Genomic DNA, 72,089 nt, shown 5'->3' with positions numbered 1-72,089 from the left:
AGAATTACGAGACTAAATGAGGAGAGGTTTTAATAATCGGTAATTAGATCTCAATTTCCACCAATCTGATACAGTCATTCATATCCAAAAGCCCTATAAATTCCCTTTTTTTTTGAATTTGAGGACCAAGTTTATGGTTCTTAAGCACCAATTCGGATCGATTCCGATCCGGACTAGAATACCGATTCCATGTTTTAAGCCTTGGTGAGAGACGATCTGATTAAGAATAATAGAAATCTCAAGAGTCAAGATACCTTTAAAATATTATTAGGATCTAACAAAACCATCACCCTCAAAAGGCAACTTCAATAGCTGGTAACTGACTCAGTTGGCCTTCTAAAAAAAATTAGATCGAGTAGAGAGATTCATTCCGCTTATATAAAAAAATATAAATATATTCCCATTGTAAATAAAATCTTGCTTTTTTTATTTTCTTGAGTAAAAAATATAATCTTGCCATAGATTGTCAAATCCTTTTAAGGTGTGAGGTTTCAACTCTCAAGTTAGCACTTTCTCCCCAATCGCCATTGAAGGAGCTCATCTTCCCTTAGAGAAGTCTGCCTTCCTCCGGTATGTACATCTCTCTCTCTCTCTCTCTCTCTCTCACACACACACACACACACACACACACATACACAGTTTCTTGACCAAGTAAGAAATCTCAGAAACAGAGAGATGTTGGTGATTTTTTTATGTGTCTAATATAGTTCGATCTAGTGTATGGGCATTAGATGTGTCTGTGTCTATCCCTTGGTTCTTCGTCTTTTTTGCCTAATGTGGATGTTAAATGTATTAATATATGGGATAAGGTTATGGTTGTTGTTGTTGTTAAATGTATTAATATAAACCTATTTTTTTTTTATAAGTTTTGCTATTTCAATCTGTTGGTTACGGGTTCAAAACTTGGAAACAGCCTCTTTTGCGAAGCAGGGGGAAGCAGGAGCTTGGTGCATGGGTTGCTTTGTTTTGTTTAATCAGCTCTGGAGCTGTTGGCATATCAATACCTAACAAATTTTGAATCGAATGTAGATTTTTATTATCTATTTGATGACTGAACAGCTCTGGTGAAGATCGATGGGTCGTGCAAAAGTGAAGTTAGAACTCATTGCGAAGGAAAGATCTCGCAACACCACTTTCCAGAAGAGAAAAAAGGGTTTAAAGAAGAAAACCTACGAGTTCTCCACACTTTGCGATGTTGATACCTGCTTGATCATCTTTGGGCCCAAACAAGGTAACCGTTTGATCGAACCAGAGACTTGGCCAGAGAATCGTGAAGATGTTCTCAACATCATCGAACGGTTTAGAAAGAACTATATAGCCACAGAAGGACGAGGGAATCGACACATAGGCATTCCTGAATTGTCTGAAGACCAAATTAAGAAGCTTCCTAGAGAGTTGACCGAGTTACGGAAACACAATAGCAAAACTCAGTACCCTACATGGGACAACCGTCCAGATAATCTGTTTGTGGACCAGCTCAAACACCTTGCTGCATCGTTGGATTCAAAGATTGAATTTCTGAAGGCTATGATTGATCTTAATGAAGGAAATCACTATGTGTTGGATGATGTTGTAGGGTTGATAGAATACTCTGTCCCACCAATGAATCAAAACACTGCTCCTCCTCTTCCTCTTCCTCTTATTCCTTATAGAGATTCTTATAATAGGAGTACAATGGATGACATGCACATGCACTTGAACCCTCACCACCAGCCCTATTGTGCTTTGGATCAATCTTTTGTGATCAACGGTATGGATTGCATGGGAAATTACTATGGTACATCGAATAGCATTATTCCATATCATCCTACGACTGTTGTATCTCCGATGTCTAATCAGATCTCTTATAATCCCATGCCAACGGTTGATGAGATGACCGTAATCAACAATGCTGGAGGAGGATTGGTATGGTCTTGCTACTTCAGTCATCCCTATTTTGTACCACCGCTGCATCAGATCAATGAGTTTTCCGATTTGCATGATTATCATCATGATCTGGATGATAAACGGTCATAGGTTCTCCACTTATGTTTTAATTGATACATATGTCTAGCTACTACAGCTTTGACTATCCCAAATTTGTCTTTTATTATATCTTTTATGAGGAGGTAGAACTTGAGAGTGGGGATTATTAATGGTTAGATGAACTAATGTAAGTATTATATGGTAATAATTTGTGATTAAAGAGAAGAAGATTTTATTAGTAGTTCTATTTCTTTGTGTTTTTCACTTTTATGATTTGAATTGGGTTTCTCATTTGTGTTGTTAGGCTCTTGATTAAGAAGAGCAAAATGGTGGTTAAGTATATATGACAGCATGATAGGAGCTTATTTGTCCAAAATTCAATTCTAAGCCTATCACTACCCATCACTAGCACTTTATTTGGGGTACCATTGTGATTCAATTCCATCACATATGAATTTACATATAAATAAGGGCAAAAGATCTCTACTTGGTCACATGGTCTCTACACAAGCATTTAGGTCAATGGGTGAGCACACCTGGGTATCTACCCAGGGGATAGAGGCGTCATCTCATGGTGCCTTATGAGAGGGCATAGGAAACACCACCAAGTAGAGATCTTTTTCCCTATAAATATATATAGTTCTCTTCATTAATAGCAAAAATTCTTGTAGGCAAGGAAGGCTTTATTGTCAAGTTTTCCTCATATTCTCGTTCTATATAGAGAACCCTAAAAACTCATACTCTTCTGCTAAGAATGCATAAAAAAGTATTAACAGTGTATAAAATAACATTTATGAAAACAAAAGGACACATGTCATCACCTAATCATTCATGAAGCCTACACGTATAAGTAGGTGATCATGTGTCTTCTTATCTAACAAAAAGCATTACTAGGTTTGCCTGACTTTTGATGTGCTTGCTAGTGCATCCACAATATTAAGGTGCAATGGGCCACACTTTTAAAAACCCAGGCCCCACACTGTTGGGCTTGGGGGCCCTATTTTACCGTTAGACCATTTTGTTCGTTCACTAAAAATCAACTTTTTTTGTTTTTGAATAGGTAGGTTCTTACCAACTAAGCTATCTCCTTGGGATTAACAACTAAAATTGAGTTTATCCGTCATTTCTCCCTCTTATTTATGGGTTCTCATTCCTTTTTTGTTTTCTTAAATTCCCAATGTGAGACTAAAGATGAGTACATTATTTAGTTTTCCTCTATTTTTTGGAACAAAAAAGAAGTGTTTTTCAGTCCCATATTGAATACTTAATAGAAGGAATAAAGAATGAGATGTCTATAAATAAAGTTAGATATCCCAATTCCCAACCGACTTTACTTTTATTTTTATTTTATATAATATAAAAAATTTATAAATTCATAATCGACAATATCATATGGCATATACATAAGAACACGAAATCATGGGAGCCAAACTGATTATGAATAACAGAAATCTCGAGATACCTGTTATGGATCTAACAAAATCACCCTTAAAAGGCAACCTCAATAGCTGGTAACTTATTCAGTCGCCATTGAAGGATCTCATTTTCCCTGACTGAAGTTGGCCTTCCTCTGGTATGTACATATGTCTCTCTCCATGTTCTCCCCTGTTTACAACCACCAAAAAAAAAAAAAAAAAAATGAGGAAGAAGAAGAAGAAAACAAACTTCAAGACAAAAAGGCTCAAGGTGGTCTGAGCCAGGGCCGGGGTAAAAAATATTTTTTCTCGCGTGTAAAAACTAACATAAAAATGGAATTTTTATCTACTGCTGTAACTGGAGCGCTGATGTACTCATCGTGCGGTGCAACAATAACCATGTGTGCATAGCGGGCCCCACTGTGCACACATGGCCGCTGCTGCACCGCACGATGCATACAGCAGCGCTCCAGTTACAGCAGTGGATAAAGGTCCATAAAAATGACATAAAACGGGGCCAAGCCTGGCTCGTACCGAGATTGACAGGTTCACGCCTTGGCTGCTATATCTCATTTCAACGGATCCAGATCTTCTGTGGTGCAGTTGCCCATTCGGCCTGTGTTGCGTAGACACAAGGCCACACGCAATGACTGTCTTACCCCCACTCGGGCAGGGGTAAGGTGGTCATTGTGTACAAACCTATGTCTACGCAGCACAGGCAGGATGGGGCAGCGAGGCGTAGAGGATCTGTTTCCTCTCGACCCTGTTGCACCCCTAACACAAAATATAAAAGGTTATGCTGAATTTTATAAAAAGTTCCCATACTACACAAATCCAAATTAGAGAAAGCATTTTTTTTAGAACATTAGCATGATACTAGTGAATTCACATCTTCTAAAAAATTTGACCTTTGAATAGGTGAATAGGTGATGATATGAAAAATATATCCAAAATTTTCTCCACCATAAAAAATCTGCCACATGAATGAAAAATTATTCCTATCGGAAGGAATTAGGCATGGATTGGCAATCCATTTCTGTTTATGTAAAATAAATTTTTTTTGGGGGGGGGGGGGTGGGGTGGTTTGCTTTTCTTGCTATGTAGACTACTTCTACAGGTCTACCATGTGGATCGATGTGTTGGGCAGCATATATTGTCGGAAATAAATTTTCTTTTTTTGGTAGATAACAGGGCTATTCATTCACGCGCGCCCAACGCCATCAAAAAAACAAAATACATAACAAGGTACTAAAATAAGATAGGTAGCATGACCAACAGAAGGTTTGGGTATACAGAACCCAGACCGAAGGGGCGGAAAGCGACCCGGTCTCGCATGCCAAAGACTGAGTCATCCAGAGAAGGGGATGGGTGAAAACCATTGCCCCTAATAAAGCACTGTCAACACAGCAACTGATAAGCTCATGCACTTTCGTGCCAAAAGAAAGGACCCCAAGAGTGCCGAAAAGATCTGCGCCATCATGCCCATGCGAGCCGGCATGCTGCCACGCCGAGAAGAGCTTCGGTGAACGGAGATCGGGCCACAAGATCCGTACAGCGAGAGGGGTAACGGAGCCGGCCATTTCCATGGCGACACCAATGCTAGAACCGGCATAACCTGCAAAACCAGAACCTAAAAAAGAAAAAGAAAAACCTTCTACACCAAACACCTCGGCGTTGCTCACAGCTAGCATTGTCGATACATCCAACAACTGCAGGGACTGAAACTCCATCAGCATCAGCCACGTCCCCCTGCCGATGAGGCTTCCACCACCATCCATTAATGAAACCCTTACGAGAACGAACAGCGCAGACTGATTGTTCAGCAGATCTGAGAATAAAATGGGGGGCCAAGCGCTGGGTTGGGCGAAGTCTTTCATGCTACAAGCAGGGGAATCGACATCACAGTCCCTGTCGCCAACGATCGGTGCCGAAAAATCGCTGACGGTTGGAACACAGTTTGGATAGTCCCATTGAGAAGCAGAGGCAAGTGATTCGAAGCGAACGGGCAGACAACTAAGCTGCCAAGGAGTTGCGCAAATGTTGCAGATGAGCGTATCACTATTTGCAGGCTGCATCTCGCACAGCAGGCAACTGCCATCTTCATCGCAAGGGAGTTTTCGTCGACGCTGCGCTTCCATGGTTGACGGAAAGGAGATGGCCACAGAGGGCTTGCCATCGTCGGTATCGTCGTCGTCGTCATCGGCGCCAGCATCGCCGTCTTCATCAATGGCAAGGCCGATGCTCATGGCAGAAAGGGAGGAGGAAATAGAGAATAAAACACGCACAAGGGCGGAGATAAAACACGCATGGTGGCGGACGACAATCACGCTTGCAACGGAAAGAAGAGAAAAGGGAAAAAAACCCGCTAAATGCGTACTCACTGTTGGAGTTTATATCAGTTATTTCAATTCCAATTCTTCCTTGTCGGAAATAAATTTTCAAAAACCCATTTTTTATAAGTTCAAATTAAATGAAATAATTTGTTAATTCTGCTCCCCATACCCCTTATTGTACAAATGTGATCCTTTAGTTATAAATACTTTTTTTTTTTTTTTCATAAAAAAAAATTAAATGAAATAATAATCATTAAAAAAAAAAAAAAAAAAAAAACAAAACTAAGGCTCAATTTGTTATAGCGTAAAATTTTTCTTACTTTCAATGAACCAACATACCCTCTATAATATATGTTATTTCTAATCGCTCCCTCTCACATATCTTCCTCTTATTTATTTATTTGGTAAGCACATCTTCCTCTTATTAGGAAGCCATATATTCTAACTTCTTTCTTAATTGAATTTATCTTTACTTATCTCACTCCCTCTTAGACGGAACCATATAATCCAATTTCTTTCTTATTGGGGTCCCCTCTTTTCTCTCTCTCTCTCTCTCTCTCTCTCTCTCTCTCTCTTTTGGTGTTGGGTAGTGGAAGATTATTTTTTGAGATTTAGGATTCGAAGGCGAAATTGGCGGATCAGAAGAAATTAACGGAGGTACCCGGATTCGAGCCAAGGAAGTGGTTTGTACATTACGATCATATATAGGCCCAGCCGCTCCTCTTTAATTTGTTCGGAGGTACTTGATTTTTTAAGTCATCGATTCTGTCTCCATCAGTCTGACTCCTCAAAGTGAAGGTACGTGGTATGTTCCTTTATTTCATTGATTGATACACTTCTATTTTCTCCGTTCTTGTTTTTTTTCTTCTGGTTTTTCTCTCGGAAGACAGTGTTGTTCTTGCATGCGCAGTGCACAATAGGATCAAGAGGATAGAATGGGTATTTTGATTTACAAATAAAAGCCTAGCGACCTTAAAGGCTTAAACCCTATTCCTTCTTCCATGGAGATTTAGTCTCTTACTAGGTTCAATCGGGCAGAATCTCTGTTGGATAGAATGGGTATTTTGCTTTCCAAGTTCTCTTGGTCTTTCTCCTTCTTTTTGTTTGAACTTTGAAGGCTTGAAGCCTTGAAGGGAAAGAATATGTGGGTCTGGTTTACTTCCTTGTCCTACTGATTGTTCGATAGAGAGAGAGAGAGTGTGTGTGTGTCTCAGTAGATCACTATAGTAAGTAATTCATTTAAACTTGTTTTACCATAACTTCTCTTATCTCTATTGATTCTCAAAAGGTTCTGCATTATTGAATTTCTTAATTACTTTTTTATAAATTGTTTCGTTGATTTAATTTGCATTTCTCAGTTCATACAAGTAGTCATTTTGCTATACAAGGTAGAGCAACTATTTTAAATTTTAAAATATGAAGAATACTCATTGATTAGAAGAGCCCTTTTGTGCAATGTTGACTACTGTGAATTAAATGTTCTTTGTTTATTTATCTCTCTCTCCCACTACGCCCCTATACAAAAAAAAAAAAAAAGAAAAAAAAAAAACGATCACAATTGTGCTTAAATCCCTACTTCCACCGAATCTTGTGCAGCTGGAACATTTGTTTTGTAATACTTGCTTGATTTCCATGGTCTGCCTACATGTTTTCTTTGGACTACTATTTACATCTTGTAACAATTTCTAAAATTTTTGCAATGATCAAACATCCTCCTACTGCTTATTGAAAATTCCAATTGGAATTACAGTTTTTGGGATATTGTTATCTACTTTGGTTAAGAAAGATTTTGGAACTATAAAATGTTAAGTTCTGTTTCTATTATTCATCAGAATGATAATTTGCTATCAAACCCGTAATCATAAACAGAAACCGACACAAAACCAAACCGCGATCAACCCATTATCATAAATCGAAAACCGACATGAAACCAAATCGCACCTAAACCGAACAGTCCTTATTGGTTCGGTTTCGATTTCCCTAAAAACCACATCGAAACAAAAAAAACCCGACCCAAACCCAAACTGAACCAACCGATTAACACCCTTAATTATTGGGTAGTGCCGAGTTTCTCGATGTTCTCCCCTTTTTTTATTTCCCCTTCCTTATCTCCCTTCCCCTTTTCTTTTCTTGGCTTCCAAACATAGCCTAACACTATCTACTTGATGAATGACCAGGTGAATAAGAGAGTGAATATGGGTCGTGCGAAAGTAAAGTTAGAACTGATTGCAAAGGAAAGATCTCGCAACACCACTTTCCAGAAGAGAAAAAAAGGTCTAAAGAAGAAGACTTATGAGTTCTCCACGCTTTGTGGTGTTGATGCATGCTTGATCATCTTAGGGCCCAACCAAGGTGACCGTGTGGTCGAACCAGAAACTTGGCCAGAGAACCGTGAAGATGTCCTCCACATTATTGATCAATTTAGAAAGAATTGCACAGATGGACTGGGAAAGCGACATGTAGGCATCCGTGATTTATTGGAAGACCAAACTAAGAAGGTTCGTTCCAAATTGGCCGAGTTGCGCCAATGGAAAGACAAAGGTAAATATCCTACATGGGATGACCGTATCAACAATTTATCTAAGGATCAACTCATGACCCTCGTTGCATCGTTGGATTCGAAGCTTGAACTTGTGAAGTTGATGATTGATCTCAATCAAGAAAACCACAACCCCTTAGATGTTGTCACAGGATTGATAGGATACTCTGTCCCACCAATGAATCAAAACCCTCCTCCTCTACCTCCTCCTTACGTGGATTTTTCTAATACTAGTACAATGGATGACATACACATGCAGATGCACCATCATCACCGTTTGTCCATCGATTATGGCCATCTGATCAACGGTATGGATTTCACGGGCAACTGCTATGGTGCATCTAATAGCATTATGCCTTACCATGTACCTTCGATGTCTAGTCAGATCTATTACAATCCCATTTTGCCAACTTGTAATGAGAAGGCCATCATGCTCAACAATACCGAAGGAGGGCCTGTGCCTTGCTACTTCTCTCCAAACATGCAGCCAATGATGCACCCTTATTCTGCACCGCAGATGCATCAGATCAATGAGTTTTCTGATTTGCAGGATTATCACCAGGTTCTGGATCATCATCAGCTATAGGCTCTTTGGGAGTAGATTTTTAGTTTATATATTTAATTTCTACAGCTTTAACTATTCCAAATTTGTCTTTTATTATATCTTGTTTTTGGGGATGATTAATGGTTAGATGAGTTTAATGCAAATACCCATATGGATATTATTTATGATTTTAGTGAAGAATATATGGTTATTATTATTAATTAATTTTTCCTTTTTTATTTTTTATTTTTTATTTTAATTATGCTTCTTTTACTCTGCAAAAAATTAAAGGAAATCCCTGCAATAAGTGTTGTAATCAGAGATGAAAAAAGACAACTAAACTGAAGTCTTGAGTTAAGAGTTAATTGGATAGAGATTAGGGTTTCCAAGTAAGAGGAAATACAGCCTATACAACCATGTGAGGGTTTGTTTTGGTTATCTGGGAAACATGCTTTATACTGGTCCAATGAGGGTTGTTCATGAAAAGGAAATGTGAAAGGAATTTGAGAAGCTGGAGGGTAAGGAGGACTAAGGAAAGATAAGACACTTCTCAAGCGGTGGGGTTGGGGGGACATCATGATGACCTCATCATATTAGGCTGGGACTGTGGGCCCTGTCTAACTATGTTTAGGTGTTGTCAATTTTTGTTGCAGACCCTCCTGACCCTTCTCCAGTTCTCCTTCCTCTGTCAAATCCCTTCTCCCTCCAGCCAAATCACGTTCCTAGCTCAGTCTCTTATATTTTATTTCTTTTTAATTCATGTGGGACCGCTTCTGTTAAAACTCCCCAATGAGGCAACCCTAATATCAAAGACAAGGCTCATCTTTGGGGTTTTTTCTGTGGGGTGAGGGTGGGGGTCGGGGTGTGTGATAATAAAATGCTGATCTGATTGGATGGCTCACATGGGCCATGACCATGGCCTCTATCCATAACCCAGACCTCCAAGGTATTTGCAACTATATGCTGCAGGATGGGTTTTGGAATGACACTACATCATGGTCAATAATAACCGATCCTTCTGGAAGCAAGCAACCACTTCATGCCTATCCAGCTTGGGAAAAGTGTTTGATTTGATTTCTATTTATTTTTATGGGTTGATGTTCTCTGTGCTATAGCGCAACCTGTGCCAGACATATGGGTCTACCATTCAAGAGGCAGGGTGATAATTTTGCCCACCCCTATGTTTCTGGGTACAGTCTACACCTACAGCATAAGAACATTTTAGGTGGGTAATGGGTATCATTTTAAACCTTATTTTTGAAAGATATATAGATATAGGTTTAAATATAAATTAAGAAATAGGTTAAGATCCCTTTCTATTTCTTGGACAGAAATTAGTTTTACCTATTTTGTGCTTATAATAGTATTGTTCAACTAGTTTAAACAATGATTAAAATAGAGAAGGTGTTTTTCCTCTCAATTCCGATGCACTTGCCTAATGCAGCTGACTGTGCATCGGATAGTGCACCACACTTGAGAGGATAAAATCTACTCTCAAGTGGTGTGGTGCATCGGATTTGAGAGGACAAAAATTCATGTTTTTTGCTTGTTAGTGAAACTTATGCCTGCAGATGAGAACCACTCAACGTCTCCTATTATTTCAATAAATAGGGAATAGAGAGGTCATTTTATAAGAGAGAGAGAGAGGTGCTAGCAAAGGCTACACCTTCGAACAAAAAACATTCTTGCACAAAATAATCATTAATTCATCAATTTTAGAAAGAAACACAGCCCAATTGTGATAATGGATGGAAGGGGCCGGGGAAGGGATTTGCCTCTATAAACACATTCAGACCTTGCTGGAAAACTTTATCAATCGCGTAAAAATTTACTCTCTCTCTCTCTCCCCAAGTTTGATGATACTCTCAATGTAAATCCACCAAATCTCTATGTTCTCTTTTTCTCATTTTCTAAGGAAAGTAAACAAATCTCTTCATCTCCATTTCCTCCCTCTCCTTTCAACCCTAAAAGCAGCAATAGAGGAAGGGTTTAGAGGCACTTCACAATCGCCACTAAAAGCTTTAGAGACATTTCATAAATGCCACTAAAAGTCATGTTTCTATTGATTTGTGACATGATACTTAGACGCGTATATGCGACATTAGTAAAAAACATCCCTAAAGATCGGATTCCAGTTTGTGAATTTATTTCAGGACACTGAGGCTTACCCTAGGCATGCATGTAGGCCGAAGTCATCCCAACCCTAACAAGGACTAGGATCCTCTACAGTACTGGTGAGGCGGCGGTGCACATCCGACGACACAGCAAAGGCCACACACATGAGAAATTATGTGGCATAGTTAGCTGGCTAACTGCACCAGAGTTTTATTAAGAAGAAGACATGGGTCATCAGGACGACATGAACCGTCCGATCTCTAAGCTGATGGACTATCCCTTGTAGGGAAATATATAGTACATATATAGTCCTTTCCAAGATTCTTCTTTGTGGGTATCAAAATGTCACTAGAAAGTCATCTGAAACTTCAAGAGAGTGGTGGTCTCTTTGTTACCTTTTCTCTCTCAAAGTCTCAAGTCTCAAGTCTCAAGTCTCAAGTCTCAAGTCTCAACATGTCTGATTTTATTATTAAGAGGACAAAAGGCAAAAATGTAAAAGGAGAAGTTGAAGAAAGGAAAAATGGTGGGAATTGAAACAGAAACAGATCTAGAGAAGATGAGAAATGGGTGCTTCAGATTACCAAGAACCGACCGTAATCTTATGAGATCTTGGTGTTTCAGTGTCCAGCATTAATTGCTCCGGAAAAAGGTTGGTCGGGGTTGTTTCGTCGGCTCCTCAGCTCCACTCTTCTGTCCTAATAAGACAACAACATCAGCTCTCCCTCAAACATCTTCTTCCAGTAGTAGTAGTACCACTCAGCCTTAACAAAGACTCAACCTTTGGTCCTTCCCAACTACCAAACCTAACAAAGGCAATACCCATCAGTATTTCTCTTCAATTCCCTCTTCTCTCTACACTATTTCTTTTTCTTCTTTCTCATTGGTGAATTTTTGAAGAACCAAAGCTGCATTTTAAGTGAATTTTGGTGAATGATCTCAGCATTTGATTTGATAATAAATTCTTTTGGATTACACAGACAAGTTATGCATGGGAATAGTAGTCAAGAAAAGTAAATTCTTTATGTCAAACCTTTAGAGTTTAAACTTTAGACTTGGTTGAAGCTTGACATAAGGGTACTTGGTGCTTATCATAAATAACTTCTTCATCTACCACACACTAAAGAGTTAGATATTGACATATCATATACAATGTGAAAGTGAGCTGATTAGGTTGATTTTGGTACCTTCTTACTGTTGAGGTTTGGGTGTCTTGATTTCTGATGATGGACTACTGTGTGGAGTCTCCGGGGACTATATGAGTATTTCGGTAAATTTCCTATATAGGATTTTCTCTATAAATTTGTAGCGAGAGTTCTTTATCTGTATTGCAAATCTGAGAGAGGTGTGAGGAATGAGCGACTGTAACCCTATTCTCCATTGATAGTGAAACAGATCTTATCTCACCGTGGACGAAGGCAATCTTGCCGAACTACGTAAATCTTTGTGCGCATTGTGTGATTGTATTTGCGATTTCCATTTTTCTTTGCATCGTGTTAGGTTTTACACTTATCTGAAATCATAATGTCTTGTGAAAATCTTTTTTCCATGATTCAAAACACACATATTCCCATTAATTAAAGTGATTGTTATGTACTTGCTGGACTAAATTTTTACTAGTTAGGTTATCCAGGCTCTTGTCCTAACTATTTAAATAAAGACTGAGTTGACTGAGTTTCCCTCCACCCACGGCGAATGGGATCTCATTCATCTAGGGGTAGGAGAGGGTGGGAATGGGTATCGAGAGAGTATTTTAGAACATACTAAAATCCTAGGAGGGGTTTGTGAACCCTAGGATGGTGGGTGAACCATCCTCTATAGGTGGAGGAAAACTAATCCATCAGCAAGACCAAAATTGACCTTAAACAACAACAACTCAATCTATCCTAACTAAATGGGGTCGTCTCCATGGATATCTTTTAACCACCAATTAGTTTTATTCGATGTCATACTTGATACAAAGTCTAAGTAGTGCATGTATTGCCCCTGTCACTTTTAGGTCATTCAATCTAAATCAAATCATTCATCCATACTTGAACATGGTCATGCCACCTCAAACCACTTTATTGTAGCTTATCATGGATTTTAAAATCAAAATTGACCTTAAAATGCTTCCACACAACCCAATACCGTCCAATTAGCATTGAATTCGAGGTGGATGCTACCCTAACATATCCCTTTTGTGTTATCCTACAAACTTTTTTAATAGAAAATACAAAAATATTTTAAAAATAATTTAAAAGTGACTTATCATTATAGCTTAAGAGTTGTCATTGTTTTACCCACTTTTCTAGTACACATGTGAAAGAGTAGCGTTTTACCCCGTTAAAAGAATTATCTAATACCAACGGGAGTACACATGTGAAAGGCTGGGTTTACCTCTATATGTGTACTTATTACTTGACTCCTTTTAGTTGCCCCTTTGCCTTATTCTCAAAAGTTCTTTTAAATTAAGAGTATTAAAAGGTACATTTCATTATCAAAAGGTGTTATTGCCATGCATATATTTTGAGTATACATGTGAAATGACAATACTTACCCTCGTTGAAATATTTTGGGTGTAATACTAAAAGGGCAAGAAAGTAAGGTCACAAATTATTTGACACTTTGACAAGCGTCAATAAGAAAATCCCAATACTAAAGGGGCCAAAAAAAAGGTTAGAATTTCCTTTACATCAACTATGGCTGCAACAGGAGTTTCCCATTAAGGCTTGAACTACTACTGATCATCACTGATTAAGCGTCTAGTTTTGTTCTGATTCACAAATAAGATATAAAAAAGGACAGAACAATCCTAGTGGTAGGCTTCCAGTTGGAACTAGAAATAGAAGTTGAAGATTTTTTTATGTGTTAATCCCTAATATTCTTCTTTTATCCTTCTCTTACATGATTTGGTGTTGAAGTTTTCTATGCACTCTAATATCTCTCCTTGAATCCAGACTTGAATGCTCAAAGTGAATAAATATAGGAGTTAATTCCTTTATAATGTTAAAAGACCTTTAAAATTAATTTCATTTAGAGCTTCCAAGCAGAATTTACACTTCATGAAAACTACCATATATTGATTGAGTTTTGTTCCTGTGTTTTATAAGAATGTCTTGTTTTAGTTTCTTTTCTTAGGTTTATTATGTTTATTGTGCAATTGTTATCAGTTTCCCAAGTTTGTTCATTGTCCCCTTAGAATAACCTCTCCATAAGAGGAATGTCAAGTATAAAAACATCTGTTTTCCATATATGCAAAGGAATGCAACATATGTCTTCAACCCAAATTATAAGTTATTTCAACATCGATCAAACTCTTTCACTTCTGATTCATATTTCACATTCAAATACCTCAATTGATGAACCCAAAGTCTCCATCACCACTCTCTCTGAAACTACTATAATAAGGGCATAAGAGATAGATAGGTAGACCTGTCAAGTTTCAACATTGAACCCTGTAATATTTACTTTCATTAAAGCTCTTCATTGATTTTAAGCAACATAGTGGAAGTACAGTTTAAGGAAACCTCCTTCATACCCACCTCACTAAATACCTAACATCCACCAACCTCTGCAGTTCACAACAAGAACAGTAAAACTTTCCAGTAACAACAAAATCTAAACATGACCCCATCATCTTAATTCTCACATACATTATGACAAATGGGTAAGCTACTGAGTTATTCTCCTTCAGTTCTTCATAGGAAGGAACTCAAAAAACTTGTATGGAGTGAAGTCTCTATTCATTGATTGATAATACTCAGCTTGGTCTCTTTCTTTGCATCATCACCACAAGGGAAGAGCTCAAGTGTGTTAGAATCTCCACATTCCTCATTGTCTTCTTGAAGACTCTCTTTGGTTATGAGATGTGGGTTTATTGTTGTTATTGGTTCCGTATAAGATCTGGTTATGGTGAGGTAGGTAGGTAGGAGGAGAACAAGATAAATGCATCATCTGCCACGTGGCATGGGTTTCTGCAGAGCTTGGCCTCTGCTGTAATTCTCCCTCCTCAAACTGAATCCATACATCTGCTCTACTTTCTGCTACGTCTGCTCTTTGCATTGAAACAGATTCCTGAAAAAGAAGAAAAATAAATAGAGAAGTAGAGAAGGAAGAGTGAATTAACACAAGGCACAAAGTCCAAAGCAACTGCTCAGTTTCATAACACCAGGCCCGACAGAAAGGAAGGAGTGCAGCTTTTAATCCCTTTAGTTTCCCAACATACAAAGCTTTTGTTACTCTTATGTGTTCCTTCCTTTTCATGATTTCGTATAAGCCTCCTTATGAACTTTATTCAGTCTTTACATTAGCTCTTATATAAAGTATAATTACTTCTAATCATTGCTTTTAGATGTTTTTTCTTAGCTAAAAATGTTAGACAATGGAGGCCACATCATCTATTTCCATCCTACTTCCGTGAGTTCGTAGCGTGCCACGTGTCCTGACAACCATCCAACGATGGTTATTTAAAAAATTCAAATTATTTTGAAATCCAGATGACATCTATTTGAACCACTTTAAGCCTCAAACCAACTCCATCTGACTGGTTCAAAACAAACCAAACCGAACTTATCTCCCTCAAACTAAACACATTTCACTCATTTGCCTAGGGTTTCAAATCTAACGAAAATTCCCAGCAGAACCTCTCTTAAATCCCTCCCTCTCTCACTCATCCCTCTCACAACTCCTCAGTGGCGACGGCGACGGCGACGGCGACATTCTCTCTCTCTCACAACTCCAAGGACTCTGAAAATTTTAAGAGGTAGATAAGTTTCGTGTAATCTGAGTTCTGAACAGTAAAAATCCACAAAACACAAGAGCTATTTGGAAAGAAAACCAGCGAAGGAAGGCTAAGTCGTGAGCAAATCTGGCTGCTACTGCGACGGCGACGACGGCATCCTCTCTCTCACCCTGCTACTGCTGCTCCTGCTGCTTTCCGGTGTACTCACCGTAACCTAACTCTCGATCTCCCTTGAAACCCCACCCCCAATGAACAAAAGTTCTGAGATTATGATTTGGATACTGTAAACACCGATCGGGGCAGAGAAACAAGAACTGGGTCTGAGAGTATAGAGTTTGAATAGGAGGAGATCGGCAGCAGATCAAGGAAGGCGATTCACGATTTCTCTGTATCTCACTGTATGGTATGGGAATTTTATTTTTTTTGGGATGAATAAGTATGGGGATTATTAAGAAAGATAAGAGGAGTGATTCTTCTTCTTCAACATCTCCCTGTGCTCATCTCAGAGCTGCATATCACCAATGCTTCAACAGGTCAAATCTCAATCTCAATCTCTCTCTCTCTCTCTCTCTCTCTCTCTCTCTCTCTCTCTGTTTGCAGTTCTTTGATGAATGTTTCTGATATGATAAAGCAGCTGGTACTCTGAGAAATTCTTGAAGGGTCAGTGGGACAAAGAGGAATACGTATCCGAGTGGTAGAAATACAGACCTTGCCTTTTTGTATGTGTTTTTTTTTTTCAAGAAAAAAATTATATTAGAATGTGTTTGTTCTTCGCTGTAGTTGAGAATTGGAATTGTGATTTTTTGTTAATTATATCTCTTCTTGTCTTTCGTTCGTTTCACAGCAACATTTGGAAGATAAACATCTCAGTCGTTTCCTTGAAGCCGAAGCTAATGTCTATACTCCTGAATCTTCCTGACTGACTGACCCCAGATGAGATGATTCTATTTCTATCCAGGAAGCATTGTTGATGAATGATATGCCGCTTCTTCCCAGAAAATATCGCAGGCGTTCCTTCGATTTAATCCGTTTTGCCCTACTTCTTGTTCTTAACTATTTAGTTTTTGTCTCGGAGTTTTCTTAGCTTTGGAGGAATCAAGGAAGAAATAAAGAATCAGGAATGGAGTTCCTTTAATGCCCTTCCTGCCATTGTTAGTCCTGTTGAAACTGATCAAAGTGTATCGAATTAAGCTTGTGAAGCAGCATATTCTGATACTCCAACAAATGTAATTATATAAAAGGATAAATTGATACATGAAACTAGAGGAGGATTAGAAAAATTCTTGTGGGTTTTCTTTTGTGGATCTGTAGAACAAAAGATTTAAATGTTATACTGTAATTCTCTTATCCTGCTCAACTATTGAAATGAAATATATCCCAATCTCACGCCACGGTTCAAAATATCAGAATTATATCAGGTAACCCAAATCGACCGCAGGCGATGCCTATTCTTGCTGATCCAATCCAGTGAGTTTAGGCCTTTTTCGCCAATTATTCCCAAGATTACTTACGATTTGTTGGCAGAATATGGCCATTTCTCCCCAATTCCGATGAATTGAAACATGAGTCGCTGATGGCAGAATTGAATCTAATGAAATGAAAGAGAGCCATGGAAGGTGTCTGAATTTCCTTCCAGGGACATGAGATGAGTGTGTAAGCTAGGCTAAGAAATGGGACTTTCATTATTTCATTGTTTGAACCACCCAAGTAAAACAGAGATTTCACAATTTCATAATGGCAGTTACCAGCTATTCTGGTTATTCCTGCATCACAAATCACTCTGGGGTAGGTAGCATGAAATATCTTTTGACATGGTTTCAACAAAACAATGAATTTTTCAAAGCTCTGATATTTTGTATCTCAGTTACCCAACTAAAACAGAGATAGAAGAGGGCAGTGTGAGTGTATGAGATGGCCTTCATTTCTTCTTGAATAGGAAATGTGCAACCATCCATTCCTCTCCGTTGTTATAACCAACAGCTCTGCCACCAAGATGAAGAATGTCCGCTAGTATGCAGTCCACTTAACAGCTGAATCTTTGCCATAAGTTGACTCCATTATTGGACTGATAGAAGTCATGTTCTGGTCCATACTCTTAAGCCACTCCTCACTGCAAGACATCATGGCATTAGCTATACTTTTAAAAAATTGGATAGCAACAATATTTGAGAACCTGAATGGAGATTTCAACCTATTGCACTGTTAGATTGAATGGTCCAATTCAATCATTAATAAAAAATCTCTCTTCTGTTAAAAGGATTAATGCATAGGCAACCATGCAAGGCCAAGATCTACTGTATGGGACAGGATCCCAGCTTTCTGTGTCCCAAGCTCAAGATTATAAGTTGAAAGACCAAATATAAAGAGGGAAAAGAATTGGAGTATGTCTTACTAAAAGCTAAAGCTCACAGTTAGTGATAACCCCACCAACTTTTTTTAAGCCATTCCTAACCCCTTCTTGTAGAATTACATGTGGAAGGGGATTGATTGCTCAATAGAAACTACATGGCAATACAAAGTAGTTTATAATGTTATAGGTAATATCCTAAAAAGATGGTATTAAAAAAAAAATTTGTTGCGACTGCATGACTGTCATTCCCCTTCTAACAGAATGGGTTAGGACTTGGGAATACAGCAAAACTGAGGCAGTCAGGCCCTAATCTTTCAAACTCATGTATGCTGTGAGCACCATGCCCTTACCTGGTTTGTGCATAATGTGTCCCATTTACAAGCCCAATGGTCAACAATAGAAACATCATCCTGCATGAAAATTGCTTCATTATTACTGATTAAATAAGATAAAAAGGGACAGGTGAGGAAAGAAAAACCATAAGATGCTTAGGGATAGAGATAATCCATATTTTAGGGTTAACTTAAGGACCAGCAACACCACTGCTTAGTTTCCATGCAAAATCAAAATATTTATAAAGCTTAGGGAATGAGAAAGCTACTTCATGGAAAACTTCTTAGGACACCTGGAAATAAAGAAGTAAGTTTGTAGAAGGCATTGTCCCTCCAGTGAAGAAGTATCTGGTGATCCAGTCATCTTCATTTTTGTCCTGTATGAGTTGAAAGGGTAAATAGTTTCATAATTACTAAAGCAAAGAGAATTATAAATTTAACATTCAAATATTTAATGAAAATAATGAAAATAAACAGAATGAGGATTGAAGTCAAAATAAAAACATGGTGACAATGATATATATATAAGAATTGCATCTATGTTGATGTAAGAGTCAGAATCCGAATAGGACATAAATTGTTGATGCAGGTTCATCATAGATATTGGTTTATTTATTTAGAAATAGGCCTAGGATTGTGTTATATACATGTTGGGCTTTTGTTCCCTAGGATTTTCTATGTATTAGGCCACTTTAATGAGCCTAAACTAGGGGTACATAGGTTGCATACGGGATTAACCCAATATTTAGTTTATTTTTATGTTTTCTAATTGAACCGATTCAAATTGGTTGCATCCAATTGGTTCAATTTAAGTGATCATGTGACTTGGTTGAGTGGTCATGTGACAATTTAAGTGGTCATGTGATGTAAGTTGGGCTGGATTAGGACTCTATAAATCCAGCTATGCTTTGAGTCTATTTCCTTTAGTATTTTAGTTTCCTAGTCAATTTAAATTACCTAATAGGTTAGGGATAGGATTAGGCCATTCCTTTTTAGTGTCTAAGTCTATTTTTGAGTCTTCTATATAAGTTTGTAAGGGAGGCCAGCATTGTACATGAATTTGATTAATGAAAAAAGATTTTGCTTGTTGGCTGCCATTGTTGCTGCTCCTGTGCTCCTTGTGAGTGTGCATCCTTGTGGTTCTATCAAGGTGGAAAGGGACTGGTGGAATCCGGTTGACTCCTTACGCCGTGACGACTGGGAGGATCTTCTTCAAATTCGAAGGTGGCTTTATCCTTCACAACTGTCAAAGCTTGCTGCCAGTGGAATCTCTAGTAAGTTTGACGCCAAAATTCTTCTTCTAATCCTCTAATCCTTTCTCCCAATTGATCCCCTTTATTTTTTGTTTGAATCCCATAAACCCTAACTCCATTAAAGCCCAAAACCTGCAACTCAATTCTGTCCAGAATTGCAGAATTTCAAAACTCATCCAAACCCTATCCTTTTTATACCATATTGACCCCCTAGACCTGTCCATTAATACCCTATAAACCCCATTCCCAAATTCCAATCCTAAACACTAATTTTGCCCTAAAACAACCCCTAATCAGCCCCAAACAGTAGGCTTGACCAGACCTTACTTTTATCTGGCTCCTTGTAGGATTATCTCCTATTCTAGGACTACATTAGTTGTTGAGCAAAATTTCAGTTGAAATTTTATAAGTTACTGAAAGAGATATAAGTAATAACGTCTATCCATGTGCCACCATATGTTCTGTGCTATTTCATAATCAAACTATGCATACCTCAAAGTGGTAAGCAAATGCTTTGTGGTAAAAGTAATGTATGAAAAGAAGGCTGTCATGCTTCATCCACTTTGATATTTTCTAAAGGAGCACTTGGTAGTTCTTCATGTGCTGCATCAAAGGACAAAAACAATGTTGAAAAAACAATATCAACAAACTTCAGAAGCATGGTAAGGCTCATTGGAGAAGATTATGGCATTCCTGGTGGGAAGGTGTGTTAAAGACCACTGAATTTTGTATCTTAAGGTCAATGATTGTACAAGATCTTATTTCTTAGTATGGAAGTCCACAAAGGGTAAGATTTTGAGGCCTACTGCTTTCTCAAATCTAAAAAGAATGCCCTGTTGAAGCAGGGTGAGTAAGAGAGGAGATCGAGAGTTAGGTTAGGGCGAGTACACCGGAAAGCAGCAGGAGCAGCAGTATCAGGGTGAGAGAGAGGATGTCGCCGTCGCTGTCGCAGTAGCAGCTAGATTTGCTCACGACTTGGCCTTCCTTCGCTGGTTTTCTTTCCAAATAGCTCTTGTGTTTTGTGGATTTTTACTTTTCAGAACTCAGATTATGCGAAACTTATCTACCTCTTAAAATTTTCAGAGTCCTTGGAGTTGTGAGAGAGAGAATGTCGCCGTCGCCGTCGCCACTGAGGAGTTGTGAGAGGGATGAGTGAGAGAGGGAGGGATTCAAGAGAGGTTCTGCTGGGAATTTTCGTTCGATTTGAAACCCTAGGCAAATGAGTGAAATGTGTTTAGTTTGAGGGAGATAAGTTCGGTTTGGTTTGTTTTGAATCGGTCAAATGGGGTTGGTTTGAGGTTTAAAGTGGTTCAAATAGATGTCATCTGGATTTCAAAATAATTTGAATTTTTTAAATAACCACCGTTGGATGGTTGTCAGGACACGTGGCATGCTAGGAACTCACGGAAGTAGGATGGAAGTAGAGCTTTGGAAGTAGAGGATGTGGATCCGACAATGGAGATGTATAGAAGACCTCTGCAAATGTACTGCAGTTTGTAGGGAGAACCCAGTTCCTGTTCTGTTCTACTTCAAAGCCTGACCCTGCACAAGAAGAGAAAAAACAAAAAAAAAAAAAACCCGTTAAGCTTTGCATCAAAGCACAAATTAAACAAAACCAAGCAAACCCTCAGAGGGATTTAGGGTATAAGCGAAACCCTAGTAAGAAATTTTTTTGGGGAGATTATAACATTTATGAGTACCTGAATCTTTCTTTTCCAAGCTTTCAATGTCGTGTTATTCTAGTTGCTGATCAATAGCAGAGGCAGATTCCAAACGACGACGGCGTTTCTGTCGTTCTCTAGCCTTATGGTTTTGAAACCAGTAGAATACATTCTTGCCTTCAATTTTACCAAATCGACGAAGCTGTGCGGTGATTTTCTGGATTTGCTCAGCTGTGGGTGTACGAGTACCACGTCGATATAACTCCTCTAAGGCCCTTAACTGCTCAGGTGTAGGGTTCCATCTTGTGCTAACCGCCAGGTTGTGTTATTAACTCTCGCTTGCTTTGCTCTGTAACGGATGCTGCAACACAATTTTATTAATTAGAAACATAATCAAGAATCAAAAACCCAGGTTGAGAAAAAAAAATAGGAAAAGAATATTACCTAAATATGGGAAGAGATCAGAGCCATGGATATGACTAAGGCAAGGATTAGTAGTATTAGAAGAAGGCCTTGGCATGAGAGGACGAAGTCTCCTGCCGTTTAAGGAGTCAGACATGTTGAATCCATTACCACCATCATTGCAACCCATCATCCACATTGTAGTGTGAGTGTTGTAATGGGTTCAGTGTAGTTGGCTGAAAAAGAGGGTAGTTGAGATGCAGAGGGAATGAGACAATTAGGGAGAGTGGGTGTTTAGAGTTGCAGACATGGAGAAGGAACAAGGAGAGGGAGATGGATTGTGATTTAAAAAGAAGAAAGTGAAGGAGAGGAGAAGAGGTTGACTGGGTTATATCGAAGGAAGGAGAGATAGGAGAGATACTTAGAGAATGGAGAGAATAATAAAGAGTTTTGTCCCCCGACTCGTGCCTTTCATGCTTCTTCTTAATCCAAACTCTCTCTCTCTCTGTATGCACGGATTGCTGTTTCTTTGATCTTTTGGGGGTTAAGAATGAACAATTATATTAGGGGTCGGCGGAATAAATTCCAGAGACTAAAGGATCACAAGAGTTAATGAAGGGGAAGGGGAAGGGGAAGGGGTGAAAGCCATTGGAATCGGAACAGGAAAAAAAAGAAACACCTTTAACTAAACGATGGGCCTCATGTACAATAGAATAAGAAACTAAAACAAAGGAAACATACATAAAAGAACAAGATAAAACTAAAACATCATTTCCCTAATCAAATAATGTAAGGGTGTTAAATGATTAGTTTGGTTTGGTTTGATTTGATTTGGTATGGTTTTTTTTCTTTTTCTGGGTTTTAGTATATAATAGTTTGGTTTGATTTTGGATTGATGATTGATTGGTCCATGAAATCAAAATCACTATCAATATTGTCGGTTTAACCGAAAATTTTGCTACTAATTTCCCCAATCTCTTGATATGGTAGTTCTACATTGTGTCGGGATGCATAATCAAGCTAGGGCATCTTATGGAGGATTGGTTTGGCATAGGGCTGGTGTGCCTATTTTTGTATGTATTGGTGGTGGAATAGACAACTTTGTATTGCGTGCATATAGAATTTCAATTGGTGTTATGTGTGGATAAGAATAAGCAACGAATTTCTAGAGAAAGAGTTCCCTACACTGCTCGAGTGCAATTTTAGGCGAATGAGGGAACCCCATTTGGAATCTGAAAATAGAGGGTTGGACTATGACATATGACACCCCCTCACATGAAACAATGATATGTGAAAGAGTGCGTAATTTCATTCTTGAGCTGACATTGTTCACAATATTTTCCCGAATTTTTATTTGATCTGATTCCAAACATAGTATTGACATTTTGAAAGGAAAAGCTAAAAGTTCTTGGGTGGCGTGGCACTTGAAGAGTGCAAATGTGCATCTGGTTGATAGGCTACAATGGAAACAATTTTAACACTGCGTGATGGGAGTTGAACCAATCAGTGGATTATATGGTTTCCTTGCAATTAGGGATGGATGATCAATTATTTTTTATCCTTTAAATTTTCCTGATGATCCGGAAGTCCTCTAAAAAATGATGTGACCAATACTACAGAATGTAATTTTCTTCTTAATTAATGAAAATTGGGAAAGGTATTTGTACACATGAGATTCTCCCATCAACTCCATCAAATAAGGAATGTAGGGATTTTTATGTCATCTCAGATTAAATGCCAATCTGACTGCATTTAATGCAGGTCGTGTACATGCATGAAAACTTTTGCCATGAAAATTTTTAACTATCAAAAATTAAAATTATCAGTTTTTGTCTTTTATCAGTTTTCTTCCTGAACTCTAATGTTTATTATCAATTTGGTTTTCATTTTTAGATGATTTTTATCGATGTTTTCTTATTTAGGTCCATTAAATCAGTTTTAGCGATCAGTTTCAATCCCTTAATGGCATCCAAAAATCAAAACCAATATCGACTTGATAAAGAGTTTCATCGATCGATTTTGATAGTTTTTGGTTTACATCAATAACTATCAGCAAATTAACACTGTTATTATTGAGGGGGTGATTTGAGTTTTATCAAAAATCAGAGGTGATCTGAGTTTCGTTTAAAAACCAAGAGGTGACATATAATTTACCCTTCTATTTATTGTTTTTGTTTGTATTTGAACCCCAAAACAAAAATCCAGAAGTAGCACTGGGAAATGCTTGGAATCTTTCCTTCTCTTCTCTTGCATTGGCCATGGTCCATATAGTGTCCATACCCATACAGTGCATACCCCACGATGATGATGATCATCATCATCATCAACATGATATTATCATTCTAGATTGTACAACATTAATTAATGTCATAAAAGGAGAGCCCCACTTTGCCTGGATTTTAATGATTTTAAAGTATCTGCAGGGGCCTCAATGTCAAATTATATTAGAATGATTCAAATCCCAATTAAAATCAACAGGAACCCACCCCGCCCTGTGATTTATCTATTTCTCATCAAATCATTCTTGTTGTATATATATGGATGATTTTAGCTGCTTACCAAAAAAGGTGTATGGAGGGTTTTAGGGAGTAAGGGGTCGTCCGGTCCCCACACCTGACCCACCATATGTAATACAATGAACAGATTTACTACTATTGGGTCTCAGAAAGTCTGTTTGTTCGTTAGAATGGAAAATATTGTACACATTACACATGGACTCGAGAGTAAAAGAAAAATGTATTAAGAATATTTTCCAGCTATAGAAAGTTATGGTATCATTGTTAAGGGAGAGGTTTGGGCACGCTGCTGGTTTTCCTAGAGCTAGTGACTAAGCCTAGCTTGAGAGGATAGGATGAGAAGAGTAGGGGGTCATTTCCATAGCGGGTGGGAGAGAGATGGACAACATGACAAAATTAAAAGAAGAAAAAACGATGTACACGCTAGTAGGTTGTTATAGAATCTTATGTGACGACCATCAGATGAAATGAAATATAATTTAATATATTGTTTATATTGTTGATATAATTACACCCATGATCTACCACCGATACGTAGTGTCTCCCCCTGCCCTCTGGCTTTCCCTCTCCCTCCCTGTCTCTTGTTATCTCTCCCCATCCCTCTCCCCTCCCTCCCCTCCCCGATGCCCCTCTAGCAACCCACACCCTTGCACTCTCTTCTTTGCCCCAACCCCAGACCCATCACATCCTTGCTCTGCAACTCTCTCCTTCCCTATGCCCACCCTTGTCCTTTGCTCCCTCTCCCTCACCCCCTCCCTACCCCTTTTTGCCTCAACCCCATCCCACCCTGTAACTCCCCTATTCTCACCCTCATCCCCCTCTTGTGCCCACCCCAACCTCATGCCCGCTGCCCTTGGTCCCCCTACGGGGGTGGAGAAAGAGAGAGAGAGAGAGAGAGGGAGGATGGAGGGTTTGCATAAATGGGGGTGGGGCGAAGGTGAGAATAGTGGGAGGGGGGGGGATTTTAGTCATAGATGAAGTTGAAAATATTTTCAGTCTTAAATAGAATTTGTTAATAAAGAACTCCAGTCATAATATTTCAAACATGAAATACCTCAAACATAGTTTCTTAAATATTGGGTACCTCACTATAATTTACCCGATTGATTTTTATAGGTAGGTTGTAGCATCACAAATGTGTTGTCAAGCTTAACAATATGTTCCAATTGGTATTTGCAATATGACACCCTAACTTGTCGTCAAAGTTAGTGAACAAGTAGGTATTACCATCCCCTATTTATATATGAAATTGTAATCCAAATTTTATATATGTAGAGAGAAAATAGGTCAAAATATAGGTAAAAGTCAAAAGTAAGAGCCAAAATTGTGAGCCATCCAAAGTACATTGGATCAATTGAATATTAATTGGGCTTATGACTGAGTTTGACCACAAAATTTGACATTAATATATCCATGAGCCCTATCTATCCATAAGGTTGGAAGCTGCCACATCATTAATCCACAGCCAAAATCAATTGGGACACAACTGTGTATGTACAGAGTCGTGCCGTACAAAGGGGTGAGGGTAATTATACATCCCCTCTCTCCCCACATCCAGCGGTTACAAGGCCATGCATAAAACCTTTTGCCATAAATGAATGATTTCTGAAGTACCCAAAAGCCATGCATCTACCTTGTTTCTTCGAGGTAGCACGAGACACAGCTGATTACTAATTTATATGTAAGGGAGAGGTATATCCACGATGCTCATTTATATTGACATCTTACACGGCAAACCAATAATAGTAAAAAAATGATACATATAATGAAGATAGAGAAGAAGGATCCGCATGACCACATATTCAATGAGAAAAGAGGAGAGATCGAGATTGTGCGAGGGAAGTGCACACTGACAATGTACATTTCCTTTTCCCTATATGTAATGTTGCAAACACTCCTTCAAATTTTCACATTTCGATGATTAAAATTAAATAAATACCAGTTGGGTTAAAATACAAAGAGGCAGCAAATGATCTCAACCAAGAAAAATTGGGAGGCCTTCTTTTTCCCCTCATCTGTATCTTTCTTTTCTATGTCAAATTTAGTCATAAGCCACGTTTGCACACGAGGCCACGCAACTGATTAAAGCCGACCAGGAAAAGAGAATTCTCTTTTATGTTATAATAAACGACAATAATGAGAAGTGAAGAGCAATTACTATGCTCTATTAAGTACAAGAGCGCGCAGCAACTCCAGATGTTTCCATCTTAAGTCAATGTAACAGGTTAAAGGAAATCATTTTTCCAAAATCATTTTTATCTTAAAAGACAAAACTTTCCAAGATTTGAAGCATGGATTCAATAGATTATTGTGTTCTTCAATTTGGTCTGTATTGCAACGTTCGTTTTCGTGTTTTTTTTTTTTAATAAATTTGGAACAGAATATGTGTGACAATTCAGTATATTTCTTTTGGAGTGAAACAGCATCACCCAAGCTTTATCCCAACTTAATGAGATCGGCTACTTGGATCCAATAAGATGCAATTGATTAAAATTACAAAGTAAATGGGGTGGGGAACAACATGGACACAGCTAAAAGGGTGTTGATAGAATAACATAAAAGAAATAAAGGGAAGGGCAGGGCAGGGGAGGGGAGGGGGAGACAAACAACATCGATATAAAATGTAGGGCATCGACCCTTCTAAGCTACTTATCGCTTCTTAACTATCCAGCATATCTGCTCTAGGTCTCAGAGGTGTGAATGCAAAAAACAACATCATAACAAGAAAGATCAACTAAGTGGGATCCACCGCATGGATCTTTCATCTCCAATCAGCTCTATTTGAGGTCATACAAAGAATAAGACCTAAGCTAAGCATGTCTTAATTTCTTAACCACTTCTCCTAATGTTATCTTAGGTCTGCCCCTCATTCTTTCGGATTCTTCAGTCATGATTAATTGTCGCTCCTTCGCACTGGGGCACCTGAAGGCTGCTGTTGGACGTGGCCAAACCACCTCAAATGACTCTCTCTAAGTTTTTGGAGTGAGAGCTCCATTGAAATTAGAAGGATGTGAAGAATGGAAAACTGGCGGTTAAATCTATTGGTCAAGAATGGAAAATCATTTACTTCAACTCAAAATATGACACAAAGAAGCAGTAGGGTCTCACCTGCAGAAACCATATTAGTAGCCATCCTGTAACTAATGCTTAAAATTTTGGGTGATCTACAAGATTAATAGGCTAGAAATAGATTCAAAATTTTGTAACTTTTTACAAGACAAGTTCCCTGAAAAAATTGGGATTTATACAAATTTGGTGAAATACAGGATCGTTACTATCACCGGCTCGGGGAATATATTAAGGTAACCTTTTTTTAACTGAAGGCCCAGATCAAATATCATTCAAGAAGTTTATTACATGTCCCAACACCAACAGCTGCAGCAAGATGCCAAGCAGCATGAAGGTATGGTGTGCTGGGAAAAACATCATCGGCAACAAAAAGAACCCCACTCAAAAGAGATGATATTTTATGCAGGTTGTGGGCCATTCTCAGATCTGGTTCCTTCAATGCTACCTGGAAGAACAAATAAAAAGATAAATTAATCCTGGTGAACAAACAGAATGAGCCCTGAAGAAAGCAAACGATACAAGTGCCCACAGGAGGGGTCAACTCACCTCACACTGGGGTTATAATAATGGCACTATAATAATGCGCCAGACCAGACAAAACAGAAACCAAGAATAAAAATCCATGTAGCAGCATCACAAGAGCATACAAAACAAAAGGAAGGGCTAGCGAGATTGGGCTTCACGGACCACAGGAAAGGAACAAGGGATGACAAAGCTTCCAGCTAAAGGTGTGCGTACTGGTAGGTAGATATCAATGTAGGTTGCATGAAAATGATATAAAATTCACTGGTCTAACAGAGAAAAAAACCTTCAAATTACACACATTGCTAGAATTTCTAGAAAAAGCACAAACAAAAAACACTCAAGGGACATCAGCAACAAGGAAACAGATCTGAATAACTGCAAAACATACTAAAAAATCACATTTCATTAGAGGAATCTGAGAAGTCATAAATCTGGAGCAATAGTACTTGATTCCTCTAATTTTTCCTAGTGCATGTTATGTAAGATGAAATTTCATTTGTCCCTTGAAGACCAGGCCATGGAATTAGATCGAAAACATATAGAGTGGATCATTTCATAGTTACCAGTAAGCACAAGACCATGATTGCTACCCTACTTAGAGCATAAAGGTTCATCCAAACACCCAGATGCCAACGGAATGGGTCCATGACAAAGATTTCTCAACCTGCTGATGAGTTAAAGGATAGAAAAACATCAACTGGCCAGGCATGTGTACATTACGAGATCAGACATGTCGTATGGAGAAAATAAGAACAAGAGAAAGAGGACACCAGAACTTAGAAGAACATCTAGTTAACAGACTTGGAGAAATGCACAATGGAGTGTTCATCAGTCAATAACACAATCCACAAATAAGAACTCTATGAAATTCTAACCCACCATTTTCACCAGATTACCATACATTTTAAAGGAGTTGAAGGCACTAGATGAACATAAGCTCACTGTCCAAAACTGTATGCCACCTCACAAGATGCATCAGCTATGACACTAGTGCATACTTTCACCAAAAAAAAGTTTTAAAAAAATGAGATATTTATAATGTATGTGCTATTTGCCCCATCTAACAATGAGAGAGAAAATTTAGATCCGTAAAAATCAAATAATTAAGCCATTTTACAGGGAAAATTATTAGGCGGTGAAGGGAAAAACAATTGCAAAGTTTCGACAAGGGGGACCTGTAATGCAGCTAGCATAAAAATACCGTGTAACCATTCACAGATGACTTTATGAATCAACACTGAAATATATATCAACAATGTGTAAAACGAATCCCAAATTCAAATTCAAATTCTGCAATGATTTGGGGGTCCGGGGTTTAACATTGCAGAGAAGGGCAAAACAGCTGCTTACCTCCATTAACCCAGTGTGAACAACTGAAACCATTAAAGGCTGGAAAGGTAAAAATACAGCAGAAGCTGCAGTCAACAACTTAAGATTCTCATTTCTTAGTGCACTTGAAAGACACCGCGAAAAAAAATAAAATTAAAAAGAGTTTAATTAATCATCATAAAAGGATCTTTATCTTCCAGTGGGAAAGCACATAAGTATGGGCAATAAACAAACAAGCAGGTTAATAATCTATCAGGGAAGAGTAATGAAACTTAGGAAACGAATGAGGTACTACTCTTCATATAACAACAACAAACTAAGCCTTATCCCATCTAAATGGGGTCAACTACATGGATCCTTGCAGTTGCATAACAAAGCAAGAAAAAAGAAGAAATGAAGCCACAAGAGATGAGAAGTGCGAAAAGAGAAATGAAAGTAAATGAAAGTAAGAGGAAATAGGCCAGCCCAGAAAGTCAAGGAAGTCTCAGCTACTACTCTTCATAAGATGCAACTGTATGCACTGAGCAACTACATTATGCATCAACCAGCAGAAAAGGACATAAAAAATCTGAAATATCATTAGTCATGGTCAGATAATTACTTCTGGTAGGCACATTTATGGATGATATGGCATCAACTTCAGCAAGGGACTGATGCCTTCCCTGCAAGATCATTTTCTGATCATTCATAACATTAAATATGGAATGCTAATTTGTAAAAAATCAGATCCATTCTCCTGATATATAAAATAGCTTAAATAGCATGTAAGTACCACCATCGGTAATGGTTTATGTAGACTGGATTTCAATTGGATGTATGAGACTATATATTCTCTGTTTACCAGAAATGCATTGGTTCTCCTCAAACATATATTTTAAACAGCACTAAACTTACAAGGCAACAAAGAGTTCCAGTACCTCACCCACAAGACAGAGAAGAAAGTTCGTCTTCTTTCACTATTGCTTGCTAAGCACTCTCTAATATATTTAATAAAGTAATCATTACTTCATGAATGTATTACAGTGTGTAGGAGACCACTTAACTAAATCCTAATCTAAAAGGACATAAGAACAATTCATGAGTCTTACACTAGACCTAAGAATCAAAAGGTCAAATAAAAAAGAACTAGTGTTGCAATTAGTTTCGCAATTTAACTATACAAACCTACTAATTAAGAAACTCAAATAATAAAACATGAACTTTCAATGAAGAACAATTTTTGCTTAATGTAACTGCAGAGGTTTCCTTGATGGCCAAAAGATAAGCTTACCTTGAAACACCGAATATCTAGCAAGGGGTAGGTCTGTTCTCAAAGTTCATGGACATGTTGTCCACATCACCATCAATCAGTCTAATAAGTGTCAGCCTAATCTGATTTTAATGGAGATCTAAAGCTCTGAAATGGGTCAAAAATTCAACATTGGAAACTTTAGGTCAACTTTAGCTCAACTTTGGAAAAGACGAGGACAAATGCCATGGCATAATGGTCATAAGACGAAGACAAGTCCAAAACTTGTGGGTAATTAAAGGAGGGTGCTTCCTATCCAACAGTCTGTTTGACTAAAGGAACCTTCCACATGGCTTAAAAGTGGAAGGCCAAGATAAGATTATCTCATCAGGGCCATAAAGTGGCCATTTTCCCTTACTATTGTTATACTTTAATAATTAATCCAGAATTAGAATCTAATAAATAAAGAAAGTTACAACATAGACACTCATCAGCATTAAGCCACACATGAGAAATTTCAAATACTCAGCTAGATCAATTGCTCTTCTCATGTTCTGCAAGATGATCCCTAGGGCTGTAAACGGATCGGATTCGGCTCGGATAGTGCTATATCTGCATCCGCATCCGATTAGCTATCGGACGGATTCGGATAGTGCTAAACGGATACGGACACGGATACGGATCAGATATTTTATCCGTTTACATGTAAATATAGCTTTTCGGATAACTATAGCCTATCTGTATCCGCATCCGTTTAGCTTTCGGATGGATTTGGATAGTGCTAAACGGATATGGAAACGGATTTCGGCTATTCATTTACACCCCTAATTATCCTTGCTTATGTTATGCATTGACTTGTTCGCATTCAGATCTGAGGATAAATAGCACTACTAACATAAGAAGTACTCTTCTATTCTCATCTCATTTTCACCTTTTTAATAGCTGAAGTTTTGTCCCCTACATCTATTCAGAAGGATCTTGCTATTTGTCACAGAAACTATACTGTAATCTTCAGCCCTTTGTCCCCAAGTAGGAACAAAATTGAAAGAATGAAGATAAAATGTAAGGTGGAAAGGGGAAAATTAGAGAATATGAGTTCTAAAAAAAAAATCCACAAATTTTGATCTTAAAAAAAATGCAGAAACAGAAAAAGATAAAAGAATAAATAAGAAGCATATGCTACTGCTGTTATCTTGATATTTTATTTTGGGGTTTTATGTTTTGTCTTTGTAAATCACCGGGAGCATTTTACATGTACTGCTGCTTTAGTTGTTTGAGTCAACCTTGACTAGTCATTTCCTTTACTGATCTGGAGAGAATCTTTTTCTTGTTCTCATTATTTAGACATTTTATTACTTGACCTATAAATATGCACAATTATGGACCAAAATCAGGGTCCTTCAAAATATTACCACTTCAAAGGCAATGGACAAGGGATGGATCACTTTGATGAAATTTTATTTATCTACTTCAATCTGCACCCAACCCCGTAAAAAATAAAACACGATGGAACAATGGCAGGGAATCAACACCACTAGCATTTTAAGAATTCCGTAGTTATTGTAGGAGAGACAAATCTTCACACACTAAAATGTAGTAAAAGAAACTAACCCTACGTTCAAAAAGCTGAATGCACCAACATATTTCACGATTAGATGTGGTGACCATGATTAATTTAAATAACATAAACAACTAAATTTGTACAGGTAATGCCACTTTTGTTCTGCATGATATCTGGATTGAACCGTAAAGTTGCACTAATTTCACAATTGATTTCACATTTTTGTTCTGCAAGCCACATATTTCCACTAAAATGCATTCATTCATGGTCGTCCTCCTAAGCATTATGCATCTATTTTGTTTTAAGCGTTGAAGCATGAGCTTCAACCAAGTAGTAGGCATTCAAAGTTGAATGGTAGAATCAGGTAAATGGCAAAATACGTCAGAAACATTTATAATGCTGGCATTGCCAAGTCAAATTAAAGAAAAGATGTTTTTTGGTTTAACTGCATAAGTTAAATTATTCACATAGCATTATAACATGCTAAAATTTATTCAGCTTAATTGAAGCTTGAAACTTCATAACAAGATTGTTGAGATAAGGCTACGTTACCCACTAGGGGTAACCTAGTCCTAGTTGGCTTTCCTTTCTTATTTTAGTTTGATTAGTTTTTAATTGTTTTTTCCCTGTTTTTCTCCCCTATACGATTCCTAGTTATAGTGGGAATTCCTAGTAGGAATAGGATTGGGGGGGATTCCTATCTTTGCTGTAATTTGTTTTTATTATAAATAAGAGGCTGGGATGATCGATCAGATCATCTAAGCATTAAGTCCAAGGCTGTTTACATGGTATCAGAGCCAAATCTGATCTAAGAACAGCTACTCTCGATTTCTGGTTCTCTCCTCTCTCTTATTTCTCAGTTTTTTCTTTTTTTCTTCCTCTCCACCACTCTCGGCCTCTTTCCCTCCACCAAGGCAGCAACTATGAGGTGATAGAATGCAAATTTAGTTGCTGCCCTCAATGTCACCTCATTGAAGATCAAAGAACAGAGGTGTGACCTATTTCTGCCGGCTTTCCATCCTTGGAGATCGAACTATTTTTCAACTGGAGTTTGATTTCTGCACTTATGGAGTTTGGTTCCTGCTATTATTGGTCTGCCTCAGTCCTTGTTTGAAGACTGCGCAGGATTGGTTTAGATCCAATTCGCATTTTTTCTGCATCTTTTTCCCGCAATCGATTTTATTCCTAAATTTGGCAAAAATTTAGGGCTTTTTATTGGCTTATTAGAAAGAGCTAATTTTTGGCGATATCTTCCCCGCTATTAGAGGGAAACTCGACATCGCAGCCCATTCGCAATTTCAAAACCCATTATTCACACTCGAATCAGGTTTTTGAAGATCTCGATTTTTACTACTCGCTGGTTAATCATGGGTGACTCGGAGATGACTATCGCTTTCTCGGAGGAGATCAAACAAGGTCCGATTTTCTCCCTTATGCTGCTGCCATCAAGCTTGATGGTACAAACTACTTAATTTGGGCCGATCATTATCCCTAACAGTGGGCGGAAGGGGACTCACTGCCATCTTACTCGGCACCACCAAACAACCCATCAAGAAGGGGCTCGCCAGTACTAAATGGGCTGCCAATGATGCAATGGTAATGTCCTTTATTCTAAACTCTATGACCACCGACCTCTCTAGTCGGTATCTTCTCCTTGACACCGCTACACAAACATGGACAGCGATTAAGGGCACTTATGGTCGTTCGTAGTAGTGCTTAGGTTTATGAAATTAGGAAGATACTCCAAAACACTACTCGGAAAGAGATGTCCGTCACCAAATACTATGCTACCCTCAAGTGTTTATGGCAACAATTGGATCACTATGCTCGGTTTCACCTACTACTCGCTATTGATATTATTGCCTACCACACCTATGTAGACCAATTCGTGTCTATGATTTCCTGGCTGGCCTCAATGATGACTATGACCCTATTCGGGTGCAAGTCCTTGACGGGTTCCTTTCCCTACTCTAGAGGAGACCTTTTCTTATGTTCACAAGTGAAGAGACACGCAGGCTGCCATGATGATTACTCCCAAAGTTGAGAGATCAGCCTTCCGGATCGTTGGTTCCACTCCTGCTTCGCCGACACTCGTTGCTACTTCTACTTCTACTACCAAAGAGCCAGTTAAGTGTGAGCATTGTCACAAACCATATCACACTAAGGCTCAGTGTTGGAAATTACATGGGAAGCCAGCTGATTTTGAGGCTAAACGTGGTTGTGCTAAGTCTAAAAACAAAGCCAATCACACTAAAAGTGTAGCTCCAACTCCCACTGTTGACATCGGGTTCTCCCAGGAAGAACTCCAGGCTCTACATCGTATGCCGAACACATCTGCTGCCTCTACTACGTCTACTGCCAATTCAGGTTCCTTCTTTGCCCTTACAGGTATTTCCTTTGCTGGTCATTGTGCATCAGTAGCATCCACTCCATAGATCATAGACTCTGGTGCTACTGATCACATGACAGGTTCTTCTAGTCTTTTTAATACATATTCTCCTGCTTCTGGTAAAAATAAAGTTAAAATTGCTGATGGGTCCCTCTCCTCCATCTCAGGGAAAGGATCCATTGGTTGTTCTCCTTCTCTGATACTGTCATCTGTGTTGCATATTCCCAAATTTACAACTAACCTTCTTTCCATTAGCAAGATCACTAAATCCCGAATTGTAAAGTGACTTTTTTCCCACTCACCGTGTCTTTCGGAACTGGACTCGGGAAGACGATTGGATCGGGTAAAGTGCATGGTGGATTGTCCCTACTTGATGGCGATCCTAAACATACTCAGACTTTACCTTCGGCATCTTTCTCCTCTGACTTATATAAATGGCACTCTAGACTAGGCCATCCCCCCGTAGGTACTTTATCCAATTTATTTCCTGCATTAGTTAAAGACTGTAATAAGGAAGACTTTTTTTATGAGCCTTGTGTCTTGGCTAAGCAGACACGTTCAACTTACCCTATTTCTAATAAAAGATCATCTTCCTTGTTCCATATTGTTCATACTGATGTGTGGGGGCCTAGTAGGAAAGCTTCCCTGACTGGCCATCGGTGGTATGTCACTTTTATTGACTGCTATTCTAGGTTCACTTGGGTATACCTTATGCACACAAAAAGTGAAGTTTTTTTATGTTTTCAGCACTTTCATCAAATGATTAAGACCCAATTTAATGCCACTCTTCAAATTTTAAGGAGTGACAATGGGAAAGAGTATATGGAAGGTCAGCCCAAAATACCTCGTCACACATGGAATCCTCCATCGGACGTGTGATACTCCACCCAAAATGGTGTGGCTAAGAGAAAAACCGCCACCTCTTGGAGGTGGCTAGGCTCTTATGTTTACTCGCAATGTCCCTTCCCTTTTTGGGGGATGCTGTCCCATCTGCAGCTTATTTAATTAATAGGTTGCCCAGTCGGGTTCTTCTTTCGCAAGCCCCTATTGAGCTATTACTTGGCTCTTTTTCCTTTATAGTCCCACCTAAAGTTTTTGGCTGCGTTTGTTATGCCAGGGATATAAGGTCCCTTGGTAAACTTGACCCACGTAGCCTCCGTTGCATTTTCTTGGGATACTCTGCTACCCAAAAAGGGTACAAATGTTACTACCCTCCATCCCGCAGGACTTTTGTCAGAATGAATGTTGTCTTTCATGAAAATGTCCCATTTTATGTGTCCCCACTTCTTCAGGGGGAGAGTGTTAGTGAAGATGTGCTGACTATTGACTCTCCACCTCCACTTCAGTCTGTTTACCATGAGTCTGAACCAATTCGGCCTGCCCCTGGTACTTCCCCTGAGTCAGGGGGAGAGGTTCCTATATAGGGGGAGACCATTTCTATTCGGGGGAGCAAGCTACCCCGGTCCACTCTGTCCGAGGACTATTAGTGAATTTCGTGAGGAAGATTGATGCCAGTGGAAGACCTATGCAAGGAAACATAAGCAGTTCCAATCAACTGCTCCATACCCATCCAATTTCCGAACCCGGATCCGAACCCGCCTCTCCACCTGGTAATGTTCCTGATTTACCTATTGCTCTTCGCAAAGGTGTCAGTTCTTGCACTTAGCATCCGATATCTCATGTTGTTTCTTATGATTCCCTTTCCCCATCCTTTCGTGCCTTTGTTTTCTCTCTTTCTTCTGTTCGTATTCCTAACAATTGGCAGGAAGCTTTATCAGACGGAAAGTGGAAGGCAGCTATGATGGAAGAAATGGAAGCCCTGAAAAAAAATAATACATGGGAGTTTGTGGTTCTTCCACTTGGGAAGAAAACCGTTGGATGCAAATGGGTGTTTGTGGTGAAACAGAAGGTGGATGGCACTGTGGATAGGTATAAGGCATGACTCGTGGCCAAAGGGTTCACTCAGACATATGGCATTGATTACCAGGAAACTTTTGCACCTGTTGCCAAGTTAAATACTGTTTGTGTGTTATTATCTTGTGCAGTCAACCTTGGATGGGATTTGCAGCAACTAGATGTTTAGGAAGGCTGGATGAGGAGGTGTATATGGACATTCCACCAGGATTCTCTTGTGACAAACCAAGGAAAAGTATGTAAATTGAAGCGTGCACTTTATGGGCTGAAGCATCTACCTCGAGCATGGTTTGGGCGGTTCCACAAGGCCATGATTTCTGTGGGCTATAAGCAGAGTAATGTTGATCACACACTCTTTATAAAGAGGGTTGGTGAAAAACTCACTATTCTTATAGTCTACGTTGATAATGTAGTGGTTACTGGCAATGATGGTGATGAGATCAGACGGTTGAAGACCTTCCTTGGACAAGAATTTGAGATTAAGGATCTAGGGAAACTACGATACTTTCTTGGGATTAAAGTAGCCAGATCTTCTAAAGGCATTTTTCTCTCCCAGAGGAAGTATATCCTAGATTTATTGATTGAGACCGGGTTGTTTGGCTGTCATCCTTCAGATACTCCTATGGACCCTACTGTTCGACTCAAGGAGAAAGAGGGTGAGCCTGTTGATAAAGGCCGGTACCAAAGACTTGTAGGGAAGCTCGATTTATCTTTCACACACTCGTCCCGACATTGCGTCGCCGTGAGTACTGTGGAGCCGCTTTATGCATGATCCCTACTCTTCATATATGGAGGTTGTTCTTCGTATCTTGCACTATTTGAAGTCAGCTCCTGGAAAAGGAATTCTTTTGTCTACGATGGTCATCAACGGATTGAAGCATACATCGATGCTTGATTGGGCTGGTTCTGCAGATCGCAAGTATATTTCTGGTATTGCTCCTTTGTAGGTGGAAATCTTGTCACGTGGCGTAGTAAGAAGCAAAATGTTGTTGCTCATTCTAGTGCCGGCGAGTTTCGAGCTATGGCACAGGGGATTTGTGAGTTACTCGGCTTAAAGGGCTGCTACAAGGATCTTGGTGTTCCTATTCGTCTTCCTATGATGTTGTATGACAACAAGGCTGCAATCAAGATCGCACACAACCCAGACAAACATGGTCGTACCAAGCATGTTGAGGTGGATAGGCATTTCATCAAAGAGAAGTTAGAACAAGGGTTGATTTGCATTCCCTTTGTGACGTCTATCGATCAACTTGCGATATCTTCACTAAGGGATTGTCCGGGAAGTCGTTTCATCTCAATCTAGTCAAGTTGGGCATGATCGACATCTTTGCTCCAACTTGAGGGGGTGTTGAGATAAGGCTACGTTACCCACTAGGGGTAACCTAGTCCTAGTTGGCTTTCCTTTCTTATTTTAGTTTGATTAGTTTTTAATTGTTTTTTTCCTGTTTTTCTCCCCTATACGATTCCTATTTGGGATTCCTAGTTATAGTGGGAATTCCTAGTAGGAATAGGATTGGGGGGGATTCCTATCTTTGCTGTAATTTGTTTTTATTATAAATAAGAGGCTGGGATGATCGATCAGATCATCTAAGCATTAATTCCAAGGCTGTTTACAAAGATCTTATCACAATTTTTGATAAACTACAAATCCTGTTCCCAAACAATTCTTAAAATCAACTCTAACTTACAACTGTTGCAGTGGCTGTCATTGTATGATCGACCCATCTTAGATACTTCCTCAGTTCTCCTCTTGAAGAATGGTACAAACTTGAAGCAACTCCAACTCCAATTAACGAATTAGCATATAGTTTACTACTCAAATTCTTCCTGAAACCTTAGTAAACACAGTTATTGGACACAATGATTTAATGCAAGGTTTTGAAATCAATATCTAGTAACAAGGAGATCTTGTATTCTTGCCTTGGGGTATGGATTCCAAGGGTAATAAAAGGAAGTGAAGTGAGCACATTAGCAATTGTCTCTATCAGGTTGTGATCACCTAAAACATGCAAAATTTTAAAAGAAATAGATAAGCAAATAGAAATAGACATCTATGGAATGTGCGAGAATTAATGCAACGACAGATAGCAGTAAGATAGTTGGACTGATAGTGCTTTAGGATCACAATATGGTAAATACCAAACAAAGTAAGCTGTCTTAGGAGTACCTTGAATATTACAGCGGATAGGCCTCAGGCATGCTGGCCTCTGCTGCCAAATGCGTCTGGAAAAAGATGCACAGAATAAATGAGCTGTTTTAATTTGTTTTCCCAAAGACTTCCAAAGTACATAAAATGGTATTCCATATAATGAAATTTGGCCATGTGTAGTGTTATCTTATATTCGCTTGTCTTAATATGTGTATTCAGTTAGATCTTAATTTATCTTACATCTCTCTTGCTTGCAACCATTATTTATAGGGTGTGGCTCCACTAGGTGAGCAACATGTAGAGAAGTCTTTGTTTGTGTGTGTGTGTGTGTTTTCTGTCAAGTGGCAGCTTAGTTGGCACTCAAAGTTTATGGTTGTAGCCAACAATCACCATTGAATCAATTGAATGTTTCAGCTTAAAAGCATCACACCATCTAACATAATTAACAGGTCAATATTGATCAGGATTCAGATGGCAGATGATTCTAGGGGCGATGATTTAATACACAGTGGCTCACATGATTTTGGCTTCAAAACCTGATAGATGGACAAACCACTTGGTCCTCTATCTATCTAATATTGAATAAGCACATCAGCCCTCCAAGGTCCCACTGCTTTGACTGCTGAAAATACATGAGAGAAAATCCACTAGATGGCCGGCCTACGGTTGAAATAGGTCCAAAATTCTGACAGGTAGACAACTCAAGGGGTGCTCAATCTTTCCAATAGTTTGACTGGCAAAATGAACCCCTACATGGCAGAAATAGCAGCCAAGATATTTCTCCCAATGGGTGCTCACCTAGAGAACCTTTGGATCCTTACATATCATTTATATAATTTCATATCTATCACCTAATCCAATTCTTGTCACCTTCATAACGTCTCTCTTCCCTTCCCTCTCAACAACTCTTTTTATTACTTTCCCAATATCCCTCAACGTCTCCCTCCTTAATTCCCCCATCCCAACATCTCTCTCTCCCTCCTCCCCTATTTATATATTTGTAACTTGTTTTGAAAAGAGTTAGTAATTTTATTTCTACCTTTTACCTTTGGTTGTGCTTTGTAAACCCCATTGTGAGTTTGAGATCCTATAGTGGTGAAAGAGTCCCACACTTGAGTGAGTACCCAAGAGACCCAGAGTTAAGCAGTCCTCTTTGACCCTTGAGTTAAGTGGTCCTCTCTGACCCTTTTTATCCTCTACTTGGTTCCTCATTTGTCATACAATTCTTCTCCATCTTCTATCTTATTATGTCTTTTCATTTTGAGCGGCATCACATACTATGTGGACTGAATGGAAGTCGGTGTGTCAGGTTTGCTGCATTTAGTGCACCAGACACTTTGTGTCTGCCACCATTATTCGGAACTAAAATCTACATAATTTACTTATATTCTTCTACATGAAGTAAAATGTGAAGGAAAAATAACAGTTCTTAATTTCAGAATTCTAAGAATGATTAAATTAGCTTCTGAAGCAATGCAAAATTCATAAACAATACAGAATAGATAAGACTTATAAGTATAAGCTGATGCTTTGCACTAGATAGGTTAAAAAGTTTCTTAGAACTCACTGCATTAATAGTGTCTGATTAGCTCCAAAAGCTGAACCTTCAGAGATGCACTGATTCAATTCCCCATGTTGAGGAATCTCTTCTGCTACAAATGGTGAACGAGATGCCAGATGCACTCCATGAACCCCCTCAAGGGCGCTAGAAGAATTTAGTGTACTCTGAGGATTCATAATTTATCCCTTGATTTGGTGGCCACCAGATGTCATTGAAAGAAGTACACAAACAACAAGAGTGTGTACTGCTGATATTATTGTGCCAAAAAAAAAAAAACAAAAAGCAGGACCATTAAAATGAGAGCTAGGAAAACAAAATCAGATTTACTGAAATTAAAAGCCTAAATAATGTATAATTTTGAACGGTAAAAGAAACTTAAAAAAGTTATTCTTTTCTTTTCTTTTCTGGTCGCAAGAAACTCAAATTTCTTACAGCATGTTGGGTGGAAGCCAAAAGATAAATATATATGGAATATCATATGAATCTATTGTCTTTTCAGCTACACACAGCTTTTTGAGAATTATAGTTGCATGAGGCTACACAAATAATGTTTTCAAGTTTCAGTCTATCAAGGATCATACTTTTCATTAAAAGTCAGTCACCACCTAAACCGAAGCTCTTTTGAGCCTTGCACTACTAGCATTCAACTTCACAGCAGTCACTCCTTCCCAACAGTGACCCATCCAAACACTTTTTGAGGTTACCCTTAAGTTTTCTGGGTTGAACCTGTTTAGGTAAATCTGTCTCAGCACCCCACCATTGGCCATCCTTATTCTCTAAATCAATAACCTCTTGTAGTCAATCAAAATAAAGAAAACTGACACGACCTATATCTTATAATCTGCAACACATTTAACAGATGATTAACCTTTATTGATTATCGTACAAAAAATAATAATTCTATCAAGCAGATGGATAGTTCCTTTAAGGCTCTTTCTGGTGGACTATTTTTTTCTCTGGATACACCTTTTAGTAGACCAAAATAAAGGGGGCCATATGGAATCAGTCCGAAAGATAATTTAGTTTAGCTTGCTTTCCTATTGGCTATGGAAAATTCAGACCTCAGATTGTCCTTCTCAGTTAAATTTCCAGAATAAGAATCCATAACTAAAGTAATTTAAAAAAAAAAAAAAAAGATGAAGCTCATCATGCGACTTTCTTCCTCCCACCAATCACTGATTCTAGAGCACTCAGATTCTTTCAGATTGTACTTGACAATTTCGCAAGCAAAAACCCATAATTTTTTTCTGGGGATTGCCTAGACAAATAGACCCAAATCATCAAATCAGTCCAAAGTGGCATTTTGACGAACACTTCATCAGCCGTGACATTAGTCATATCAAAGGAGGCCTAATTGGTGATCGTCACCAGCGACAAAAGTTCTTGTTTCTATCGTAATTGTTCTTATATTTCGTCAGCTAATCTATCGTTCACTCATCGTTTTCACACAAAATAGTATAATAATATGCAATTGACTCACAAGAGCAATTCTATATTCAAAAGAAACCAAGAAGCAATTACGTGGATAAGTGAACCTTTCGGACATGGATCAACAAGAGAGAGAGAGAGAGAGCGAACCTGCTGAAGCCTCAAAGGGAGGCTGATGAGTACTGCGGCTGCTGCGGCTGCTGTTCATATGGGTAATATCTACAAGGGAAGCAGTTTACTGCACGCGAGTGTGGCCTACGCCAGCACTCCCATGTGCCTATCTCTCTTCTCTTTAAAACAAGGGGCTAGAGATGTCTTTTCATATGGGGAGGAGAGAGATAGACTCATGGGAGTGCTGGCGTAGGCCACACTCCCACACAGAAATCCTTTTCCCTATCTACAAATAAGAAATGGGTTGGTCGAAGCGTCACGAATGAAAAGCCTAAAAGAAGAAACGAGATGCGCATCCCACACGAATCTTCCTGGGGAGTTGTCTCCACATATTCGCTTTGTCCTAGATTTTTTCGTGCCTACCATCCCAATTGAGAACAATTGGATCTCCTCCAGTCGTGGCGGGAGCTGGAGTGTCCAGCTCAGCAAACATCCAAAAACAAGGGTGATTTTGATTATTTCACAAGTAGCCCTATGTAATGACCATATCCCCCCCCACCTTCTATTTTGGTGTGTTTTTGTTGGGTTGGATCCTCCGGCTCCCGCCACGGCTGGAGGAGAACCAGGTCCAATTGAGAATGGATCATCTACACGTACAAGCAGATGAATGTACATCTGAGAGGTAACCACTTGTCTTTTTTGTTTTCATTAGTACCCCTTCTCCCCTTGTAAATGATAAAAATGGGATAGGTGGTTACCTCTTAGTCTCTCACATGTATGTGCAGAGGAGTTGGACTTTCCCAATGTCAAAATCTCAATCCAGGTCTTATTTGTAATTCTAGTTTAAACCACATGTTTCATGCTTTGATTTTTTTTTTTTTTGGCGGGGAGGGGTGGGGTTTGAATTTTTATCCTCTCCAATTCCCTAAACTCAGTGGTGGCAGTTTAGGATGGAGATTTTGATACGTGACAACTTGGACATCCAATGGTCCGAGCTCATTGACTTCCATTTTTTTTTAAATGTTGAGCTTGGCACTATTGGATGTCGAGCTGCCACATGTTGACATCTCCATCCCGAACTCCTGCACTGCATAGTTTTATGGAATTAGAGAAGATTATTTTCTGTTGGGGGAGGAGGCCAGCTCAAGTTCAGCGTATGTACGAGAACCTCTACAAGTCATCCAAATGGAATCCAGAGAAGGAGTGAATTCCACCTGAATGGCTTGCAGGTGTAAGAGAATGTACGTGAACCTGAGCCGAGCCCGGGGTGGAGGGGGGATCAATGATCCTAGCCTAGATGACGAGCCGAAGGTCTTGAATTCGAAACCTCCTTGGTGGGTTTGGTTCTACAGCATTAGCCTCAAGCCAGCAGCTAGCAGACTAGCAGTTGTCCTCACTCCTCACCGGCGGCAGTTGTTTGTCATCAAAGAAACAACACCATAGAAAAAGCCAGGAAAAACAAAAATCGAACCGTTTTTCATTTTTCAGAAGAATTGAAACAATCGATTTCAATTCTTATCAAATTTCATTATTCTCACCAGTTGTGGGGAACTTGTGAAATTACAAATCCCCTAGGTTTCAAAATATAAATCAATCTGTGTTGTTATATAAGTATATAACCATTGTTTGCAAAAAAAAAAAAAAAAAAAAAAAATGATATAGGTAGCACCATGGCACTACTGGGTCTGTTGTTTCTGGGCCTAGTACTTCTTTGGGTGGACGGATTGTTTTTTTTTTTTTTTGTTTATAATCTAGGCCTTACTAATTTTCTTTTGAGCCCAGAAATTATGGAGCCCCATACTTTGGCCCAAGAGACCATGACATCTAAGATTGTCCTATATACATACTTCTGGCCCAGTTTCAAGTTTCAACAGAGCTTGTTTTACCTTCGAGTTCTTCAGTGGTTCATGAAGAAATTCCTTCTGCTGATCCTTTAACTCCGGTTGCTTTGAAGAGGCCGGAAAATGGTTAAAAGTATGAAGTCCCTCCTTAGAGATTATAAAAGGCTACACATTTCCTCTAATATTGAAAATTTTGGCTTCGCTCCTCCCGCTCTGTTGGGATGGTACCCCTTAAGTTGAAGATTGAAGCCAAAGCTCGGGGAAGGGAATCTTCATTAATTTCTCTGATCCTTGTTTGGATGGCTACTCTGAACTCTGAAGCCATCCCAATAGCTAGCCACGAGCATAATCTGTTGGAACTGCCAATGGGGCGGCCAGCCCTTGCATGTTTCATGGATCTACCTGTATATCAACAAAAAAACAAAAGTTTCATATATGGATCTGAACCATGCTTTAATGTACTTAAACACGTTCGATTAATTTTGCACTCAAATAAAACAAGTACTTAGGAGTGTCAATGGGCCAGGCTAGGCCGGGCTTACAGTAAACCCTAGAGCAATCTAAGGAGCAGATGACCAACGCGCCAAGCACACCTTCTTTCTCTCCTTTAATTCCACAGACCTGTATCTCTTTTTTTTTTGTTTTCTCTCTCATTGTCTTCTACTTAAAGTTCCCAGCTGATTGAAGGACGTACCGAGAGCAAGTAAAGTTAAATGAATTCGTTTGTGGACACATTGATTTCTCACATTACATATTTACTTGGTCAATATTTTTCCACTTCAGGCATTATTGTTTTCAGTCATATTTTTCACCCTACATTTTACCTTTTAGAAACAAACATTGAAAAACAAAGCCCTCGCTGCCCTTTAGAGCAGGTTTTAATTTCCGCATCTGATCACAATTGTTCTTTCCATGAGACAAGTTTCAGCCAAGTATCTCTTTGACACGTGGCTAAAAGATAGCAACAATAAAGACCAATATGGGCCGGCCGTATGGGTTTGCTGCTGTCTACGTAATTACTCTTAACTGAACCTGGGTCAGACCCGGTTTGGGTTTGGCGCCCACCCATGCGGTAGCCGATTGGATCAGGGTCGGTCGGCCACTTAAGGAGCTGACCTTCCCCCTTTGGATCAAAGTGGTTACTAGAAGAAGGATGTCAAGGCTTCTTGGCCACTGTAATTGATACGGAGGCAAGGATAAGACCCTTGGAGGAGCTTTATGTCGTCAAAGAATTTCCTGATGTATTTCTAGAAGATCTGACGTAGCTACCGCTGGACCGCCGGACCGCGATATAGAGTTCGCGATCGATCTGATCCCTGGTGCAGCACCGGTATCCAAGGCACTGTATCGAATGGCACCCATTGAACTGAAGGAACTGCAGGCACAACTTCAAGACCTACTGAAGAAGGGATTTATACGACCCAGTGTGTCCCCCTGGGGAGCACCTGTGCTGTTCGTAGAGAAGAAATATGGTAGCATGCGGCTGTGTATCGACTACCACAAGTTGAATAAACTAATAATCAAGAATCGATATCCGTTGCCGCGTATTGACGACCTATTCGATCAACTTCAAAGAGTGAGAGTTTTCTCCAAGATAGATCTTAGATCGGGATACCATCAATTGAAGATCAAAGGCGGTGACATTCATAAAACGGCGTTTAGAACTCGATACGGACATTATGAATTCTTAGTTCTATCGTTCGGATTGACCAATGCCCCGGCAGCATTCATGGATATGATGAATAAGGTATTTCATGACGTGCTGGATAAGTTCGTCATAGTATTTAATGACGACATTCTGGTATACTTTAAGAGTGAGGAAGAGCACGCGCGACACCTTACATTCATGTTGCAGCGGCTGCGGGAACACCAACTCTATGCCAAGTTCAGTAAGTGTGAATTTTGGCTCAACCAAATTGGATTCCTGGGGCATATTGTCACCAAAGATGGCATCAAGGTAGACCCAGGCAAGGTGGAAGCAGTTCTCGAATGGGAGACTCCAAAGAGTGCCACGGAGATCCGAAGTTTCTTAGGATTGGCCGGCTATTATCGTCAATTCATCTAAAACTTTTTGCGCATCTCGACACCAATGACAAAACTCACCAAGAAAGGTGCCAAGTTTGAATGGAATGAAGCGTGCAAGAAAAGCTTCTAGGAATTGAAGAAGGTGGTGTCAGCTCCAATTCTGACCATTCCAGATGGAGCCAGAGGAATGGTAGTATATACCGATGCATCCAGGACAGGATTGGGTGGCGTCCTAATGCAGAGAGGAAAAGTAGTTGCATACGCCTCCAGGCATTAAAGGAACACGAGAAGAATTACCCCACTCATGACCTAGAATTGGCAGCAGTAGTCTTCACGTTGAAAATTTGGCGACATTACCTATACGGTGAAAAGAGTGAAATCTTCAGCGATCACAAAAGTTTGAAGTATTTCTTCACCCAAAAGGAGCTTAACATGAGACAGAGACGGTGGTTAGAATTGGTAAAAGACTATGATTGTGAGATTCAGTACCACCCCAGTAAGGCCAATGTGGTGGTCGATGCCCTAAGCAGAAAGTCTCAGACAGCATCCCTCGCATCCTTAGTTGTAAGCGAGCCATTGTATGAAGAAGCTCGAAGGATCGACCTAGAGATGGTAGTCGAAGGAACGGCTATGCAATTAGCAGCTATGGATCTACAACCATCGATCTGAGAAGAAATAATTGTGAAGCAACCATTGGACCCCGAGCTGGCCAAAATTATATTGGAAGTCCAACAAGGCGTCCACAAGGACCCGGATTTTATATTGGTCCAAGATGGTGCATTGAAGTTTCGAGATAGATTGTGTGTGCCTGATGATCTTGATGTTCAAGACCGAATCCTTAAAGAGGCGCATAGATCACCCTATACCATCCACCCTGGAAGTACAAAGATGTACAAAGATTTGAAGAGATATTACTGGTGGATTGGAATGAAATAGAGTATAGCAATATACGTGTCCAAGTGCCTCACCTGTCAACAGATAAAAGCCGAGAGTCACCGACCGTATGGATCATTGCAGCCACTCCCTATACCTGAATGGAAGTGGGAGCGAATAACTATGGATTTTGTGACAAATCTGCCCAACACCAGGAAAGGAATGAATGCAATCTGGGTGATTGTAGACGGACTGACAAAGGCAACTCACTTCATACCAATCAAAATAAGTTACCCAATGGAGAAGCTTGCCCAAATAGACATTGAGAAAGTCCGCTTACATGGTGTGCCTGTCAATATTGTGTCTGATAGAGATCCTCGATTTACTTCAAGGTTCTGAAGAAGCTTGCAACGGGCTCTGGGAACTCAATTGAATCTTAGCACCGCTTTCCATCCGCAAATGGACGGACAATCGGAGAGGACCATCCAAACTTTAGAAGACATGCTCCGAGTCTGTGTCCTAGAAATGAGTGACAGTTGGGATGCCCACATACCTCTGGTGGAATTCTCCTACAATAATAGTTATCACTCCACCATCAACATGGCACCATTCGAAGCACTCTATAGTCGAAAGTGCCGAACCCCGTTATATTGGGATGAAGTTGGCGAACGGCGATATCTCAGACCTGAGATGATACAAGCGACCTGCGACAAGGTGGATGTCATAAGAGAGAAGATCAAGCCAGCCCAGTCGCGATAGAAAAGTTATGCAGATAATTGAAGGAAGGATATTGAATTTGAGGTTGGAGAAAAAGTTTTCCTTCGAGTGTCTCCAACTAAGGGATTGCTACGTTTCAATAAAAAGGGCAAGTTGAGCCCAAGATTCATTGGTCCCTACGAAATTCTTCACAGAGTAGGACCTGTAGCATACAGGCTGGCTCTACCACCATCCTTGTCGAGCATTCACGATGTCTTCCATGTGTCAATGCTGAGGAAATACATAAACAATCTGACACATGTATTATCAATTGAACCTGAACAGTTGGACGTGGATATGACCTACAAAGAATACCCCACGGAGATACCGGACAGGAAGGAACATAGCCTCCGTAACCGCACCGTCGCATTCGTCAAGGTTCGATGGGAAAATAACCCAGTAGAAGAAGCTTCATGGGAACGTGAAGATGAAATGAAGGAGAAGTACCCTCAACTTTTAGGATTACTAGGTAAGCAATTTCGAGGATGAAATTTTTGTAAGGTGGGGAGAAATGTCAAACCCTGCCCCTGACTGGCTAGAATCTAACTGAAGTGCAGGAACCCTTGCCCCTACAGCAAGGAACACTATGGAGTATCACTCCACTGGTATGGATTGATGAGGAAACCATGTGTGGATCATCCCACATACCTATGCGAAGATGGACTGTGGACCCCTGCTCTTGCACAACCCACAGCCTGATGTATGGCTTGAACCCCAGGTATTCTCTCTCCTCCCTAAAATGGTGGGACCCACCTCTGAAAAATCATGTAAAAACCCATAATGGGAGTGTGGGGACAATACCCTGACCCAGGGTCAAACCCCTGTGCTTTTCCCCCTCTGAATTCAGTTGCTGGAATTCAATGGGCCATGACGCTGGGCGATGCAGCAAGGCCAAATGACATCGCCCAGTGGCTGTTTTTACACATTTTTTATTATTATAAATGTGGGAACCACCCAACATGACCATGGGCACCCTCCACTGATAGAGGGGAGTTCTAGGGACCATCTCATACCCCTGGTTCAGTGTGGACCCCACCAGAGGACCCAGAACCAGACTGAATCAGTTTAAAAATGAGTTTTTAAAAGAGGCCTTAATAGGAAAATAGGCCTCAGTGGAGGCTGAGTCTATAAATAGGAGGCCTTGGACTCATTTTAGAGCCCTTGGCAAATCTGAAATCTGAGAGAGAGAAGAGAGAAAGGAGAGAAAGAAGAGAAGGAAGAAGGGGGAAGAAGGAGGAGGGGGTGCTGCAGCCCTGCACTAGCCTGAGCTCGAGCTGCTCCTACCCTGCTCAGGTATAAAAATTACCTATAAACACCTGCTGCCCCTTCCTTTCCTGTGTTTTGCTTGCATAACTGCACACTGGGCAGCCCAGACTAGCTAGGGTTTGCCCAGTCTTACTCCTGATCTGCCATGCAAGCATAGGGCATTGGAGATCTGTGATTTTTATCACATTTTATCTGGCTGTTATGTTGTTCTTAAGGCCGAGATCTGGCTGTGCACAGTTGCACTACCAGATGCTCAGTTGCTTAACTGTTTTGGAACCCTGGATGCTAGCCAAGGCTGCACAGCCCTAACCCTTGATGGATGTAGGCTTGAGCCCTCTTATTTCAGGTGATTTCAGCTCTGTACAAGGTTGGAACTGAAATCTAAGCCTAGCCAAAACCTTGAACACTATTCATCAGGGCTACTTGGGCAGCCACAGTCAGCCTGACAGTGACCCTGATGGAAAAACCCTCTGGACTATAATGTAGACCACCACTGGGGCTACTGGACCCCCCAAACATACAGAGGATCAAGTGTGGGCCCAGCCCTATAGGTCCTACCTTGGAAACTCAGCCCAAGGTCGATTCTGCAGGCACTGGGCGATACAGCAAGGCCTAGAGCCATCGCCCAGTGAGTGGAAACTTACTGCTTTGAGGGGCAGACTTGGGATTTCACATCTTCACTGGTCCCTGGACATTGTGGGATGTGGGAAATGATAGAAATACCCTTCCCCCACATCTGTCCTTGATTAAAAAGTGTTTTGAAACCCTAGTGGGCCCCGCATGTGACTGTGCACTGCTGTGCTTGGTCCTACAGCACAGACATGCTATGGATAGCACTGGGACCATATTCTGACCTAGAGACAGGTACTGGCATTAGAAATGACCAATTGACCCCTGTGCCCTGGCACTGGCCCATGCACGGAGACATGACCTAAGGCCCAGTGCAAGGCCCGGTGATTCCAAACGAGACTAACTAAACCCCGGGTCAACCCAGTAAGTTAGGGTAACTCTAGGACCACCAATGTAGGGCTAATGACTGAAAAAGACAATGCTTGATTTGTGTCTAGGACCTGATCCCGTGCTTTAGGTCAACAACCAGACAACTGCTGGAACTGAATTTGTGACTGAGTACCTAGAGCCAAGTGCTGGTGAGTGAATGATACTATCGTATGTGCAAATGTAATTATGATCTGATGCCGACTATTAATAATTGAATCATGAATGCCGTGTTATTTACTTATAATTCAAGTTACTCAAATCATTGCATAATAACTGTTGTTGATCAATGTTTGAGTTTAAAAATTACCGCAAGCGTACGGGTCAATCGTAGCTACGGGTCGAACACGAGGAGATATATGCCACTCTATTTAATTAATTTAAAAGTAATGCAAAGTGAACCAAATTAAAGTGTTAAATTAAACTAATTAAACTAATGAAAATTAATGCATCCTAACTCATAAGCATCTAACAAAATTAAGGGATTAAGTTGGCATCCTAACACATGAGCATCTAACCTATCAAACTAACGTAAATTGGAAAGAATAACAAAAACGCAGTCACACTTCATAATCACATAAAAATAAATAAGGGAATAAAAGTGCATCCACATACCACAACCATATAAAAAAAAAAAAAAAGAAATAGAGGGAGAAGAAGAAGAAGATAGAGAGAGATAGAGGAGAGGGAGAATGAGATTAAGGGTTTAAAGAATGAGATACCTTGATGTGCTTGAATACTTAAATAAACTCACCATGGCTTCCTCTTCTAAATCTCCATGTCTTGTCATCAACATAGGAACTTAGACTAGGAAGCTTTAAACTAAAACTATTACAACCATTAAACTAGACTTATGAAATCAAAATTAAGAACTTGAAATCAAAACTAAGAACTTAAGCCAAAAATAGGAAAAGAAGAGAAAATTTCACTAAGTGAATGAAGTAAAAATTACACTAAAAACTGAATTAAAATTGAACTAAAAACTGAACTAAAAACTACTTCTTACAACCCAAAGGGCAAGGGGTATTTATAGGGGAAGAGAGGAGAAGAGAGAAGGGGGAAGTGTAGGAGAAATATTCCCTAAGAAAAGAGAATATTCTCTTCTCCTTCCTCTTTACAATGCCTTGAATCCTAAGAAAAAAAGAAAAAAATAGAAAGAAGAAGAAGAGAAGATTATTTACATAGACCTTCTATTTTTAGAAAAGTAAATTTCTAATTCTAACTTGTGCTTCCTTTTCTTTGTAGATATCTTCTCCAAGCAATAAAATCAAAGCATCTTTGACTTTTCAACTTTCCATAGGTGAGAGAATATCTTTCAAAATAAATCTATCCCAAGTAGAATTTGAAGTGCCCTTGAGAAGTTGGAGGAGAGAGAGAGTAAGGGTGATGACTAGGATTCCTTCAAGAATAAATAAAATACCCATTCTGTCCTTCAGGAAACGTGGAGCATGGGGTGCTTATATAGGCCTCACCATTGTGTTCCTTGCGAAGAATCACCCAAAATAGACCCAAATTTCGTCCAATTTGGAGTTCGGGAGCCCAAGATATCTCAAGTTGAAGTTAGACTGTCCAGAGCCCTCCAAATGGAATCTTTCGGGTACAAGAAATATAACTTCTAATAATTGCGTTAAGGCCCCTGCAATCTGAACTTTCGTTTCACTTTATCCCCAGCCGACTGTCAATAATTACAAATAAACCCCTATAGACCATTTTCGTGCTTCGTTACGGAAACAAACGTAACTCTTCGTTTCAACCTCGGAATCATGTGCCGTTTGAACCGTTCTTAAGCTGACTCGATGGGCTACACATCCAAGCCATTAACACCTTTAAACAACTTAAAAACATTTCCTTAGCATCATCTCTTCCATTTTCACAAGAAATCACCTACAACCTGAAAAGCACAAGAAAGCACCGAGTAATTCTGTCCAAAGTGGTAAAATGTATGTTTTATGCCCTAAGATTTCACACATAAATGTGCTCATCAATCAACACTGTGAATTCTATATGATGATTGTGATTGTTAGACTAGATGCCATACTCGGCTTGGAAATGAGGCCTGCGGTAGCCCATAATATGGATGCGATTGACACTGCTTGACTCATACGATGCCATATAGACATGGGGCTAGAGTTTCATCACCTATGCTACGTACCCTTGCCAGTAGGGGTTAAGGTGCTGGATACCTATGGGGGCAATTATCAGGGAGAGAGAAAAAGAATAAAAGAACACCAAAATGGTGCATGAATGAAAGAACACCGGAATGGTGCATATGGGCTATAAGCCAGAAAAGAAAATGAGGGAAGAAACAGTTGTTTCCCCAGGTTAATCACAGAGGGCTGGTCGGGCCGACCTTGGTGAACGAATGCGGGGGCTGACCAGTCTTCTCCGACAACTCAATGGGTGTATCGCGGGAAGGGGTTAGAAGCCCGCACCAGGGATACATGTATTGGGGATTGTAGTAGCACAGACCTAACTTAGTTGTATTGCTAGGTGGCAAATAATAAAGAGTTTGGACGTGCATATCATGTAGATCATGTGAACTGTGGATTGTAACTGCATATGCATGCATGATTGATGTTATTTGCTCATGAGCTCTGTGGGGCTCACACTCTATTATATGTTGTTTTTCTTAGATGATCCTGCAGGTGGATACTGCTGTGGCATGGAGGGCTATCTCGAGGAGGAGAGTCCTGGTTGTTACGATGATGTTGGTATGGACCCCGACGGAGGTCATACCGATTCTACGTACTTTCTCGGTGGTCGTGGATGAAGACCATTGAGGAGTGTTTCTGATGTTTTGCTCTAGGAACTCCTTTTTGTTTTGTTAGGAGGTTTCCTATTTTGACCGTAGACCGGTTGTTGTTGTCTTCTTTTCTTTTTTTTCTTTTGGGGTTGCATATCCTAACCCTGTACATTATCATCTATGTAGTACTATACTTATCAGCTTTTATTTCTTTGTTGTGGGTTGTGTGTACTCGGGAGATGTATCAAACAAGACTTTATATGTATATATTATCATCATTTCCCATATCGCTATGCTTCCATTTATTTTTGAATTGTAGAAGTCCTGCATTACTCTGATCTTACTTATGGTTAAGATGTGGATATGGTTTCATGAATGTAAGCACTGCTTCTAGATCCGTGGGATTTGGTGGATTGCCATTACGCAATTCGGGTCACCTACCCAATCCTCCTAGGGGGTGGTTTAGGGTGTGACAATAGAGGCGTCATCTCATGGTGCCTTGTGAGAGGGCATAGGAAATACCACCAAGTAGAGTTCTTTTTCCCTATAAATATATATAGTTCTCTTCATTAATAGCAAAAACTCATGTAGGCAAGGAAGGCTTTATTGTCAAGTTTTCCTCATATTCTCGTTCTATATAGAGAACCCTAAAAACTCATACTCTTCTTCTAAGAATGCATAAAAAGGCATTAACAGTATATGAAATAACATTTATGAAAGCAAAAGGACACATGTGATCACCTATTCGTTCATGAAGCCTACACGTATAGGTAGGTGATCATGTGTCTTCTTATCTAACAAAAAGCATTACTAGGTTTGCCTGACTTTTGATGTGCTAGCTAGTGCTTCCACAATATTAAGGTGCAATAGGGCCAGGCTATTAAAAACCCAGGCCCGACACTGTTGGGCTCTTGGGGCCCTATTTTACCATTAGACCATTTTGTTCGTTTACTGAAAATCAAATTTTTTTTTTGTTTTTGAATAAATAGGTTCTTGCCAACTAAGCTTTCTCCTTGGGATTAACAACTAAAATTGAGTTTATCCATTATTTCTCCCTCTAATTTATAGGCTCTCATTCCTTTTTTGTTTTCTTAAGTTCCCAACGTGAGAGTAAAGATGAGTACATTCTTTAGTTTTCCCCTATTTTTTGGAACAAAAAAGAAGTGTTTTTTAGTCCTATATTTAATACTTAAGAGAAGGAATAAAGAATGAGATGTCTATAAATAAAGTTAGATATCCCAATTCCCCAATTGATCTTTGACGGTCACATCATTTAGAGCACGGTAGTTGACACAGAAGCACCATGTACCATCTTTCTTTTTCACCAATAGTACAGGGGAAGAGAATGGACTAACACTGGGTCGAATGATCTCAGATTGGAGCATCTAAGCCACCAAGCGCTCAATCTCCGTCTTCTGAAAATGGGGATACCTGTATGGCCTAACATTCACCGGTGAAGTATTGGGCTGTAAATGAATAGCGTGGTCACGGCTATGGAGTAGAGGAAGCCCTATAGGAGCCTGAAAGATGCCGGTGAATGATTGTAATAACTCCACCAAATCAGTGGACAGTGGAGCCGGTTGAAGCTCGAGGTGGAACAGAGCAGCACAAGGGCCATTTTCCATCAAGCGGCATAGAGACTGATACTGTAAGGGGGTGGCTATAAAAGGGGAATTGCCTTGAAGAGTGATGGTAATGGAACCATCCTTGTACTCCAAGGTCAATCGACAATAATCGAGCAAAATCGAACCCAGTTGGCCCAGCCATTATACCCCCAAAATAAGATCAGCACCAACGATGGGTAAGACATAAGCATCAATGATAATCAAATGAGTAGGGAATTGTAGGGGAACATTGTGAACCATACCTTCGCTTGTAATATGCTCCCCATTGCCAACCAAGACTGTGAAATTTGGTGCAGAGGCAATATCCAAACCCAGATGATGCGCCACACGGCTTTTAACAAAGTTGTGGGTACTGCCGCTATCCACCAAAACTTGAATCGAAGTATCGTGAATAGTCCCAGTGAAGCACAAAGTGGCTGGCGAGTTTGCACTAGTGAAGGCATGGGACGAGATCTCAGTGGAGACAATAGGATCCCCTGGTGGGGCATCAATAGGTTCTAGTGGTTCCTCAACCGTTGCAGCATCCTCGTCCGAAGGTTCATCGTTGAACTCCAGAAGAAAAAGTTGGCGGCTCTTGCAGCGGTGGCCAGGGGTAAACCGCTCATCGCAATTGTAGCAGAGACCCTTCTCTCTACGGCTCTGCATCTCTCTGGGGCTTAGATGACAAATAGGAAGCTGAGAAGGAGGTGGTGTAAGCAGAGGTACTGAAGGAGTAGACGGAGCCGGAAGGGAGAGCAATGGAGATTTGGCAGAGGATTGACGAGGAGATGTGCGTACGATGGGGAAAGTTTGGATTCCTGGAGTCGCGCGAGGTCCACGGCCTGAGCCATGGACGTACGCCAAAAAGCAAGGACCTCAGAGCGAATATCTGAACGAAGACCTGAGATGAAGCAACTGAGCAAAAAGGATGGAGGAACATCGAAGATCCGATTGGCCAATGTTTCAAACTGTGACTGGTAGTCAGCGACAGAGGAGGTCTGAGAGAGTTTAGAAAGAGCTCCTTGAGGATCATCAAAAGCAGAGGGGCCAAAACGAATCTAAATCGCCCGGCAAAAGACAGGCCATGTGGGAAATTGGGAGCTCCGGTACATCCACTGGAACCATTGCAAGGTTGGGCCGTCCATATGGAAGGACGAGATGAGCAGCCGTTGGTCATCCCTGGTGCCGTGATAGTCGAAGAAACTATCGGCCTTAAAATTCAGCAGGTGGGATCATTACCGTCAAAACGTGGAAAATCCGGTCGAATTGTACGAGTCTGGATCATGGGTTGTGGAATGGGGTGGGCCGAAAATGGTGGGGGCATGTAAGGGGGAATAAAACTGGCTGATGGTGCTTCAGATGTACTGGCAGAGCTTGGTTTCGGAAAGGGAAGACAAACGAGTTGCTCCAATCGACCATCCATCGCTGTCAAGCAAAGGACCAGCTCCGATAGAGTCTTCTGCTAATCATCGAGGGCAAATTGGAGGGAGTCCAAGCGCTCGCCGTGAGTGAAAGATGACTCACAAAGTATTTTAATCGTGTCATCGAGTTGCCGAATTTGTGTACCCTCGGCCATGGGAGCGCAATGAAAGCACCAAAATTATAGAGAAGAGAGTAGAAAAAGGAAAAACGAAGAGAAAATTAAACTAAAGTTTCTTCTTCATGTCTATTCATTCACTATTCATGGTTTATATAACCAATACAATTCACCACTATTCAATTATTTTAATATTGCTTTTGCAGATCTCAAATCATAACAGAAAGTCACATGAAATTCCTGAGTTTGTTAGGGCGTGTCCACTTTCTAATGCTCCTGCGTAGTGGAGCGACAGTGTCATCCATGCTTGCCACATCAGCCCTATCTTGATCAACACCTGGCACTGTATCAGCTGTCAATGTACAAGTCGAAAACTTAAGAGAAGAAACAAAGAATGAGAATGTGAAGGTTGCATTATTTTTATTTTTATTTTATATAAATATAAATATATGTAAATTTATATACATGCTTCAGCCCAAATCTGACACTGGCCTAGGAATCTCAATCCTTGCCTGCCCTGTAGGATGAAAAGCCCACCTGAGCCCGATGGGCTTCGACAGGTTTGAGCCCACTAGGTCAAACTTGCACCCCTACCAAATATGAAGTGCGTAAGCACACCAAATCATGGGAGCCAAATAGTTAAGAATTACGAGACTGAGTGAGGAGAGGTTTTAATAATCGGTAATTGGATCTCAATTTCCACCAATCTGATACAGTCATTCATATCCGAAAGCCCTATAAATTCCCTTTTTTTGGAATTTGAGGACCAATTTTATGGTTCTTAAACAGCAATTCGGATCGATTCAGATCCGGACTAGAATACCAATTCCATGTTTTAAGCCATTGGTGAGAGACAATCCAATTAAGAATAATAGAAATCTCAAGAGTCAAGATACCCTTTAAAATATTATTAGGATCTAACAAAATCATCACCCTCAAAAGGCAAATTCAATAGCTGGTAACTGACTCAGTTGGCCTTAATAGAGAGATTCATTCCACTTATATCGGAAAATATAGATATATTTCCATTGCAAATAAAATCTTGCCTTTTTTATTTTCTTGAGTAAAAAAATATAATCTGGCCATAGATTGAAAATCCTTTTAAGGTGTGAGGTTTCAACTCTCAAGTTAGCCCTTTCTCCCCAATCGCCATTGATGGAGTTCATCTTCCTTCAGAGAAGTCCGCCTTCCTCCGGTATGTACATCTCTCTCTCACACATACATAGTTTCTTGACCAAGTAAGAAATCTAAAAAACAGAGAGATGTTGGTGATTTTTTTATGTGTCTAATGTAGTTCAATCTAGTGTATGGGCATTAGTTGTGTCTGTGTCTATCCCTTGGTTCTTCATCTTTTTTGCCCAATGTGGATGTTAAATGTATTAATATGAGATAAGGTTATGGTTGTTGTTGTTGTTAAATGTATTAATAAAAACCTATTTTTTTTATAACTTTTGCTATTTCAATTTGTCGGTTGCGGGTTCAAAACTTGGAAACAGCCTCTTTCGTGAAGCAGGAGCCTGGTGCACTGGTTATTTTTTTTTTTAAATCGGCTCTGGAGCTGTTGGCGTATCAATACCTAACAGATTTTGAATCGAATGTAGATTTTTATTATCTATTTGATGACTGAATAGGAGAGTAAGTGGGTGAAGATCGATGGGTCGTGTGAAAGTGAAGTTAGAACTCATTGCGAAGGAAAGATCTCGCAACACCACTTTCCAGAAGAGAAAAAAAGGTTTAAAGAAGAAAACCTACGAGTTCTCCACACTTTGTGATGTTGATGCCTACTTGATCATCTTTGGGCCCAAACAAGGTAACCGTTTGATCGAACTAGAGACTTGGCCAGAGAACCGTGAAGATGTTCTGAACATCATCGAACGGTTTAGAAAGAACTGTACAGCTACAGAAGGACGAAGGAATCGACACATAGGCATTCCTGAATTCTATGAAGAAGAAATTAAGAAGCTTCGTAGAGAGTTGACCGAGTGATGACAACACAATAGCAAAACTCAGTACCCAACGTGGGACAACTGTCTAGATAATCTCTCTGTGGATCAGCTCAAACACCTTGCTGCATCGTTGGATTCAAAGATTGAATTTCTGAAGGCTACGATTGATCTTAATGAAGGAAATCACTATGTGTTGGATGATGTCGCAGGGTTGATAGAATACTCTGTCCCACCAATGAATCAAAACCCTGCTCCTCCTCTTCCTCTTCCTCTTCTTCCTTATAGAGATTCTTATAATAGGAGTACAATGGATGGCATGCACATGCACTTGAACCCTCACCACCAGCCCTATTGTGCATTGGATCAATCTCTTGTGATCAACGGTATGGATTGCATGGGAAATTACTATGGTACATCGAATAGCATTATTCCTTATCATCCTACGGCTGTTGTATCTCCGATGTCTAATCAAATCTATTACAATCCCATGCCAACGGTTGATGAGATGACCATAATCAACAATGCCGGAGGAGGATCGGTACGGCCTTGCTACTTTAGTCATCCCTATTTTGCACCACCGCTGCATCAGATCAATGAGTTTTCCGATTTGCATGATTATCATCATGATCTGGATGATAAACGGTCATAGGTTCTCCACTTATGTTTTAATTGATACATATGTCTAACTGCTACAACTTTGACTACCCCAAATTTGTCTTTTATTATATCTTTTATGAGGAGGTAGAACTTAAGAGTGGGGATTATTAATGGTTAGATGAACTAATGTAAGTATCACATGGTAATAATTTGTGATTAAAGAGAAGAAGATTTTATTAGTAGTTCTATTTCTTTGTGTTTTTCACTTTTATGATTTGAATTGGGTTTCTCGTTTGTGTTGTTAGGCTCTTGATTAAGAATAGCAAAATGGTGGTTAAGTATATATGACAGCATGATAGGAGCTTATTTGTCCAAAATTCTATTCTAGGCCTATCACTACCCATCACTAGCACTTTATTTGGGGTACCATTGTGATTCAATTCCATCACATATGAATCTACATATAAATAAGGGCAAAAGATGTCTACTTGGTCACATGGTCTCTACACAAGCATTTAGGTCAATGGGTGAGCACATCTGGGTATATACCAAGGGGATAGAGGCGTCATCTCGTGGTGCCCTGTGAGAGGGCATAGGAAACACTACCAAGTAGAGATCTTTTTCCCTATAAATATATAGTTCTCTTCATTAATAGCAAATATTCATGTAGGCAAGGAAGGCTTTATTGTCAAGTTTTCCTCATATTCTCGTTCTATGTAGAGAACCCTAAAAACTTATACTCTTCTGGTAAGAATGCATAAAAAGGCATTAAAAGTATATGAAATAACATTTATGAAAACAAAAGGACACATGTCATTACCTAATCATTCATGAAGCCTACACGTATAGGTAGGTGATCATGTGTCTTCTTATCTAACGAAAAGCATTACTAGTTTTGCCTGACTTTTGATGTGCTAGCCAATGTATCCACAATATTAAGGTGCAATAGGGCCAGGCTTTTAAAACCCCAGGCCCGACACTGTTGGGCTCTTGGGGCCCTATTTTACCGTTAGACCATTTTGTTTATTCACTAAAAATCAATTTTTTATTATTTTTGAATAGATAGGTTCTTGCCAACTAAGCTTTCTCCTTGGGATTAACAACTAAAATTGAGTTTATCCATTATTACTCCCTCTTATTTATAGGCTTTCATTCCTTTTTTGTTTTCTTAAATTCCCAATGTGAGACTAAAGATGAGTACATTCTTTAGTTTTCCTCTATTTTTTGGAACAAAAAAGAAGTGTTTTTCAGTCCCACATTTAATACTTAAGAGAAGGAATAAAGAATGAGATGTCTATAAATAAAGTTAGATATCGCAATTCCCCAACCGATCTTTGATGGTCACATCATTTAGAGCACAGTAGTCGACACAAAAGCACCATGTACCATCTTTCTTTTTCACCAACAATACATGGGAAGAGAATGGACTAACACTGGGTCGAATGATCTCAGATTCGAGCATCTCAGCTACCAAGCGCTCAATCTCCGTCTTCTGAAAATGGGGATACCTGTATTGCCTAACATTCACCGGTGAAGTATTAGGCTATAAATGAATAGCGTGATCGCGGCTACGGAGCGGAGGAAGCGCTGTAGGAGCCTGAAAGACTTCACTGAATGATTGTAATATCTCCACCAAATCAGTAGACAGTGAGGGTGAAGTGGACGGTGGCGCCGATTGAAGCTCGAGGTGGAACAGAGCAGCACAAGAGCCATTTTCCATCAAGCGGCACAGAGACTGATACTGTAAGGGGGTGGCTATAACAGGGGAATTGCCCTGAAGAGTGATGGTAGTGGAACCATCCTTGAACTCCAAGGTCAATCAACGATAATCAAGAAAAATCGGACCCAGTTGGCGCAGCCATTGTACCCCCAAAATAAGATCAGCACCAACGATGGGTAAGACATAAGCATCAAGGATAATCAAATGAGTAGGGAATTGTAGGGGAACATTGTGAACCATACTTTCGCTTCTAATACGCTCCCCATTGCCAACCAAGACTGTGAAATTTGGTGCAGTGGCAATATCCAAACCCAGATGATGCGGCACACGACTTTGGACAAAGTTGTGGCTACTGCAGTTATCCACCAAAACTTGAACCGGAGTACCATGAATAGTCCCAGTGAAGCGCAAAGTGGCCGGCGAGTTCGCACTAGTGAAGGCATGGTACGAGGTCTCAGTAGAGACAATAGGATCCCCCAGTGGGGAGTCAACAAGTTCTAGTGCTTCCTCATTGGAAGGGTCATCTTTGAACTCCAGAAGAAAAAGTTGGAGGCTCTTACAGAGGTGGCCCGGGGTAAACCGCTCATCGCAATTATAGCAGAGACCCTTCTCTCTATGGCTCTGTATCTCACCGAGGCTTAGACAACGAATAGGAACTCGAGAGGGAGGTGGTGTATGCAGAGGTACTGAAGGAGTAGACGGAGCCGAAAGGGAGAGCAATGGAGATTTGACAGAGGATTGGCGAGGAGAAGTGCGTATGGTGGAAAGTTTGGATTCCTGCAATCGCATGAGGTCCACGGCCCGAGCCATAGACGTAGGCCAAAAAGCAAGGACCTCAGAGCAAATATCCGAACGAAGACCCAGGATGAAGCAACTGAGCAAAAAGGAAGGAGGAACATCGAAGATCCGATTGGCCAACATTTCGAACTGTGACTAGAAGTCAGCAACAGAGGAGGTCTGAGAGAGTTTAGAAAGAGCTCCTTGAGGATCATCAAATGCAAAGGGGCCAAAACAAATCTAATTCGCCCGGTAAAAGACAGGTCATGTGGGAAATTGGGCCCTCTGGTACATCCACTGGAACCATTGCAAGGCTGGGCCATCCTCTTCCTCTTCCTCTTCTTCCATATTTATGGCTTCTGGGTTTCTTGAGTCAATTGGTAAGGACTACCGAAGCAGGAAGGGACCATGGTTTCAATTTTTCTCTGAGGCCCTCAAACATTGAAACTGAACTAGAAAATTGAAGAGCATTTTTCTCCTCTCAAGTTGCGGTTTCACACTTTAGAGAGGTGGGTATCATGGGGCGCCGATCTGTTTTTAGGTTTTCCATTATTGCTTTTGGGGAGCTTGGACAGAGATTAAGTTGCAGAGCATGTGAGGAAGAAGATGGATATTGGGGGTTTTAGATTCAAGGGTAAAATAGTAACTCTACATTAGACTTTGGGGGGTTTTTCTCTGCAAGGGTAATATTATAACTTTACATTGCACAAGGGTAGTTTAGGGTTTTAAAAATTATTTAAATGGCTGGCTTCATTGTTTAATGGTGGACCACTAACGGTAGGGTTGAATCTGAGTATTGGGCTCTATTCCAGGGGGTGATCTGAGTATTTTCAAATTTCAGGGGGTGATATGAGTTTCGACCCATTTTCAGGGGGTGTTTCATAAATTTCCCTATCTTTTATGAGGAGGTAGAACTTAAGAGTGGGGATTATTAATGGTTAGATGAACTAATGTAAGTATCACATGGTAATAATTTGTGATTAAAGAGAAGAAGATTTTATTAGTAGTTCTATTTCTTTGTGTTTTTCACTTTTATGATTTGAATTGGGTTTCTCGTTTGTGTTGTTAGGCTCTGGATTAAGAAGAACAAAATGGTGGTTAAGTATATATGACGGCATGATAGAAGTTTATTTGTCCAAAATTCTATTCTAGGCCTATCACTACCCATCACTAGCACTTTATTTGGGGTACCATTGTGATTCAATTCCATCACATATGAATCTACATATAAATAAGGGCAAAAGATGTCTACTTGGTCACATGGTCTCTACATAAGCATTTAGGTCAATGGGTGACCACACCTGGGTATCTACCCAGGGGATAGAGGCGTCATCTCATGGTGCCCTGTGAGAAGGCATAGGAAACACTACCAAGTAGAGATCTTTTTCCTTATAAATATATATAGTTCTCTTCATTAATAGCAAAAATTCATGTAGGCAAGGAAGGCTTTATTGTCAAGTTTTCCTCATATTTTCGTTCTATATAGAGGACCCTAAAAACTCATACTCTTCTGCTAAGAATGCATAAAAAGGCATTAACAGTATATGAAATAACATTTATGAAAACAAAAGGACACATATCATCACCTAATCGTTCATGAAGCCTACACGTAAAGGTAGGTGATCATGTGTCTTCTTATCTAACAAAAAGCATCACTAGATTTGCCTGACTTTTGATGTGCTAGCTAGTGCATCATTTTTTGTTGGGCTAGCTAGTGACTTTTGTTGGGCTCTTGGGGCCCTATTTTACCGTTAGACCATTTTGTTCGTTCACTAAAAATCATTTTTTTTGTTTGTTTTTGAATAGATAGGTTCTTACCAACTAAGCTTTCTCCTTGGGATTAACAACTAAAATTGAGTTTATCCGTCATTACTCCCTCTTATTTATAGGCTCTCATTCCTTTTTTGTTTTCTTAAATTCCCAATGTGAGACTAAAGTTGAGTACATTCTTTAGTTTTCCTCTATTTTTTGGAACAAAAAAGAAGTGTTTTTCAATCCCACATTTAATACTTAAGAGAAGAAATAAAGAATGAGATGTCAATAAATAAAGTTAGATATCCCAATTCCCCAACCGATCTTTGACTGCCACAACATTTAGAGCACGGTAGTGGACACAGAAGTGCCATGTACTGTCTTTCTTTTTCACCAACAGTACAGGGGAAGAGAATGGACTAACACTGGGTCGAATGATCTCAGATTGGAGCATCTCAGCCACCAAGCGCTCAATCTCCGTCTTCTAAAAATGGGGATAGCTGTATGGCCTAACATTTACCTGTGAAGTATTGGGCTGTAAATGAATAGCGTGGTCGTGGCTATGGAGCAGTGGAAGCCCTATAGGAATCTGAAAGACGCCGGTGAATGATTGTAATAACTCCACCAAATCAGCAGACCGTGAGGGTGAAGTGGATGGTGGCGCCGGTTGAAGCTCGAGGTGGAACAGAGCAGCACAAGAGCCATTTTCCATCATGCGGCGCAAAGACTGATACTGCAAGGGGGTGGCTATAACAGGGAATTGCCCTGAAGAGTGATGATAGTGGAACCATCCTTGAACTCCAAGGTCAATCGACGACAATCGAGCAAAATCGGACCCTGTTGGTGCATCCATTGTACCCCCAAAATAAGATCAGCACCAACGATGGGTAAGACATAGGCATCAATGAGTAGGGAATTGCAGGGGAACATTGCGAACCATACCTTCGCTTGTAATACGCTCTCCATTGCCAACCAAGACTATGAAATTTGGTGCAATGGCATTATCCAAACCCAGATGATGCGCTGTACGGCTTTGAACAAAGTTGTGAGTACTGCCGCTATCCACCAAAACTTGAACTGGAGTACCATGAATAGTCCCTAATGACCACATTTATGCGTAAAATCTTAGGGCATAAAACATACATTTTACCACATTGGACAGAGTTACTTGGTGCTTCCTTGTGCTTTTCAGGATTTAGGTGAATTCTTGTGAAAATAGAGGAGATGATGCTAAGGAGATGTTTTAAAGCTTTTTAGAGGTGTTAATAGTATGGATGCGTAGCCCATCAAGTCAGCTTCGTAACGGTTCAAACGACACTTGATTCCGAGTTGAAACGAAGAAGTTACAACCGTTTTCGTAACGACGCGAGAAAATGGTCTATAGGGGTTTATTTGTAATTATTGACAGTCGGCTGGGGACAAAGTGAAGCAGAAGTTCGGATTCTATGGACCTTAACAAATTATCAAAAGTTACTTTCCTGTACCCGAAAGATTCCATTTGGAGGGCTCTTGACAATCCAACTTCAACTTGAGATATCTTGGGCTCCCCAACTCCAAATTAGACGAAATTTGGGTCTATTTTGGGTGATTTTTTGCAAGGAATACAATGGTGAGACTTATATAACCACCCCATGCTCCACGTTTTTTGAAGGACAGATTTGACATTTCATTAATTATGAGTGGAATCCTAGTCACCACTCTCTCTCTCTCTTCCAACTTTTCAAGGGCATTCCTGAAATTCTACTTGGAATAGATTTATTTTGAAAGATATTCTCTCACCTATGGAAAGTTGAAAAGTCAAAGATGCCTTGATCTCATTGCTTAGAGAAGATATCTATAAAGAAAAGGAAACACAAGTTAGAATTAGAAAGTTACTTTTTAATAAATAGAAGGTTTATGTATCTAGGATTCTTTTCTCTCCTTCTTTCTATTTTTTTCTTTTTTTCTTGGGATTCAAGGCATTGTAAAGGAGGAAGGAGAAGAGAATATTCTCTTTTCTTAGGGAATATTTCTCCTACCACTTTCCTTTTCTCTCTTCTCCCTTCCCCCTATAAATATCCCTTGCCTTTTGGGTTGTAACAAGTTAGTTCTAGTTCAGTTTTTAAGTTGGTTTTAGTTTAGTTTTAATTCAGTTTTTAGTTCAATTAATTAGTGTGAAATTTTGTCTTCTCTTCTAGTTTTTGGCTTTTTAAGTTCTAGTTTGATTTCATGCTTTCAATTCCATGGTTGTAATGCTTTTGATTCATGCTTTAATTTTATGTCTTCAATATGGTTGTAATAATTCTAGTTTAGTTTCAAGCTTTCTAGTCTAAGTTCCTAAGTTGATGACAAGACTTGGAGATTTAGAAGAGGAAGCCATGCAAGGTTTGTTTATCTAGGTTTTTACTCTGTAAACCTTTAATCTCGTTCTCCCTCTCCTCTATCTTCTCCCTATCTTCTTCTCCCTCTATTTCTTTTTTTTTTTTTTTTTATATGGTTGTGGTTTGTGGATGCACTTTTATTCCCTTATTTCTTTTTATGTGATTATTATGTGTGGTTGCAATTTTATTCCTTTCAATTCGCTTTAGTTTGATAGGTTAGATGCTCATGTGTTAGGACGCCAATTTAATCCCTTAATTTTGTTAGATGCTTATGAGTTAGGATGCATTAATTTTCATTAGTTTAGTTTAACACTTTAATTTGGTTCACTTTGCATTACTTTTAAATTAGTTAAATAGAGTGGCATATATCTCCTCGTGTTCGACCCGTAGCTACAATTGACCAGTAAGCTTGCGGTATTATTTTAACTCAAACAGTCCCAGTGAAGCACAGAGTGGCCGACGAGTTTGCACTAGTGAAGGCATGGTACGAGATCTCAGTAGAGACAATAGGATCCCCCGGTGGGGCGTCAATAGGTTCTGGTGGTTCCTCAACCACTACAGCATCCTCGTCGGAAGGGTCATCGTCGAACTCCAGAAGAAAAAGTTGGCAGCTCTTGCAGCAGTGGCCGGGGGTAAACCGCTTGTCGCAATTGTAGCAGAGACCCTTCTCTCTACGGTTCTGCATCTCGTCGAGGCTTAGACGACGGATAGGAAGCCGAGAAGGAGGTGGTGTAAGCAGAGGTACTGAAGGAGTAGACGGAGCCGGATAGGAGAGCAATGGAGATTTGACAGAGGATTGGTGAGGAAATGTACGTATGGTGGAAAGTTTGGATTCCTGGCGTCGCGCGAGGTCCACAGCTTGAGCCATGGACGTAGGCCACAAAGCAAGGACCTCAGAGCGAATATTCGAACGAAGACCCGAGATGAAGCAACTGAGCAAAAAGGAAGGAGGAACAATGAAGATCTGATTGGCCAACTTTTCAAATTGTGACTGGTAGTCAGCGACAGAGGAGGTCTGAGAGAGTTTAGAAAGAGCTCCTTGAGGATCATCGAAAGCAAAGGGGCCAAAAAGAATCTCAATCGCCCGGTAAAAGATAGGCCATGTGGGAAATTGGGCACTCCGGTACATCCACTGGAACCATTACAAGGCTGGGCCGTCCATATGGAAGGACGAGATGAGCAGCCGTTGGTCATCCCTGGTGCCGTGATGGTCGAAGAAAAGATCGGACTTTAAAATCCAGCCGGTGGGATCATTGCCGTCAAAACGTGAAAAATCCAGTCGAATGGTACGAGTCTGGATCGTGGGCTGTGGAATGGGGTGGGTCGGAAATGGTGGGGGCATGTAAGGGCGAATAAAACTGGCCAGTGGTGCTTCAGATGTACTGGTAGAGCCTGGTTCCGAAAAGGGAAGATGAACGAGTTGCTCCAACCGACCATCCATCGTCGTTAAGCAAAGGACTAGCTCTGATAGAGTCTTCTGCCGATCGTCGAGGGAAAATTGGAGGGAGTCCAAGCGCTCGCCGTGAGCGGAGGAAGACTCATGAAGTGTTTTAACCGCGTCATCGAGTTGCAGAAGTGGCGTATCCTCGGCCATGGGAGCGCAATGAAAGCACCAAAATGATAGAAAAGAGAATAGAAAAAGGAAAAATGAAGAGAAAATTAAACTAAAGTTTCTTCTTCATGTCTATTCATTCACTATTCATGGTTTATATAACTAATACAATTCACCACTATTCAGTTATTTTAATATTACTTTTACAGATCTCAAATCATAACAGAAAGTCACACGAAATTCCGGAGTTTGTTAGGGCGTGTCCTCTTTCTAATGCTCCTGCGTAGTGGAGCGACATTGTCATCCATGCTTGCCACATCAGCCCTATCTTGATCAACACCTGGCACTGTATTAGCTATTAATGTACAAGTCAAAAACTTAAGAGAAGAAATAAAGAATGAGAATGTGAAGCTTGCGTTATTTTTATTTTAATTTTATATAAATATAAATATATGTAAATTTATATACATACTTCAGACCAAATCTGACACTGGCCTAGGAATCTCAATCCTTGCCTGCCCTGTAGGATGAAAAGCCCACCTGAGCCCGATGGACTTCGACAGGTTTGAGCCCACTAGGTCAAACTTGCACCCTACAAAATATGAAGTGCATAAGCACACCAAATCATGGGAGCCAAATAGTTAAGAATTACAAGACTGAGTGAGGAGAGGTTTTAATAATCAGTAATTGGATCTCAATTTCCACCAATCCGATACAGTCATTCATATCCAAAAGCCCTATAAATTCCCTTTTTTTGGAATTTGAGGACCAATTTTATGGTTCTTAAACACCAATTCGGATCGATTCTGATCCAGACTAGAATACCGATTCCATGTTTTAAGCCTTGGTGAGAGACTATCTAATTAAGAATAATAGAAATCTCAAGAGTCAAGATACCCTTTAAAATATTACTAGGATCTAACAAAACCATCACCCTCAAAAGGCAACTTCAATAGCTGGTAACTGACTCAGTTGGCCTTCTAAAAAAAATTAGATCGAGTAGAGAGACTCATTTCGCTTATATCGAAAAATATAGATATATTCCCATTGCAAATAAAATCTTGCCTTCTTTATTTTCTTGAGTAAAGAAATATAATCTTGCCATAGATTGTCAAATCCTTTTAAGGTGTGAGGTTTCAACTCTCAAGTTAGCACTTTCTCCCCAATTGCCATTGAAGGAGCTCATCTTCTCTCAAAGAAGTCCGCCTTCCTCCGGTATGTACATCTCTCTCTCTCTCTCTCTCTCTCTCTCTCTCTCTCACATACACAGTTTCTTGACCAAGTAAGAAATCTAAGAAACAGAGAGAAGTTGGTGATTTTTTTATGTGTGTAATGTAGTTCGATCCAGTGTATGGGCATTAGATGTGTCTATGTCTATCCCTTGGTTCTTCGTCTTTTTTGCCAAATGTGGATGTAAATGTATTAATATATGGGATAAGGTTATGGTTGTTGTTGTTGTTAAATGTATTAATATAAACCTATTTTTTTGTAAGTTTTGTTATTTCAATCTGTTACTGCGGGTTCAAAACTTGGAAACAACACCTTTTACGAAGTAAGAGACTGGTGCATGGGTTGCTTTTTTTTTTTTTTTAATCGGCTCTGGAGCTGTCGGCGTATCAACACCTAATAGATTTTGAATCGAATGTAGATTTTTATTATCTATTTGATGACTGAACAAGAGAGTAAGAGGGTGAAGATCGATGGGTCGTGCGAAAGTGAAGTTAGAACTCATTGCAAAGGAAAGATCTCACAACACCACTTTCTAGAAGAGAAAAAAGGGTTTAAAGAAGAAAACCTACGAGTTCTCCACACTTTGTGATGTTGATGCCTGGTTGATCATCTTTGGGCCCAAATAAGGTAACCGTTTGATCGAACCATAGACTTGGTCGGAGAACCGTGAAGATGTTCTCAACATCATCGAACGGTTTAGAAAGAACTGTATAGCTACAGAAGGACGAGGGAATCGACACATAGGCATTCCCGAATTTTATGAAGACCAAATTAAGAAGCTTCGTAGAGAGTTGACCGAGTTACGGCAACACAATAGCAAAACTCAGTACCCTACGTGGGACAACCGTCAAGATAATCTCTGTGTGGATCAGCTCAAACACCTTGCTGCATCGTTGGATTCAAAGATTGAATTTCTGAAGGCTATGATTGATCTTAATGAAGGAAATCACTATGTGTTGGATGATGTCGCAGGGTCTATAGAATACTCTGTCCCACCAATGAATCAAAACCCTACTCCTCCTCCTCCTCTTCCTCTTCCTCTTCTTCCATATAGAGATTCTTATAATAGGAGTACAATGGATGACATGCACATGCACTTGAACCCTCACCACCTGCCCTATTGTGCTTTGGATCAATCTCTTGTGATCAACGGTATGGATTGCATGGGAAATTACTATGGTACATCGAATCGCATTATTCCTTATCATCCTACGACTGTTGTATCTCCGATGTCTAATTAGATGTGTTACAATCCCATGCCAACGGTTGATGAGAGGATCATAATCAACAATGCTGGAGGAGGATCGGTACGGCCTTGCTACTTCAGTCATCCCCATTTTGCACCACCGCTGCATCAGATCAATGAGTTTTCCGATTTGCATGATTATCATCATGATCTGGATGATAAACGGTCATTGGTTCTCCACTTATGTTTTAATGGATACATATGTCTAGCTGCTACAGCTTTGGCTATCCCAAATTTGCCTTTTATTATATCTTTTATGAGGAGGTAGAACTTAAGAGTGGGGATTATTAATGGTTAGATGAACTATTGTAAGTATCACATGGTAATAATTTGTGAGTAAAGAGAAGAAGATTTTATTAGTAGTTCTATTTCTTTGTGTTTTTCACTTTTATGATTTGAATTAGGTTTCCCGTTTGTGTTGTTAGGCTCTTGATTAAGAAGAGCAAAATGGTGGTTAAGTATATATGACAGTATAACAGGATCTTATTTTTCCAAAAGTCTATTCTAGGCCTATCACTACCCATCACTAGCACTTTATTTGGGGTACCATTGTTATTCAATTCCATCACATATGAATCTACATATAAATAAGGGCAAAAGATCTCTACTTGGTCACATGGTCTCTACACAAGCATTTAGGTCAATGGGTGACCACACCTGGGTATCTACCCAGGGGATAGAGGCGTCACCTCAAGGTGCCCTATGAGAGGGCATAGGAAACACCACCAAGTAGAGATCTTTTTGCCTATAAATATATATAGTTCTCTTCATTAATAGCAAAAATTCATGTAGGCAAGGAAGGCTTTATTGTCAAGTTTTCCTCATATTCTCGTTCTATATAGAGAGCCTTAAAAACTCATACTCTTATGCTAAGAATACATAAAATGGCATTAACAGTACATGAAATAACATTTATGAAAGCAAAAGGACACATGTCATCACTTAATCGTTCATGAAGCCTACACGTATAGGTAGATGATCATGTGTCTTCTTATCTAACAAAAAGCATTACTAGGTTTGCTTGATTTTTGATGTGCTAGCTAGTGCATCCACAATATTAAGGTGCAATAGGGCCAGGCTTTTAAAAACCTAGTCCCGACATTGTTGGGCTCTTGGGGCCCTATTTTACCGTTAGACCATTTTGTTCGTTCACTAAAAATAAATTTTTTTTTGTTTTTGAATAGATAGGTTCTTGCCAACTAAGCTTTCTCCTTGGGATTAACAACTAAAATTGAGTTTATTCGTCATTTCTCCCTCTTATTTATAGGCTCTCATTCCTTTTTTGTTTTCTTAAATTCCTAATGTGAGACTAAAGATGAGTACATTCTTTAGTTTTCCTCTATTGTTTGGAACAAAAAAGAAGTGTTTTTCAGTCCCACATTTAATACTTAAGAGAAGGAATAAAGAATGAGATGTCTATAAATAAAGTTAGATATCCCCATTCCCCAATCGATGTTTGACCGTCACAGCATTTAGAGCACAGTAGTCGACACAGAAGTGCCATGCACCGTCTTTCTTTTTCACCAACTGTACAGGGGAAGAGAATGGACTACACTAGGTCGAATGATCTCAGATTGGAGCATCTCAGCCTCCAAGTGCTCAATCTCCATCTTCTGAAAATGGGGATACCTGTATGGCCTAACATTCACCGATGAAGTATTGGGCTGTAATCGAATAGCGTGGTCGTGGCTATGGAGCGGAGGAAGCCTTATAGGAGCCTGAAAGACGCTGCTGAATGATTGTAATAACTCCACCTAATCAGCAGACAGTGAGGGTGAAGTGGACGGTCGCGTCGGTTGAAGCTCGAGGTGGAATAGAGCAGCATAAGAGCCATTTTCCATCAAGCGGTGCAGAGACTTATACTGTAAGGGGGTAGCTATAACAGGGGAATTTCCCTGAAGAGTGATGGTAGTGGAACCATCCTTGAACTCCAAGGTCAATCAATGACAATCGAGCAAAATCGGACCCAGTTGGCGCAACCATTGTACCCCCAAAATAAGATCATCACCAACGATGGGTAAGACATAAGCATCAAGGATAATCAAATGAGTCGGGAATTACAGGGGAACATCGCGAACCATACCTTCGTTTGTAATACGCTCCCCATTGCCAACCAAGACTATGAAATTTGGTGCAGAGGTAATATCCAAACCCAGATGATGCGCCACACAGCTTTGAACAAAGTTGTGGGTACTGCCGCTATCCACCAAAACTTGAATCGGAGTACCGTGAATAGTCCCAGTGAAGCCCAGAGTGGCCGGCGAGTTCACACTAGTGAAGGCATGGTACGAGATCTCAGTAGAGACAATAGGATCCCCCTGTGGGGCGTTAATAGGTTCTGGTGGTTCCTCAATCACTGCAGCATCCTCGTCGGAAGGGTCAGCGTCGGTGGCTGGGGGTAAACTTCTCATCGTAATTGTAGCAGAGACCCTTCTCTCTACGGCTCTGCATCTCGCCGGGGCTTAGAAGATGAATAGGAAGCCAAGAAGGAGGTGGTGTAAGCAGAGGTACTGAAGGAGTAGACGGAGCTGGAAGGGTGGGCAATGAAGATTTGACAGAGGATTGGCAAGGAGATGTGCGTACGGTGGAAAGTTTGGATTCCTAGAGTCGCGGGAGGTCCACGGCCTAAGCCATGGACGTAGGCCAGAAAGCAAGGACCTCAGAGCAAATATCCAAAAGAAGACCCGAGATGAAGCAACTGAGCAAAAACGAAGGAGGAACATCGTGTTAGGAAAATGGTCCTACACTCTACTTCCTCCAAGTCATCACTATGATGATGTTTTGATGATAACAAATAAGACTTGGACTAATGCTTATGTTCTAAGTGTTTTAGAGTCAAAGCATAGCATCAAGTGAGGGGGAGCATATACAAGTGTTCAAAGACCACTTTCAAAGAAGATTGAAGCTTGGAAGTCAATGACATATGTTTAGAAGCTTAAAGCATTGAAGAATTGAAGACTTTTGATTGAAGACTTTGTCTATTTACAAATATGTAATTTCTATTATTTCTTGAGTCAAATTCGATGTAATGCACATACACACGCATGCATCCATCTAGAATGACCTCAGGAGAATATTCAAACTCCTGATCATGTGACCAATTGAGTTTGAAATATACAAAACAACCCCTGAGGAAATTAGACTAAATTATACTGTAATTGCCCAATCCGGCATATCGGATCCCAATCCGGCATACCGGATTAATGGGTGTCTTAGAGAAACACCTCCAGTAACCCCTTTACCCATGCTGGATACTGATCCGGCATACCGGATCCTCTCTTGGGTGTATTTTGCCCTGATCCGACATACCGGATCCCAATCCAGCATACCGGATCAGTGCTTGACTAATTAAATATAACCGTTAATCTCCTATCTCTTAAGGAAAGTAGGTAATCCGGCATACCGGATTTCCATCCAGCATACTGGATTACTTATAGAATGTGGGATTCTTTTCTTAATTGGATTCCAAATTTGTTCTAAGCCTCTAGCCTATAAATACCCTCTTGATTAGTGTTCTAAACACTACAACAATCATCAATCAAGAGCTCTAAGTAATCAAGCACTTCCTTGTGAGATTATTCTTTCAAGATCAAAGAAGATCGAAGAAAATTCAATCTCATTCTTGCTCCCTCATTGCATACTTGCATCCATGCTACATTGAATAAGAGGTAGCACTCATTCTACTAAGTTTTAAGGTAATCCTAAACTACTTAGTACTTTACTTAAAATTGTTGTTGAGTCCTCTTGCTCCAAATCAAGAGAAGGAGTCCTCTTTCTCATTTTTCAAGAGTAGTCATTTGAGTCCTCTTGCTCATATTTTTCAAGAGTAGTTGTACGAGTTCTCTTGCTCACTCAAGAT

General features: G+C 39.9%; 2 protein-coding genes and 1 pseudogene across 5 annotated transcripts; all 3 read right to left on the bottom strand.

Moving 5' to 3' along the window:
• Window positions 1-14,525: 14,525 nt before the first annotated feature.
• LOC122646888 lies at window positions 14,526-21,852 on the bottom strand (annotated as a pseudogene).
• LOC122646890 lies at window positions 17,607-20,150 on the bottom strand. Its single transcript, XM_043840525.1, has 4 exons — window positions 20,059-20,150; window positions 18,607-18,690; window positions 18,332-18,391; window positions 17,607-17,741 (listed from the first exon to the last, which is right to left on the bottom strand). Exons 1-4 carry the CDS (start codon window positions 20,115-20,117, stop codon window positions 17,639-17,641), a joined length of 306 nt encoding a protein of 101 aa, XP_043696460.1. The 5' UTR covers window positions 20,118-20,150; the 3' UTR covers window positions 17,607-17,638.
• Window positions 21,853-37,824: 15,972 nt separating the features above from the next.
• LOC122646889 lies at window positions 37,825-41,488 on the bottom strand. 4 transcript variants are annotated; one of them, XM_043840522.1, is made up of 5 exons: window positions 41,449-41,488; window positions 39,877-40,114; window positions 38,328-38,383; window positions 38,081-38,159; window positions 37,825-37,987 (listed from the first exon to the last, which is right to left on the bottom strand). In XM_043840522.1, the coding sequence occupies exons 2-5, from the start codon at window positions 40,044-40,046 to the stop codon at window positions 37,840-37,842; spliced, it is 453 nt and encodes a 150-aa protein (XP_043696457.1). In that variant the 5' UTR covers window positions 40,047-40,114; window positions 41,449-41,488; the 3' UTR covers window positions 37,825-37,839. The 4 variants fall into 4 exon arrangements, with proteins under 4 accessions (XP_043696457.1, XP_043696458.1, XP_043696456.1 ...); XM_043840523.1 differs by having other exon boundaries at window positions 39,877-40,072; XM_043840521.1 differs by lacking the exon at window positions 41,449-41,488 and having other exon boundaries at window positions 39,877-40,123.
• Window positions 41,489-72,089: the final 30,601 nt, after the last annotated feature.

This window comes from Telopea speciosissima, chromosome 11, assembly GCF_018873765.1.
Source record: "Telopea speciosissima isolate NSW1024214 ecotype Mountain lineage chromosome 11, Tspe_v1, whole genome shotgun sequence".
Taxonomy (NCBI): Eukaryota; Viridiplantae; Streptophyta; class Magnoliopsida; order Proteales; family Proteaceae; genus Telopea; species Telopea speciosissima.
Note: the sequence above shows the minus strand (reverse complement) of the source record. Positions and strands in the feature narration are given on the sequence as shown.

What these genes read in the sequence shown, in the direction of transcription:
- LOC122646890 (XM_043840525.1), bottom strand. Translation starts at nt 20,117, where the DNA reads ATGACAGCCTTCTTTTCATACATTACTTTTACCACAAAGCATTTGCTT. An exon ending in CATTTGCTTACCACTTTGAG is followed by an intron (nt 18,691 to 20,058) that starts GTATGCATAGTT and finishes CAACTCATACAG; the next exon opens with GACAAAAATGAAGATGACTG. An exon ending in ACACATTATGCACAAACCAG is followed by an intron (nt 17,742 to 18,331) that starts GTAAGGGCATGG and finishes GATGTCTTGCAG; the next exon opens with TGAGGAGTGGCTTAAGAGTA.
- LOC122646889 (XM_043840522.1), bottom strand. Translation starts at nt 40,046, where the DNA reads ATGAATCCTCAGAGTACACTAAATTCTTCTAGCGCCCTTGAGGGGGTT. An exon ending in TATCCGCTGTAATATTCAAG is followed by an intron (nt 38,160 to 38,327) that starts GTACTCCTAAGA and finishes TGCATGTTTTAG; the next exon opens with GTGATCACAACCTGATAGAG. An exon ending in CTTGGAATCCATACCCCAAG is followed by an intron (nt 37,988 to 38,080) that starts GCAAGAATACAA and finishes CTAAGGTTTCAG; the next exon opens with GAAGAATTTGAGTAGTAAAC.